At 42.4% G+C, this 72,089-nt stretch overlaps 1 protein-coding gene across 5 annotated transcripts; it reads left to right on the forward strand.

Annotated features, from left to right (window-relative positions):
* The first annotated feature begins 16,312 nt into the window (after positions 1-16,312).
* On the forward strand, positions 16,313-58,860 carry LOC109640002 (complexin-2-like). Of its 5 annotated transcripts, XR_011244077.1 has the most exons (5): positions 16,313-16,757; positions 17,648-17,767; positions 50,817-50,992; positions 55,377-57,051; positions 57,102-58,860. XR_011244077.1 is itself a non-coding variant. In XM_020103772.2 (4 exons), exons 2-4 carry the CDS (start codon positions 17,737-17,739, stop codon positions 55,569-55,571), a joined length of 402 nt encoding a protein of 133 aa, XP_019959331.1. In that variant the 5' UTR covers positions 16,313-16,757; positions 17,648-17,736; the 3' UTR covers positions 55,572-58,860. The 5 variants fall into 5 exon arrangements, 4 of the variants coding, with proteins under 4 accessions (XP_019959331.1, XP_069387854.1, XP_019959333.1 ...); XM_020103772.2 differs by having other exon boundaries at positions 55,377-58,860; XM_069531753.1 differs by lacking the exon at positions 16,313-16,757 and adding an exon at positions 17,058-17,081 and having other exon boundaries at positions 55,377-58,860.
* Positions 58,861-72,089: the final 13,229 nt, after the last annotated feature.

Raw genomic sequence — 72,089 nt, forward strand, 5'->3', positions numbered from 1 at the left:
AAAGTTATTGAAGAATATTTTGATCTCCAATAGGTTTTCATCCCTAACCCTAACCCTAATCACAACCCAAAAAACAAACACTAATCACAACCCTCACCCTACCCCTTCCAAAGGTCGTAGAAGCTCGTGGGTGGTACCAATGGATCGGGCATAGCCACATTAGTGGAGATGGAACCAACTTCCAAGTCTCTATGACCTTCAGAAAAAAAGTTATTGAAAATTATTTTGATCTCCAATAGGTTTTCATCCCTAACCCTAACCCAAATCACAACCCAAAAAACAAACACTAATCACAACCCTCACCCTACCCCTTCCAAAGGTCGTAGAAGCTCGTGGGTGGTACCAATGGATCGGGCATAGCCACATTAGTGGAGATGGAACCAACTTCCAAGTCTCTATGACCTTCGGAAAAAAAGTTATTGAAGAATATCTTGACCTCCAATGGGTTTTCATTCCTAACCCTAGTCACAACCCTAACCCTAACCCTAACCCTAGTCACAACCCTAACCCTAACCCTAATTGCAACCCTAACCCATATTCACCATAGGGTGAATAACTCTGCGCTGCTTGCTCGAAACGTGCTGAAATTCGGTGTGGTTGTGTGGCAGGCTACCCTTGATTAGTCATGAAATTCCCAAGTCTCTATGACTTTCAGAAAAAAAGTTATTCACAAATATCTTCTACTTTTTTTTTAGATTTGGTGGTTTTACGATTTCCGAAGGTCGTAGAAGCTCGGGGATGGTCCCAATGGATCGGGCATAGCCACATTAGTGGAGATGGAACCAACTTCCAAGTCTCTATGACCTTCAGAAAAAAAGTTATTGAAAATTATTTTGATCTCCAATAGGTTTTCATCCCTAACCCTAACCCAAATCACAACCCAAAAAACAAACACTAATCACAACCCTCACCCTACCCCTTCCAAAGGTCGTAGAAGCTCGTGGGTGGTACCAATGGATCGGGCATAGCCACATTAGTGGAGATGGAACCAACTTCCAAGTCTCTATGACCTTCGGAAAAAAAGTTATTGAAGAATATCTTGACCTCCAATGGGTTTTCATTCCTAACCCTAGTCACAACCCTAACCCTAACCCTAACCCTAGTCACAACCCTAACCCTAACCCTAATTGCAACCCTAACCCATATTCACCATAGGGTGAATAACTCTGCGCTGCTTGCTCGAAACGTGCTGAAATTCGGTGTGGTTGTGTGGCAGGCTACCCTTGATTAGTCATGAAATTCCCAAGTCTCTATGACTTTCAGAAAAAAAGTTATTCACAAATATCTTCTACTTTTTTTTTTAGATTTGGTGGTTTTACGATTTCCGAAGGTCGTAGAAGCTCGGGGATGGTCCCAATGGATCGGGCATAGCCACATTAGTGGAGATGGAACCAACTTCCAAGTCTCTATGACCTTCAGAAAAAAAGTTATTGAAGAATATTTTGATCTCCAATAGGTTTTCATCCCTAACCCTAACCCTAATCACAACCCAAAAAACAAACACTAATCACAACCCTCACCCTACCCCTTCCAAAGGTCGTAGAAGCTCGTGGGTGGTACCAATGGATCGGGCATAGCCACATTAGTGGAGATGGAACCAACTTCCAAGTCTCTATGACCTTCGGAAAAAAAGTTATTGAAGAATATCTTGACCTCCAATGGGTTTTCATTCCTAACCCTAGTCACAACCCTAACCCTAACCCTAACCCTAGTCACAACCCTAACCCTAACCCTAATTGCAACCCTAACCCATATTCACCATAGGGTGAATAACTCTGCGCTGCTTGCTCGAAACGTGCTGAAATTCGGTGTGGTTGTGTGGCAGGCTACCCTTGATTAGTCATGAAATTCCCAAGTCTCTATGACTTTCAGAAAAAAAGTTATTCACAAATATCTTCTACTTTTTTTTTTAGATTTGGTGGTTTTACGATTTCCGAAGGTCGTAGAAGCTCGGGGATGGTCCCAATGGATCGGGCATAGCCACATTAGTGGAGATGGAACCAACTTCCAAGTCTCTATGACCTTCAGAAAAAAAGTTATTGAAGAATATTTTGATCTCCAATAGGTTTTCATCCCTAACCCTAACCCTAATCACAACCCAAAAAACAAACACTAATCACAACCCTCACCCTACCCCTTCCAAAGGTCGTAGAAGCTCGTGGGTGGTACCAATGGATCGGGCATAGCCACATTAGTGGAGATGGAACCAACTTCCAAGTCTCTATGACCTTCGGAAAAAAAGTTATTGAGGAATATCTTGACCTCCAATGGGTTTTCATTCCTAACCCTAGTCACAACCCTAACCCTAACCCTAACCCTAGTCACAACCCTAACCCTAACCCTAATTGCAACCCTAACCCATATTCACCATAGGGTGAATAACTCTGCGCTGCTTGCTCGAAACGTGCTGAAATTCGGTGTGGTTGTGTGGCAGGCTACCCTTGATTAGTCATGAAATTCCCAAGTCTCTATGACTTTCAGAAAAAAAGTTATTCACAAATATCTTCTACTTTTTTTTTAGATTTGGTGGTTTTACGATTTCCGAAGGTCGTAGAAGCTCGGGGATGGTCCCAATGGATCGGGCATAGCCACATTAGTGGAGATGGAACCAACTTCCAAGTCTCTATGACCTTCAGAAAAAAAGTTATTGAAGAATATTTTGATCTCCAATAGGTTTTCATCCCTAACCCTAACCCTAATCACAACCCAAAAAACAAACACTAATCACAACCCTCACCCTACCCCTTCCAAAGGTCGTAGAAGCTCGTGGGTGGTACCAATGGATCGGGCATAGCCACATTAGTGGAGATGGAACCAACTTCCAAGTCTCTATGACCTTCGGAAAAAAAGTTATTGAAGAATATCTTGACCTCCAATGGGTTTTCATTCCTAACCCTAGTCACAACCCTAACCCTAACCCTAACCCTAGTCACAACCCTAACCCTAACCCTAATTGCAACCCTAACCCATATTCACCATAGGGTGAATAACTCTGCGCTGCTTGCTCGAAACGTGCTGAAATTCGGTGTGGTTGTGTGGCAGGCTACCCTTGATTAGTCATGAAATTCCCAAGTCTCTATGACTTTCAGAAAAAAAGTTATTCACAAATATCTTCTACTTTTTTTTTAGATTTGGTGGTTTTACGATTTCCGAAGGTCGTAGAAGCTCGGGGATGGTCCCAATGGATCGGGCATAGCCACATTAGTGGAGATGGAACCAACTTCCAAGTCTCTATGACCTTCAGAAAAAAAGTTATTGAAAATTATTTTGATCTCCAATAGGTTTTCATCCCTAACCCTAACCCAAATCACAACCCAAAAAACAAACACTAATCACAACCCTCACCCTACCCCTTCCAAAGGTCGTAGAAGCTCGTGGGTGGTACCAATGGATCGGGCATAGCCACATTAGTGGAGATGGAACCAACTTCCAAGTCTCTATGACCTTCGGAAAAAAAGTTATTGAAGAATATCTTGACCTCCAATGGGTTTTCATTCCTAACCCTAGTCACAACCCTAACCCTAACCCTAACCCTAGTCACAACCCTAACCCTAACCCTAATTGCAACCCTAACCCATATTCACCATAGGGTGAATAACTCTGCGCTGCTTGCTCGAAACGTGCTGAAATTCGGTGTGGTTGTGTGGCAGGCTACCCTTGATTAGTCATGAAATTCCCAAGTCTCTATGACTTTCAGAAAAAAAGTTATTCACAAATATCTTCTACTTTTTTTTTAGATTTGGTGGTTTTACGATTTCCGAAGGTCGTAGAAGCTCGGGGATGGTCCCAATGGATCGGGCATAGCCACATTAGTGGTGATGGAACCAACTTCCAAGTCTCTATGACCTTCAGAAAAAAAGTTATTGAAAATTATTTTGATCTCCAATAGGTTTTCATCCCTAACCCTAACCCAAATCACAACCCAAAAAACAAACACTAATCACAACCCTCACCCTACCCCTTCCAAAGGTCGTAGAAGCTCGTGGGTGGTACCAATGGATCGGGCATAGCCACATTAGTGGAGATGGAACCAACTTCCAAGTCTCTATGACCTTCGGAAAAAAAGTTATTGAAGAATATCTTGACCTCCAATGGGTTTTCATTCCTAACCCTAGTCACAACCCTAACCCTAACCCTAACCCTAGTCACAACCCTAACCCTAACCCTAATTGCAACCCTAACCCATATTCACCATAGGGTGAATAACTCTGCGCTGCTTGCTCGAAACGTGCTGAAATTCGGTGTGGTTGTGTGGCAGGCTACCCTTGATTAGTCATGAAATTCCCAAGTCTCTATGACTTTCAGAAAAAAAGTTATTCACAAATATCTTCTACTTTTTTTTTAGATTTGGTGGTTTTACGATTTCCGAAGGTCGTAGAAGCTCGGGGATGGTCCCAATGGATCGGGCATAGCCACATTAGTGGAGATGGAACCAACTTCCAAGTCTCTATGACCTTCAGAAAAAAAGTTATTGAAAATTATTTTGATCTCCAATAGGTTTTCATCCCTAACCCTAACCCAAATCACAACCCAAAAAACAAACACTAATCACAACCCTCACCCTACCCCTTCCAAAGGTCGTAGAAGCTCGTGGGTGGTACCAATGGATCGGGCATAGCCACATTAGTGGAGATGGAACCAACTTCCAAGTCTCTATGACCTTCGGAAAAAAAGTTATTGAAGAATATCTTGACCTCCAATGGGTTTTCATTCCTAACCCTAGTCACAACCCTAACCCTAGTCACAACCCTAACCCTAACCCTAATTGCAACCCTAACCCATATTCACCATAGGGTGAATAACTCTGCGCTGCTTGCTCGAAACGTGCTGAAATTCGGTGTGGTTGTGTGGCAGGCTACCCTTGATTAGTCATGAAATTCCCAAGTCTCTATGACTTTCAGAAAAAAAGTTATTCACAAATATCTTCTACTTTTTTTTTTAGATTTGGTGGTTTTACGATTTCCGAAGGTCGTAGAAGCTCGGGGATGGTCCCAATGGATCGGGCATAGCCACATTAGTGGAGATGGAACCAACTTCCAAGTCTCTATGACCTTCAGAAAAAAAGTTATTGAAGAATATTTTGATCTCCAATAGGTTTTCATCCCTAACCCTAACCCTAATCACAACCCAAAAAACAAACACTAATCACAACCCTCACCCTACCCCTTCCAAAGGTCGTAGAAGCTCGTGGGTGGTACCAATGGATCGGGCATAGCCACATTAGTGGAGATGGAACCAACTTCCAAGTCTCTATGACCTTCGGAAAAAAAGTTATTGAGGAATATCTTGACCTCCAATGGGTTTTCATTCCTAACCCTAGTCACAACCCTAACCCTAACCCTAACCCTAGTCACAACCCTAACCCATATTCACCATAGGGTGAATAACTCTGCGCTGCTTGCTCGAAACGTGCTGAAATTCGGTGTGGTTGTGTGGCAGGCTACCCTTGATTAGTCATGAAATTCCCAAGTCTCTATGACTTTCAGAAAAAAAGTTATTCACAAATATCTTCTACTTTTTTTTTAGATTTGGTGGTTTTACGATTTCCGAAGGTCGTAGAAGCTCGGGGATGGTCCCAATGGATCGGGCATAGCCACATTAGTGGAGATGGAACCAACTTCCAAGTCTCTATGACCTTCAGAAAAAAAGTTATTGAAGAATATTTTGATCTCCAATAGGTTTTCATCCCTAACCCTAATCACAACCCAAAAAACAAACACTAATCACAACCCTCACCCTACCCCTTCCAAAGGTCGTAGAAGCTCGTGGGTGGTACCAATGGATCGGGCATAGCCACATTAGTGGAGATGGAACCAACTTCCAAGTCTCTATGACCTTCGGAAAAAAAGTTATTGAAGAATATCTTGACCTCCAATGGGTTTTCATTCCTAACCCTTGTCACAACCCTAACCCTAACCCTAACCCTAATTGCAACCCTAACCCATATTCACCATAGGGTGAATAACTCTGCGCTGCTTGCTCGAAACGTGCTGAAATTCGGTGTGGTTGTGTGGCAGGCTACCCTTGATTAGTCATGAAATTCCCAAGTCTCTATGACTTTCAGAAAAAAAGTTATTCACAAATATCTTCTACTTTTTTTTTAGATTTGGTGGTTTTACGATTTCCGAAGGTCGTAGAAGCTCGGGGATGGTCCCAATGGATCGGGCATAGCCACATTAGTGGAGATGGAACCAACTTCCAAGTCTCTATGACCTTCAGAAAAAAAGTTATTGAAAATTATTTTGATCTCCAATAGGTTTTCATCCCTAACCCTAACCCTAATCACAACCCAAAAAACAAACACTAATCACAACCCTCACCCTACCCCTTCCAAAGGTCGTAGAAGCTCGTGGGTGGTACCAATGGATCGGGCATAGCCACATTAGTGGAGATGGAACCAACTTCCAAGTCTCTATGACCTTCGGAAAAAAAGTAATTGAAGAATATCTTGACCTCCAATGGGTTTTCATTCCTAACCCTAGTCACAACCCTAACCCTAACCCTAACCCTAGTCACAACCCTAACCCTAACCCTAATTGCAACCCTAACCCATATTCACCATAGGGTGAATAACTCTGCGCTGCTTGCTCGAAACGTGCTGAAATTCGGCGTGGTTGTGTGGCAGGCTACCCTTGATTAGTCATGAAATTCCCAAGTCTCTATGCCTTTCAGAAAAAAAGTTATTCACAAATATCTTCTACTTTTTTTTTAGATTTGGTGGTTTTACGATTTCCGAAGGTCGTAGAAGCTCGGGGATGGTCCCAATGGATCGGGCATAGCCACATTAGTGGAGATGGAACCAACTTCCAAGTCTCTATGACCTTCAGAAAAAAAGTTATTGAAGAATATTTTGATCTCCAATAGGTTTTCATCCCTAACCCTAACCCTAATCACAACCCAAAAAACAAACACTAATCACAACCCTCACCCTACCCCTTCCAAAGGTCGTAGAAGCTCGTGGGTGGTACCAATGGATCGGGCATAGCCACATTAGTGGAGATGGAACCAACTTCCAAGTCTCTATGACCTTCGGAAAAAAAGTTATTGAAGAATATCTTGACCTCCAATGGGTTTTCATTCCTAACCCTTGTCACAACCCTAACCCTAACCCTAACCCTAATTGCAACCCTAACCCATATTCACCATAGGGTGAATAACTCTGCGCTGCTTGCTCGAAACGTGCTGAAATTCGGTGTGGTTGTGTGGCAGGCTACCCTTGATTAGTCATGAAATTCCCAAGTCTCTATGACTTTCAGAAAAAAAGTTATTCACAAATATCTTCTACTTTTTTTTTTAGATTTGGTGGTTTTACGATTTCCGAAGGTCGTAGAAGCTCAGGGATGGTCCCAATGGATCGGGCATAGCCACATTAGTGGAGATGGAACCAACGTCCAAGTCTCTATGACCTTCAGAAAAAAAGTTATTGAAGAATATTTTGATCTCCAATAGGTTTTCATCCCTAACCCTAACCCAAATCACAACCCAAAAAACAAACACTAATCACAACCCTCACCCTACCCCTTCCAAAGGTCGTAGAAGCTCGTGGGTGGTACCAATGGATCGGGCATAGCCACATTAGTGGAGATGGAACCAACTTCCAAGTCTCTATGACCTTCGGAAAAAAAGTTATTGAAGAATATCTTGACCTCCAATGGGTTTTCATTCCTAACCCTAGTCACAACCCTAACCCTAACCCTAACCCTAGTCACAACCCTAACCCTAACCCTAATTGCAACCCTAACCCATATTCACCATAGGGTGAATAACTCTGCGCTGCTTGCTCGAAACGTGCTGAAATTCGGTGTGGTTGTGTGGCAGGCTACCCTTGATTAGTCATGAAATTCCCAAGTCTCTATGACTTTCAGAAAAAAAGTTATTCACAAATATCTTCTACTTTTTTTTTAGATTTGGTGGTTTTACGATTTCCGAAGGTCGTAGAAGCTCGGGGATGGTCCCAATGGATCGGGCATAGCCACATTAGTGGAGATGGAACCAACTTCCAAGTCTCTATGACCTTCAGAAAAAAAGTTATTGAAGAATATTTTGATCTCCAATAGGTTTTCATCCCTAACCCTAACCCTAATCACAACCCAAAAAACAAACACTAATCACAACCCTCACCCTACCCCTTCCAAAGGTCGTAGAAGCTCGTGGGTGGTACCAATGGATCGGGCATAGCCACATTAGTGGAGATGGAACCAACTTCCAAGTCTCTATGACCTTCGGAAAAAAAGTTATTGAAGAATATCTTGACCTCCAATGGGTTTTCATTCCTAACCCTTGTCACAACCCTAACCCTAACCCTAACCCTAATTGCAACCCTAACCCATATTCACCATAGGGTGAATAACTCTGCGCTGCTTGCTCGAAACGTGCTGAAATTCGGTGTGGTTGTGTGGCAGGCTACCCTTGATTAGTCATGAAATTCCCAAGTCTCTATGACTTTCAGAAAAAAAGTTATTCACAAATATCTTCTACTTTTTTTTTTAGATTTGGTGGTTTTACGATTTCCGAAGGTCGTAGAAGCTCAGGGATGGTCCCAATGGATCGGGCATAGCCACATTAGTGGAGATGGAACCAACGTCCAAGTCTCTATGACCTTCAGAAAAAAAGTTATTGAAGAATATTTTGATCTCCAATAGGTTTTCATCCCTAACCCTAACCCAAATCACAACCCAAAAAACAAACACTAATCACAACCCTCACCCTACCCCTTCCAAAGGTCGTAGAAGCTCGTGGGTGGTACCAATGGATCGGGCATAGCCACATTAGTGGAGATGGAACCAACTTCCAAGTCTCTATGACCTTCGGAAAAAAAGTTATTGAAGAATATCTTGACCTCCAATGGGTTTTCATTCCTAACCCTAGTCACAACCCTAACCCTAACCCTAACCCTAGTCACAACCCTAACCCTAACCCTAATTGCAACCCTAACCCATATTCACCATAGGGTGAATAACTCTGCGCTGCTTGCTCGAAACGTGCTGAAATTCGGTGTGGTTGTGTGGCAGGCTACCCTTGATTAGTCATGAAATTCCCAAGTCTCTATGACTTTCAGAAAAAAAGTTATTCACAAATATCTTCTACTTTTTTTTTTAGATTTGGTGGTTTTACGATTTCCGAAGGTCGTAGAAGCTCGGGGATGGTCCCAATGGATCGGGCATAGCCACATTAGTGGAGATGGAACCAACTTCCAAGTCTCTATGACCTTCAGAAAAAAAGTTATTGAAGAATATTTTGATCTCCAATAGGTTTTCATCCCTAACCCTAACCCTAATCACAACCCAAAAAACAAACACTAATCACAACCCTCACCCTACCCCTTCCAAAGGTCGTAGAAGCTCGTGGGTGGTACCAATGGATCGGGCATAGCCACATTAGTGGAGATGGAACCAACTTCCAAGTCTCTATGACCTTCGGAAAAAAAGTTATTGAAGAATATCTTGACCTCCAATGGGTTTTCATTCCTAACCCTAGTCACAACCCTAACCCTAACCCTAATTGCAACCCTAACCCTAACCCTAATTGCAACCCTAACCCTAACCCTAGTCACAACCCTAACCCTAACCCTAATTGCAACCCTAACCCATATTCACCATAGGGTGAATAACTCTGCGCTGCTTGCTCGAAACGTGCTGAAATTCGGTGTGGTTGTGTGGCAGGCTACCCTTGATTAGTCATGAAATTCCCAAGTCTCTATGACTTTCAGAAAAAAAGTTATTCACAAATATCTTCTACTTTTTTTTTTAGATTTGGTGGTTTTACGATTTCCGAAGGTCGTAGAAGCTCGGGGATGGTCCCAATGGATCGGGCATAGCCACATTAGTGGAGATGGAACCAATTTCCAAGTCTCTATGACCTTCAGAAAAAAAGTTATTGAAGAATATTTTGATCTCCAATAGGTTTTCATCCCTAACCCTAACCCTAATCACAACCCAAAAAACAAACACTAATCACAACCCTCACCCTACCCCTTCCAAAGGTCGTAGAAGCTCGTGGGTGGTACCAATGGATCGGGCATAGCCACATTAGTGGAGATGGAACCAACTTCCAAGTCTCTATGACCTTCGGAAAAAAAGTTATTGAAGAATATCTTGACCTCCAATGGGTTTTCATTCCTAACCCTAGTCACAACCCTAACCCTAACCCTAGTCACAACCCTAACCCAATGTTCTGGGTATATGTGTTCCTGCTTTTAGATCCACCCTCTCTCACCTTCATGCAGGCTCCTGGTCCCACTGGCAAACAGGAAGTGGGAGATTCCAACTCCATTTGTAGAGAGGGGAATCTGGAGTGCACCACATAAAAGCCAGTCCAGAGGGGTGTTTGAAATGATTTCACAGAAATGCTCTTTTAAAAGCCCACCTAATATAATGTAGTGATATTTCTGTGACAGGCTTGGTCGGGTGAAATGCTGTTGGATAAATATTTTCTTTTTCAATGTCATCTCTGGAGGAGATTTGTTAATTGATATTTGTCTTGATGGTTTGTCTCGTAGGAGGGGCTTCCGCTATAAAGCTAGGGGGGGGGTAGAAGCTCCTCAGGTGGAGTCAAGCTTGGGCCTGGAGGCTGTGTGTGTACGAGAGCCCATGACTCAGTGGTCTGTAGTGAGTGAGTGATCTTACTTCGGTCTGAAGAGTTTTGTTTTTTTTGTTTTCTGCACACTGTACCTGCACAGGACTGGTAATAACAATACATTTAAGCACCAGGGGAAGATCTCGAGTCGTGTCTCCTTCTTCCACCATGGGACTCAGTATTACAGGGAGCATTGCTGCTGGTAAGACATTTGTGTCGGGGGTTTGTTCTGGCACCAAGTCAGAGCGTCACACTTTTGAGGTCAGATGAGAGAAGCCGTTTGCTGCAGTCATTCTGAAAATGATTCTGCTGTGGACTGATTTTCTGACCCCAGTGAAATGATGCAGCTTGAACCAAATCACAACAGCTGCAAGCACATTTGTCTGCATCATTCTATAACTGTGTCTTTTCCCTTTGGCCGTAGTGAGCTGTCACACTAAGGAGGTGATGGAGTGCTGCGGCTACATTTCTAGAGCCCATATTAACTCTGACTCCAATTTCTGGAGTATCTAGGATTGATTGATTGACTCCTGTGTGCACAGCATCGACGGGTTAAGCTGCTGCTGCAGCTCGATGTTCTATCAGAGCAACATGAAACAATCCAAAGTAACCAAATCTGAATGAGGATGAAGAGCAACAGGCTCCTTCTCATACATCACAGTTTAATCCAGGCTCCACAGACGAGGCTGCGTTCACATAGATACAACGCTTCAATCTCTGCGGTCTTCATCCTCCACAGTGAATCTGCTGAGATGAAAAATACCCTTGATACAGACCTGGCTTGTCGGACCGACAAGACGTGTGGGGGGCATTTTGTGGCCCAGCTGAGCTCAGTCACTGAGACTTCAAGTTAACTGGAGCTTCAATTCTTCTGGTGTACACACGCTAACAAGCAACGACACTAAAGGGATGGACGCAGCAGGGGTCATATGTCAGTGATTATATTTGCTGATGTGTCAAGTTGTATTGAATGTTGGCCCCTTATTGTGACTTCTGTGACTTGCAGCTCCACAGAATTGATGAATTCGATTACCTGCAGAGAACTGCAGACGTGTGTGTACATATAATCTATATGTCCTTCATGCAGACACATCTCATCCTTGTGTAGTTACATTTAGGGTTGAGACTTGGTTTCAAGTTAAGTAGCAGAGGAGGAATCACCTCAGGATTTCTCGTCGTCCTACATTTGGTATCTTGCACATGTTGACGCCTGCATTTACCTGAACTTCGTCCTTGGTCTATGACAAGATAAATCACTGCTCTTACTTTTTTCCGTTGCCTTCATAGTATTTTCTGCCAACTGCACTTAAGCATGTGCACGACCAGTGAATCTGAATGTTCATGTGATGGTGTTCAGAGAGACTAAATACATGATGACAGACCGGACTTACTGTAAATGCAACTTCTTCTTGATGAAATCAACATTCGACCTTCAACCACTTGGGGCGGCTGTGGCACAAGGGGTAGAACAGGTCGCCCTCTAACTTCTAACCAGAAGTTCGATCCCAGCCTTCCCCCAAGTATCCTTGGCTTGTCGCCATGGATACAATAGTCTCATTCATTAAACCCAGTAGCATCCTTACATGGACTTTGTTGCTTCTCTACCACATGACCTGACTTCACAATCCCTGCAGCCATTAGTGGTCGCCTAACAATAACACATAACTATGGGTCATAATAAACGAGCTACGCCATGGAGACATTTCAGAAATTCCCAGTCAGGTTAAAGAGATATCCCTCCTTTACTTTTCCTGTCCTTGGCTGACATGCAAACGCAAGCAGTAACTAGCATTCAACATCATCCTCCGGCGTCCAGGTCACACAGCTCATCCTCTGGGGAAATTTGTGGGCTGAGCAAAGATGAGCTTCCACACTGGGGAATAAATAGAACACGTCAATGCCGTGTCGCAGGCTCTCCAGGTTGATTCACAGGCCACCTCGCCATTTACATGCACCGATCAGTTTTGGCAAGTCAGTGGGGATCCTCCCGTGTGTGACTCAGAGCCAGCGTTCCTGTTCTGCCTGGAAAACAAAGATGTATCTCTACACTTTCTGTGTGTGTGTGTGTGTGTGTGTGTGTGTGTTTCATAAGAGCTGAGGCTGTGAGCGTGAGACAGGAGCATATAGTACGTTAGAGTGGGTTTGAGTTGCATTAACAAGATGTCAGGGGAGTAAGTGTGAGACAGAGGGGAGAGTGTCAGATGGTCTGTGCATCCAGGAGGAGGTGAAGCTTTCCTGTTGTTGCTCCTTTAGTGAAGAGAATTCTCAGGGTTGTTGTGGTGGGTTCAGTTTGAGGTGAAGGCTGCATTTGAGGTTGGGAATATGAATTTAAATCAGTGGAGCATCACCTGTGTACAGTTCAACCCAAAGACAGATGTTTTATTCATTTCATCTCGAGTGAAACCATTAGATAGTTTTTTAAATCCAGACTGAAAACGTTCTTATCCACAAGTGCCTTAACTAATATATTATTTGAAATCTTATTGTTTATATGCAGATGTTTTTCATCTTTTCATTTTCCATTAGTTATTTTATTCAGCTCTTTCAAATATATTTCATTTGGCTTTTTAACATTAATTGTGCATTTAATTTTGTCTTTGTGTTTGTTTGTTTTTTATCTTCGTAAACCACCTCCATTCTCTGTGTATGAAATATAATTAAAACAACATTTGCTTTCTGTAAAGCAGCTTTTTGTACTGGAGAGGAAAATGCCAATTTTAATATTTATTTTCAGACTTGGATAAACAACCGCTTCAGTGTTCATTTATAAAACATCATCATCATTTGTTAAATACACAAACATCACGAGTGGCCACCCACAACAAGTTGAAGTCTGCTGGGTCACTTCTGCCTGTGTGTGTTAATCGCTCTGTAACTGATACTGTAAAATCAATCTCAACACATAATGCACCAAACTCAAAGTCCCACTGGACGTTCAATACTGCCGTGACAGAAATGGCTTGGGAAAAAAAATCACTTAATGTGAGTTACTATTGGTTTTAAATTCCTGATCAATAGTCATCTCAGGCTGGTGGAGTGGGAGCATGCGGCTCGTGGTAGGATGCAAATGACCTCTGCCTCGATTGATAAGCATGATGGGAGGCAACGGCTTCTTAGAGAACACTATTGTCATCCGTGCAATTCTGTAATAGAAATGAATGGAGAGCAGCCACAGAATCAAACTATCACCAACCAGTTTAGGTACCAAATAATATTTCTTCTAATTTCTAAACACAAATATATGAACTAGCTTAATGTGACCAAATAAACATGATGTTCAGTCCACACATGAACAAAATGAGTTTAAAGATTTCAGAGATACAACAACATCAGGGATTATGAATCAGAACTGTTATTATTATAACTCTATTAATAATGCCTAATTTTCATTGTGAGTTATTATCAAATTATTTCTTTCTTTATGATTTAGTAGCTTGAACCAATTGTGATACATGATTTTCTACATCCACTTGATCTGAGTATATACATGTAATTAATCCATTGATACCAGTAGATAACAATTCATATCAAGCTATGAAATAATCATTAAAACATAAATCAATGTCAAATGTTTTTATTTAAACCTTTGTAGGTTTAAATCTTTGAATATAAGCTAAATAAAGTAAGAATGATTGTGTCATGTTCACAGGTGGTTTGACCAAGAATTACCTACATTTTAAATGTATTTTTTTTACTTAGAATTTAATACACATGAATTATTATTATTATTATTATTATTATTATTATTATTATTATTATTATTATTATTATTATTATTATTATACGTATAAATGTAACAGCCCCAAACCACAAATGTCAGATTGTGCACAAGATGTTGTTTTTGTGCAGTAGCCATATGTGCTGGGTTTGAATCATGATATACACTGTGGTTGAAAAATCAGAGCTGAAAATACACTGTGTGTGTGTATATATATATATATATATATATATATATATAGTAAGTGCACTGAAACAAGTATGTGACAGTGTCATATACTATGTATGAATGTGTCTCTGCAGGCTCTCAGATCTGCAGCTGGATTCAAGACTGCAGAAAGACATTTGCAGGACTTGAGGCTCTCAGAGAACAGGTGAGGAACCAGGCCACTTTGAAATCAACAGCAGAGAAGATGAATTTCTGTTTTGTTCCGTCGCTGATTTCAGACGCTCAAAACCTTTACCTCTGAAATGGACCAAGGACAGAAAGAAATGTGCTTGTGGCATTGGTTAAACCAATGATTCAAGAATTGAGACTGTGGACATAATGTTCCATGATTCAGTGGAGGCTCATCATTTCTCTATCAAGCCGCATGACAAGAGAAAAACTCATTACTGCTCAATGGGAGGTTGAATGAAGGTCGCTCATAGACAAAGTGATGTGTGTTGTTTCTCTTGATAAAGGCTGAGGTTACACAGCTCATTCAAAGCAGCTGTAGTGATAACACAATCCATGTCCCTCTCAGCAAGTCTGTTCCATATCTGAGACACTGAGAGACTCAAACCATTAACTTCAGAGAATGTGGATGGTCTCCTTCTCACAACCCCTCTCATCCTCCATCCTCTGATACTGATCTACACTTTCTCAATCTGTCGTCATTATAATAATTATACATTTTACTTTACCTTTAACTTGATGTGAGTAATTGAAGTAAAACCAGATGTTAAACTCAGATTGGGAGACACAAACATCAATACAACATGTACCACAAGATCAGTTAAGATTAAAACCAAGGTTTAAATCTGAATAAGAGGTATAAACCCCTAACAGAATATGTGAACCCAAGAGTGAAACAGACATGAAAACAAATGATTCAAATATAAAAAAAACAAATTGGGTGAAGAAAAAAATATTTCATCCACTAACTCTGGCATGCTGTTCTTGTTTGTCCAAAATCAAAATGAAATAATAATATAGATACTACACTGAAGACTTAGCATCATAGCTACACTATAGAACCCTCGGAAGGATAATCAAAGCAATCCGATTACAGATCTACAGTAAATAGTTAACTAAAGGATCACTATTGACCCCACATGCAGAAATGCAGACATGAGGCGAGAAGGGACAACAGTTCAAAACATCAGGATGAATTTTAGGTTAAGAAAAATCACCCAGTGCAGTTTGTCTCGTGTAAATCAGATTATTTGCCTTATTCTGTCGCTGGGATGGATCTGAACAAAGTGTCACAACCAGGAGGTTCGTATTGCTTTATTTAACTTCACAGTATCGGGGGCTTGATTGAATTTAAGGAGAGTCTGTTGGTGTAGGTATGTGCTCTAGATTCTATTTTTTAATGCAACTGAAATGTAAAGACTTAGATCCTTTGCCTTGCTGGGTCACAGCAGCACATGTTTCTTTTGTCCCTCTCATGTGCCTCTGATGTTCCACAGAGTAGAAAAATAACCTCAGGTTCCCGTTTGTCCATTGTTGCCCCTGTCCCTCACAGATACTGTGCACACCACTGAATTCAGTGTGTGAATATTATCATGAAGCAATGGAACATGAGCGATATAATCACCAGATGCTGTTCAGCACCGACACTACGCTCCCCTATAGCAACATGATGGGAACCCCACTGGAACATTTTGTGATTTTTGCACATCTCTCCTCCTGAGATCAAGCGACATCTTTTTCCCTCCACATCCATCACATCCCCGGTACATTCTGCAAGCGGAGTCCCTGTGGAGAAGGGGTTGTGGTGGGGGGGCTGCCAGAGACAGGGCTGCAGACTTGATCTCTCATCTATCGGTCAGGGGAGACGTTGGTGGGACGTTTGTCTCTGCGTCCCTCCGTGTGATTCAGTCCTTCCTTCCCATCACGGTGTGAACGGCAGCTGCTTCACCACCACCACCACCACCACCACCCCCTTTTCCACTCCTCCTCTTTCTCTCTAAGCGTGTGTGAGTGTGAGTGTGTGAGTGAGTGTGTGAGTGAGTGTGTGTGTGTGTGCAGGAAGACAAGGCGGCAGGCAGCAGGAAGCACCAAGGACGTCCTTTTTCCAGCCCCGGGAGCCAGCCGGAGATGCGAGGGAAGAGCAGTTAGATTCGCCTGTGCTGCTGGTGCCTGCTGCGGGATAACTTCGCTCCGGAGGCTGCTGCAGCTGAAGCTCCGCTCCCCCGATCCTCGCCCGGTGTGTGTGACAGAGTGAAGCCGGATTTCGGAGCCTGTCGCCGGGACGGAGGTAAATCGACGCTCGGTGCGGGTTTTGGGGGGAGCTGTCCAGTCGCGGTGGTGCTGAAACCAGATCAAACGAGGAAGTGCACGCGTTTTCTCTGCGTTTCACGACCCCGCACACTCACGATCGGGTCGACGCTGAGCACATTTACCGCAATTCCCCGCACGTGTAGGTGTAAACGTGCACGCATGAGTCTGCGTTGCTGCTTAATTAACGCACTGTGCGTTACAGCTTTTTTCTTTTGATGGGATGGTTTTGTCCAATGTCTCCAATGGAGAAGTTTTACCACATGATGAGGACAAATGCACATCAGTGGTTCGTTTCCAGCGGGTGAGACAGAGGACTGTCCTGCAGGGCTGAGCACTTGCACCGTGCACTTTCTCCAAAGTGGCTCCGGGCACGTAGAGGTTATTGCTGATTGTCGTGACACACAGTCCCGTCACTGACACTACAACACACAAGTGTCCGGGTTCTCTTGCACATACGCACGGAGACACTGAGTCGTAGCTGCTGATTCGCTCTGTAGGTTCGACATGTTTGGTGTTTTTCTGTTTTTGTCCGTTGGGCTCAGGTTGAGATTGAACCATTGACCTCGGTGTCCTTCAGTTGGCGCATTGAAGAAACGTGCCCGACACACAGATGAGCTGATATCTGTCTCTTTGGCTCCGTTCAAACCAAACGTGTGGCGACATTCGACAGATTATGATTCGATAATTATATAATTTTTTATCATTAGATAAAGTAAGTTTGTACTTAATGGTATTTAAAATCACCTGTATCCCGATATGAGGTGTATTTTCATAGATTTTTGAGTCTGTCCTGGTGTATTTCAAGCTTTTCACATTTATCACTATTGATCCATTTCATGAGGCAAACGTTTTTTTTCTTCTTCCCAGATCTCACAACAAAGGACTTCCACTTTTCCTGCAACTATTGAATGTAACATTGCTCGGATAAAGAAGGCAGGGAATTAAAAGCCATCATCATGAATTTCGTTATGAAACAAGCGTTGGGAGGTAAGTTTGACTTTATATTTTCACATTTGCTTTGCAAGTCTGATGATGGCTCTTCCTGACGGGTGTTGTTTTTCTCTCCTGAACTTCTGTCGCACTGTTTGAGATCCATTGCGTTTCCAATTTCACGTCTTGCCGCGCATATGCACACATCATCATTATTATTATTCGATCGTGGACAGATGCAGTGTAGGAAATCAGGTTTTTTTTCCCCACATCTGCTGCTGGCTCAGTGCACACATGGTGCTGTTGACCCCTGAGGCACACTGACCACAGTTCACTGTAACAGGTTGGTAATTTGTAATATAGACTGAATCGTCGTGGCAAAATGGCATTTCATGTTCCAGTGAGCGCAACCTGTTTAGCCGGAGATGTTAAAACAGGTCTCACTCGTACCATCAATCAGACTGTGCTGCCTCTTGACAATGACTCTCATCTTCACGCTGATCACACATATTCCACCTGAAGGGGGAAAAAGATAATCTAATCATAATCTAATCTTCAGTCCAACTCCCTGGACATGAGATTATCATAACAGAGTAATGGATTTTGATGGAACACAGACTTGTTATCGTGAATGAATATGCAGATGGTGCAGTGGAAGGTGAAAGGACCTGAGATGTTTTCACAGAGCAGAGATGATGCTCGGAGATTTGTCCATAGTGAGTTCTTAGTGGGTAGTGAGTGGAAACACGACGTTGCTCTGCCGTTGTTTGTATCTTCGTGAGCTGATCAGACCCTAATGAGCCCGAGCTGATATTTCTTTGTTATTCTCAGACTTCAACTGCTTTTCATTTAAATGTTGCTAAACCCTGATTGGTGCATGCGGATGCAATGGAGCCACGCCCACTTAAAATCAACAAACAGCGGAGTCAAAACCACCAAAGACAGAACTCTGTCAACCTTTGGTCCAGACTGAGAAACTGATCAACATGTTTTATGACCTTCAACACTTAAATTCTACTGGTCGCAGATCGTTCCAATATGACTTCATTAAATCCTACGAGGCTGCAGCAACTGTTGCATCATTGGAGACGTGGGATGATGTAACTGTGACACTACAGAGTGGCGTACAGTTCGCATATCATTATAAAATTACAGTGAAAGAGAACGAAGAGAGCCCAAGAGACAACTACTTCATGTCATCACTAATAAGAACACAACTGATATTTCCATTTTAGTAACACTTAAATTGAAGCCTGTTTTTGTCACAAGGGAGAATATTAGTAAAGTTTTATAACGTGTAATATTTAAAGACTTTAAAGAGACCCCCACTCCTCACTGCACACAAACACTGCTCGACCACCGGTTCTCCAATCAGACGACTTATTGCAGCGTGTGTGGTCGTGACTGTTTCTGCCGGCCTCTCACTCTCAGGAGGTGTCGACGGATCGGAGATCATGTCACACTGAATCTGCACAGTGCAGACGTTAAAGCATGCGGGGTGGAACAGGATCTTCTTCAGTACACAGCCACTGTACGTGGTTTGTAGTCCTCAGATGTCGACACCGATGTCGTCAGCTTATTCTGATTCATTTACACGCTGAGCTAAATACTGGTTTGACATGCTTGGTGTAAAGTGTGTTCGGTATCATGTTGATATTTGTTGGCCTGCTGGTGGAAACCCTCAGTGACGTAACAATGTTGTTGCATTGTGTTGCCTATTTCCAGTGTTTACATGTTCACAGCCTGCCCACGCCTCTTCAGTTTGTCCAGAACCTCCTTGATTCAGGAACATTAAAGCTGTATTTCTGCTGCTGGTGAGAGTGTCAGTGGGAGTCCTGGGGAGCTGCAGGTGTCCACCGTCGGATTTGCTCAAAGCTCCACATCAATAAAGACAACGAGTCAAATCCGCTGAACTTTGCATAAAAGAAATTTCACACATGAGGAAAAACCAGGTTGTTTTTCACCGAGGTCTTCACCTGAGGCTCTGTATTTCTTTCCATCTCGGGGAGCACATTTTTTTGGTTCCTCTTTAAGTAGTAATGAGTTTTCTGTGTGCAGTGGATTAGCTGTGGGCCATTATCTCACTTCTCGCTCTCTCTCCACGCTCTGAGGAGAAGCTCACACTCCATCTGCTCATATCGAGGTCAGGATTTGTATTCTGTTTTCTGCAGTGAGGAGGGAGTCGTCTCGCTTAGCACCGAGGTGGCACTCATCTCTGTCGCCCATGACCTTTACAGTCTTTAAAATGCATGAGAGGTTACCGACATTTTCACGACCCCCAGAAGAGAAGAAGAATCCGCTCTTACCCTCACACTCACATGAGTCCATTAGCCACCAGCCGTTTGTATTTAAGGGTAACTACACATATGTAAACAAGCTGGCACGTGCTGCCAACTAGTGGTAACAACAGGCTCTTTCTGTAACTTGCAGCCGACCACAGGGCAGAGGAGATGGTGTTTGTGGTCACTCCAGGAATTCTCTCATTTCAACAGTGAAGTGAATCATCAAGAAGATTCAAGTCGCCAAATATTCGAAGTGAATCTGAACTTTTCAAACTTGTGTTCGGGACCCTGATGAAAACACAAAGAGGACTCCTGCAGTCCCCAGACCTCAGTTTAGGAAACACTGTGACATGTAGCGAGGAAACGACAAATGAGGAATTGATTCAATCTGCCGGGCAGTTACAGCACCGTGCGCGTGCATGTGTGTGTGTGAGCGGAGGATTTATTGCAAATGACATCATCAAAAGTGCTCGTAAACAGAACTCAGCTCTCTCTCCCTCTCGATGCAGCTACAACACCCTCCTCCTCCTCTTCCTCCTCCTCTGGAATCTCTGCCCTCGGAAGAAGAGGAGGAGGAGAACGAGGTGTAGGAGGAGATGAAAAGTGACAAATTGATCTTTAAAACTGGGTGTTATATCATCAGTGGCTGACGGCAGAGGCTGTACAGCCGCTCCGCACTCTGGACCAGCAGAGGCTGTAATCTCTGTTTATTGGGAGATGTTTCCTGTCCTCAGCGACCACAGTGCTCTCCTCTTACTCTTCCTCCCTCACTCTACTTCTCTATCATTCCTTCCCTCTTCATCCTTTACTTGACGCCTTTCTTCCTGGAACACTCCCTCCTCTCTCACACCTTCCTCACCTACTTATTATCTCAGTCACGTTTCCTCCCCTTTCGACACCTTTCTCACTTCCCCCTCACGACCTGTACAGCTCCCAAAACCCCTCTCTCCTTTTGTGTCATCACTCTCTGTATCCTGTCTTTGCTCCTCTATCCTTCACTTTCACTTTTCCTCCCTGTCATTCCTGCCTCCCTTCCTTCCTTCCTTTGACGATTACAGTAAATTTGAGGGGCGAGGCAAGAAATCCTCAATCGGGCAGCTACAGGGATGTGTGTGTGTGATTCTGTGTTTTCCTGTGTGTGGCAATAGAGAATCAGAGAAGAGGGACTGGGCTTGGTCCTAGTAGTCAGCTTTAGTGTGTGTGTGTGTGTGTGTGTGTGTGTGTGACTGTGTGTGTCTGTGTGTGTCTGTGTGTGTTGCTGACAAAAACATGAAGACATACATTCAAAATTGCAAACAACACAAGCCTTTGACAAAATCTCAAATTCAAACCAACATGATGATAAACACACACACACACACACACACGCACACACACACACACACAGACACACACAGAGGGGGTCGTAATCAGTGGGATGTGACTAACCTCCCTCCCGGTTGAAATCCTCAGCAGGGGAACGCTGAGGGAACCGTGTCGCAGTACAGATGGAGCAGCAGCAGCACCGAAGCCTCGTACACACATCTACTGCACAAACACTCTGTAAGAAGACAAACTTCAGAGTGTAAACAGAAAATAACACTGGATCATAATCACCTCAGAGCACTCAGGCAGAATGTATATACAGAGATGTACACACAGGAGTCAGGGCTTTGAAGTTTTACATTTCCTCTTTTCGACTCACTGCTCATAGATTCGTCTCCTGTCAGAATAATCAGCAAACAATTCACGGAGGCACATTTAGGAACTGAGTGACGGAAGAACTTTCTAAAATGTGCATTAACTGTAAAGTGTCATCACTGATAATAATAGTGTAAGTGTTAAACAGTACTATAATGAACGCCTTTGCTGTTAGAGGTGATTCCCTGTGTTGTGGTCGTGTGGTCACACAGGAGATGAAACATTATCCTAAAGGACTAATTAGAATTAGCTGAAGAGCCCAGGAGACAAGAACTATGAAGATGTGTAACTAACCCCCTCTGGTATATGGGCTGTTATGTGTTTACTCCTTCACAGAGAGAAATTAGTGTGAAAGTGTGGGGATATAGTTTGTGTTTTTACAATTCATGATGGACACCCACCTCTACATTAAGATGCTTAAAACAACATCTGTAGATCAGTGACTTTTACAAGCCCTCTTCTTCATGTCCTCCCTCTTTGCGCCTGCCTCGTTATTCCTTTTTCATCCTCCTTTTTTTTAATCTTCCCCTCCTTCCCATCCACGGATCATGTTCTGTCCACTCTCTGCTAATGAGGGTTATATGTGCTTGGTCTTTATGAGTTTCAGGCACGGCCTCCATCCTCCTGCTGTCTTTAAAAGAGCTGTGGGACAGATTCATGACCACAGAGCAGTTAGAGCTGATTGTGAAAGTGTAATCATTTTTCTTTTTATATTAAGCTTCGGTTTAAACTATGGAAACGTGGCCTCGTGAAGCTTAAATGGATTTTTTATGCAGCGGCAGACTCAACGTGACTGTGATATTACGAGATGTTTTAAAGCCCCTCAGCTCTGCATCGAGGAACGTTCCCAAATACAGTGTGTGCAAAATGCAAATGGTGTGCTCAGTTAGTTTGAACCAGGAACATGTAACGTACCTTATTCAGGAGTGAACCACTTAACCACCAGCTTAGATAACATGACATGTTATCCCTATACAACGCACGCTTCCCGCTGGATTTCATTTAAAAACCTTTGCGCATGGATGGGCAGTCTCTGTGAGCAATTCATATCAGTTCCTTCACACTTAACTGGCTTTTGGCTGACTTGGCATGTGAGAATAATGTTTTATGGGGGGTATTAACCCATTTTAATGCAATTCAGAGAAGGAGGCTGTGTAATCTGATAAATTGATGTGCGGTAATGATATCTGCCCTCGATAGACACCTCCACTGCACGGCTCAGTGGCTTTTATGGTTCATGCCGCAGAGCCACCGTTTGGAACGACAGCATTAAAATCAAATCTGGACTGAAATGTTCAGGACGAGAGCAAAACTTTGGACTTTTTGTTTTTAATTTTAACAATAATTCTCAAGTTCATGCTTCAATGCTACATTTCATTATCCCCAGTGACATTTCAACCCGACACTTTTTAGTCAGCGAACACCAGACACGTTAAAGTTCACACATCTCACCTGAAAATGAGACGCTCGGTGGTAACACGCTTATAAATGTGCTAATATTGTAATTAGATTTATGTGGGAAATTATGAGCAGGAGACATGGATCATTATTATCTAACAAGAAACTGAGTTAACACTTCCGATGAGCTCTAGACACTGAAGATATGAAACATTTGCAGCTGAAGATTTTTTTTTTTTTTTAATGTTTCACTTGTATTTAATGAAACTTACTTTTTAGTAAGCTAAATCCAAGTAGGTGGTAAATCTTTCTTTTCCACCAGTGTTTTGCTGCCATCACAGAAGACTTGATCCAACATACGAGTGGATCTTTAAGGGAAACAATCAGATATAACTTTCAAGTGAATAAATAAATACAATTTCAACTCACAAAATCTGCCATTATTAAAGCACATCTGAGTTTTACAGGGAAATGGCGATGGCACTGATCTGGTTTACTGCAGGATATGACAGGAACTCATTTCTATATAACAAGTAAACAACGTTATAAATAAAACAATTAAAATATTAAACTTGTTCAGTAAAACTCTGGTTCGTCCTCTTTTTACCGTCTCTTTTGAACCTGGCTCGTCTCAATGTCATTACCAGCAAATACTCAGTGACACTCAGTTAATTTGGTGGAAAAAATGCAGAGCAGCTTTTTCCATATCGCTTCGTGTCCTGTGTTCCGTCTCACAGATGTTATTTATACCAGATGCCTGCTTTGCCTTTTCAATTCAGCCCACTCAGAGCTAACTGCATGTTTGTGCGCGCGTTATGTTTCTATAACAGAAAAAACAGAAATGCTCCGACTCCTTTCTCTTCTCAAACACAAGCCCTCCACCTCTCTCTCCTGAAGGGGACGGCTTTAAAAACAATGTCAGACTGCAGATGATTGATGTATTGATATTTTACTTGTCATCACGGAGCAGCTTCTCACCCTGAAGGTCTTCATGTCACACTCTGTGTGGCGTCTGTGTTACAATCACGGTGAAGTGACAGTGACCGACCTGGGGGTATTTTCTGAAATACCACTCACTGACCACTGCAGCCATGTCCAAAAGATGTGGTTTTATAACTTGTGACGCCGCCTGTGGCTTCAACGGTCTGGACAGTTGTCTGAAATTAAAACGGGAAAGCCTTTTCTTTTAACCTTATTTGGCTCTGGCTCTATTTGAGGAAGCACAGGCCCTTTTTGCAGCAGCTGGGTTATTTTCTCATTCTGATTTGATTTGGTTTATTTTTTATTCCTCCTCATGACATTAGCTGTTAGTTTGTTTATCTGCTGTAAAAATACACACACATCATTAATGTAGTTATCCAGGAAGGGGAGACACATCTCGATTTCAGTTATGAAGCCGAAAGTGTAATATTTTACCAAGTTGACGAAGCAGATTATTATTTTCTACTTCAGAGTCGTGCAAAGCCCAAAACTGAAAAACGTACTCTATACAGTCTCAGTGAGCATTTCTCAAAATGGATCCAAACTCCTTCTTGATGTGATGGAAGTTTTCTGGAAGCTGGTGAAAGGAGAACTCAGGCAGCAACTTCTGCAGGAGAGTTCAATGTAGACTTGATGCATTAAGGAGACCGGAAGGTTGAACAATATATAAACATGAGCAATTGTCACCCCTCAAGTCTGAAGATGTCTCCAACAGCATCCCAGTGTTTCTTCTTCTACTTGTGTCACCTAATCCAACAGCACATCATCCATGAAAGGCTAGAGTTGCTGTCACTCTCTATGTTACATGATGCATCCTATTGGATAGTTAAGCCTAAAGCATGCATGCATACATCACATTGTGTCCTTACGTCTTACCACCGGTGTGATACACAGAAGAGTTGGTTCTGTCTCTCCCAGACAGAGAGGGACGTCCCTGAGCGTAGACACTCCACTGTACCGTTGGTTGGTCCTTTATATAACCTGACCTTGGGTTCTGCTTGGAGAGAGAAGCGAGTATCTGTGGAAGGAGATGGGATCTTTTCTCCTAATGGGGTGAGGATGGTCAAAAATTCCTTAACACCAAATGTCTCAGGTTTGCTGGGTTCTCTTGGCTGCAGCCGTCAGCCACCACCCACACGCCCCTCTGTGCAGTGCAGAAGTATATTTCTCCCTCATGTACTAATGACGATAGATTGACACTCTGCAGTCTGTGGGGGTTTCTGCCTTGCAGCAGCCTGCCGGGGGGGGGCAGCCAGTCCAACAACTGCAGAGGGAATCCCCATGGGGGCGACGTGGCTGTCAATCACAGCTTTTCATTTTCTCCTCCTGTGGGGAAACATTAGCAAGGATATAAGTGGAATGGGCACAATAGTCGCCTACACAGCTGAATGCACAGGAAACACACATGAGCTGTTTGAATAACTGCTCGCTTCAGGTGTTCATTCGTTTCCTTCAGGTTTCACCAGGGTCAGAACGGTCGCCTGGTAACTTACCTGGAAATCAGGTTGATGAAAGTGAAAAGACTGAATCAAACAGCTGACAGACGTCAGGATGCTGAGGCAGCACCGCTATGGTTGAGGTTATTCGTAGGTGGGTTTTTTTGGTCAAATTTGACGTGAGTGACTTGTGCAGTGATTGTTTTAAACCTGGCTGTGTGTTTAGCCTGTGGTGATGCTGGTTGCAGCTCTTCTTTCTCAAACTGTACAAATGACCTGCAGGAAAGTAAAGCTCTGCTGCTGGACTAAATAAATCCAGAGAAACCTGAAGCTTCACCATTTCAAATTATATAATGAAGCTCGTCTCTGTACGTTTGTGTGTTTCACATACAGACACATAGACGGACACATTTACTGGAATTAGTAGATAGATGGTCAATGGAAAAGAAAGGCTACTTAATGCATGTCTTATTAGTATTTGTTCTAGCTGACTGCGTACACCAATAATATTACTGTAAAGCTCCTGTGCAATGCAGATTCCTTTGGTATTGTTCTTTCTGGAAATGCATAAATTGTTTGCTGTCACGAACATCAGCGACTCGTAGCGACCGTGCGGTGTTGGCCACCAGACAAAAATGGACGCCTCCCTCTGCCACCTGCTCCTGTCAGCGTGAGCAACAAGTGAAAACCCGACTGTTCCTCCAACACCTGTGGTGAATCACAAAGACTTCAGAGGAAAAAATAAAACTCGCTCCACCATCCATTATCCGCTCTATGAAATATTAATGTGGAAGAAACAGTCTGCCTCAGTATTTCTGAGTATTTCTTTCTCTGCTGTTCGGTACAACTGCAATTATTCCATGTTTTCATTATGATTCAGCTTTCACTTTACAGGTTTATTGTACTTTTCAAATTCCTCAGTAAGGATTTTAATGACATCACCTTCTCACTCATATTACTGACTAATTTACTGAGGAACTCAGTCATCCGGGCAGATAAATGAGCCTCTCTGAGCCAAAACACACAAAACCACACCGGTTCTTTTGCTTCTCTGCGCTAATTACATCTCCAAATTGATTTTTTTTCTTTCCTCCTCCTCCTCCCGATCTTGGCGGAGAGTTCGGGGAATCAAAACACTCTACCTGCATCACCGGGGAGCCGAGAGTCACTGTGCAGCATGAGATACGCTGATGCTTATTACTGATTCACGCTTTGACCTAGAAAGCGGTTAATAGCGTACGCCGAGGCTGCGTGACGCTACACTATAACGCTGCTGTGAGAGGAGTGAGTGGATGGCACACATTAGCGTTACGGAGCACCCTCTCGATTGTGAGTGTGTATTTGTATGCATGTGAATGTATACGGTGAACTGTATGTTCATTGTTATTCTAAAGGAACGTCGCTGCTATTTTCACTGAAATATGCAGTTGACTCCGTGCACTGCTGCTGGTATTATTTTATCATCCAAGTTTTTATGGCTTTCACATGTGAAACACTGTGTTGGTTATAAAGGCTGTAAAGGCATTTTGCAGAACAGTGAATGTCGACTTGTAATCTTAAACCCATTTGTATATGATGGGTTTAGTTGCTTGTCGGACAGGAAACGTGTTGTATCCTACAGGTTTTATGTGGCCCAACACTGACAGCCTTTATGTGATCGATGCCAAGAATCTATAACACCAGCTGGCATCACTCCAGCCTCATCCAGACAGCTGAGAGGGGGAGTCACAGCGACTTGTACAAAAAGAAAAGACGTCAACCCCAACCCAATAAAAATCACATGAAGGGAATTTGTTTTTTACTTGTGAATGTCTGTTTTATAAACAATTTACATGTAAGCAAAGGATCATGGTTTGTAAAATCTAATGGATACATATTTTAGTTTACTTTCTGTCTTGGGGTTATTTCTTTTGAATAATTTGGAAGTTTGTAGTCAAAGTAGGGTTTCCCAAACGTCCCTCTCCCTTCTCCCTTTCCAGGCTTGATGGAATATGTAATCCCTTCAGCCAGTTCTGGGTCTATCCCACGATGCATATTGACGAGACGCCCCAAACCACCTCTACTGTCTCCTTTCATGTGAAGAAGCCGATCCCTCAGGATTTCTGAAGTCCTCAGGGCGGAAGTTTTGTTTCTAACCAGAAAAATAGAATCAAAATATGGCTCCTTCACGGCTGAATGGCCAAGAAACATTGGGACCCACTGAGAGCAACACAAACCCTTTAAAGTGTCATTGAAAACTTTTTTGATATTTAATGGAGAAAGAAATCTGTCTGGAACGGCCTCCCATTGGTACCGAACAATAGTGAGTAATGGACAGGACATGCTAATGGATTTCAGGCAGAGCTGCCAAGGTTTCTGTCATGCAGGTACGATATGAGTCATCGCCTCAGACAAATAATGGATGAAGCTGCTGCTTTCTCCTTTGGCATAATGTTGCAGTAGATCACTGGCAATTCACATGCTAATGTCAGCACTTCTGCTATAAAATAGATATGTGGCTGTGCATATTATTTATTTTCACATCGCCTCACAAGCAGCCTGTAATTAGACGCAGACCCCGGCCGTCATTTTTATGATGGATTGCAATAGTTTGTGGTTTGAGGCAAAGCTTTGACTTTGCACAAGTGCACAGAGAAAGAACAGAATTGGCCCCTGACAGGATCCAGAACTTTGTGCAATGGTCAGCAGCTGCACACTTGGTATACACACACACACACACACACACACACACAGTGGCAGGTTGTCTGAGTTGAGGGCAGAAGGACTCCTTGATGTGCTGTGGCCTGCTGAGGATGCTGATGCAAGGAGACGCCACCTGCTGCTGTGACACCCGGAGGGGTGTGAAGTTATCAGTGACAGCCACAGGAGCCGTAGAAACCACAGTTTGTTTCCTCCGTCACAAGTTTGTGAAGCGGAATTCTTAAACACGGGGCCAAGAAATGACTGAGTCACTGTTGCTGCACAACAACCTTAAGATGCACTAAAAGAAAAAAACTACTTCTAAATCTGTTTGTGATAAAACACACACTCATAAACATATGCTGGTTCACCAAGAAGGACAAATCTGTATCTGCAAGTTCAGCCAACAAGAATCAGACAGATAATTTCACTTTCAGCACACATTGACATGTACACAACAACATGCATACAGTTGCATAAAGATAAACTCCATGTCTACCTCTGCAGTGACTGAATTACGCAACATCAGTGTTCCTTTATGGGGATTTAACATCAAACCATCACTGTTTAGTTTTGGGTCGGGAGAGTTGAAAAGATAAAATACAGAAGCAGTTTTTCAAGGTCAAGTGAAAATATAAAGATGAAAGAAATGTCCCCAACATAGTTAATCAGCTCAGCCTCAGGAGCTGTGACGGTTCCTAAAAGACTCCTTTTTTCAGAGACATTTTCAAGAGACTCTCTGTGGAGCTGATGCAGGGAAATCTGCAAGATGGATTTTATTTGAGTTACATAAACACTTAGAATCGGAGCTGCCCTGGGGCATCAGATAATCTGATTGGTTAATTTAAACACAGGCGGAGTCGACAGGTTTATAAAGTGCGAATGATCAAACTGTAATGAAGTTAGCAAGTGGAAGGAGAAAGATCTTTTCCCAATATAAATTGAATTTAACAAAAAGATTGATGACCGTCAGCTGTGATTGGAAGAATCTTGATCCAAGAGCTTCACAGTTCCTTCTCACTCTAATTTCCTCCTCTATATTATTGACTTGTCTTTAATAGTTTGTTTGCACAACAAAACATCGACCTTGGAGATGATGAGTTATTAAAGGAACCACTGCTGACGTCTCTATAACATCTACTCCTCCACGTGGCTCTGCCCAGTGACAACGATGTCATTCTTTGGCGAAGGCAAAAAGCAACAGCTGATCTTCCCTGCGCCTTCTTGACCATCTTCCAAAATGGCCGCCCTGTCCAATATGTTTCGTTGGCATAAAATGAGCGTCCGCTGCTTGACTGAAATGATGCCGTCATTGAAGGAGGATTAGAAGTGATTCCCTTAAAGGTGCAGGAATAACCCGTCACGTTCTCTGGTTGAGCTGCTGCAGATCCATCAGACTTTTCATCCCGCTGTGTTCAAATGTGGTTTTAAGTGGCTGGAGACAAAATACATTATGTTTAAGTCAATTCTCCTGTCCTTCATGCTCAGATGAGGCTACTGCTGGTTTCCCACTTTGCCAGTTAATTGGTGTTAAAGGTATTCAGCCCGGCCTCCTAGGTGTAAATCAATTTCTGAGTAGTTGGCAGGAATAAAAGTCAGCAGGACACTGGAGCCTGAAGACTGTGCTCAGGAACGTCTTCAGTTCACATGGACAACCACGAGTGCTTTACATGGACTAACACACAAATGTATTTATTGAATGTGTCTCTGCTCTGAGTCATAATCATAAAACAGTTTTTTTCCATATGTGTTCACATGTACACTTTCTTTTTTTCAATTCCGCTCAGGCCAAACTTTGTGTCCCGCTGGTCGTCATATGTTGCGTCCAAACACCGCCAAGGTTTCTGTGGTTTGAGTCCGACTGGGTCAAGCCAAGCTGAACAGATATCCACTCACGATATTGTATGGTTCCGCGGACTAACAGCTTCTCGTATTCATTGCGGTTGAGGTGCAAGAGAGAGGGACATGTGGACGAGGGGTGGGTGGTTCAGGTGGGGGGTCGAGAGAACATAACCCCACCCTGACTCTGCTGATAAGATGGAGACCATCTGTCTCTGGGAAATTCCTCCTGTACGCTGCTTTGGAGCAACAAATGATCAAATGAAGGCAGGACTGTATTAATTTAATGACATGAAATGATGACACAGAGGAGGACACGTTTAAACTTTGGCTGAAGTTTATAAAAGTTCTGCATGTTGCACTTTTGAGATTTTGATCTGGATCTCAAGCTCGATCTCAGCAAATACAAATAGCTGCATTCATGTACGTCACTCCAAAGCTTGAAATAAGTAAAATACCAAATCAGAAATTCTTCAATATACATGTGCACAGTATAGCAGAGAGATTTTGCATTTAAACTCTACAACTTTAACTCTATTTTTTGAAACTAAACGAATTACATGACAATCGAAATGATGTGGTTTCATGCATTTCTTGTGGTGGGAGGTTTGTTTGGGTTTTGTTGGTGCCCCTTGGTCTCTTTTGCCTGGGGCCCCTGAAAGTGCCTTGAAACTTTCCAGCTGAAGGTCCGCTTGCACTTGCAGCTTACGTAACTGTGTCGTGACAGTAGAAACAGATTTCACAAGTTTGAATTCTTTCAGAAGGAGATAAAGTGCAGTTTAGGGTGGAATCCCCCACAGGGGCGTTTTTGGTTTTTGTTGTTTTGTAGCTGGAGGCTTTTCGTGCATATCCCTTCAGTGCTGAGTCACACCGCAATTCATCTGTCTCCCAGCTCAGGTGTTGACTCCGGGGAATCAATTCACCAAACCTGATTCTAAGCTTTCAGAGGCTGAATGTGCTGTCCACAGCAGGCTGCGGTCTGGGCTCTAACACTGGTGTGCGGTGAAGCACACATGCACAGTGTGGACACCCACACAGCCAAAGCTTGCTCGGGGCATTCATCTGAGTAAAGTTAGTTGTTTAAAAAATAGGGGATTTAAAATCACTTGTTATTTCAGTCTTGTATTAGCAGCAAAATCCTGCTTCCCTTCACTTACTATAATAAGAATAAGTGCGACAGAATTTTATAGAATTGGTTTGTTGAAGATAATATCTAAAGATTCCAGACATCTCTGTGTATGTGGTGCATTTCCAGAGAACCGATCATAATTCATCAGCTTCACAAGCAAGTGCAGTTTTGAATATCGTGCAATTTGTGAACGTGATACCTTCAATATCAATACAATTTGAAGAAAGAGGCGACCGCACCTCTGAGTGGCACGGACTCAGTTGTTGCCGACGACAACATGCGCGAACTACAGCAAAACACAAGTGGTTCCAAACAGACATGTTTAGAACGGGCACTGCACCACATCATCAAAAATAAAAATCTTGACTTGCTCCTGTAAAACAGTTTGAGATTTGAAGCCTGATCATGCAGATGTTTCAGGAAACCATGGAGACAGGAGATAGAATGAAGAATATTTTACACTAATGATTCCATTTTATCGTTGAGGTGCTGAAAATCAATACGGAACTGTTTGAGTGCAGAAAATGTTTTAGTTTTTTTGCACAACAAGCAATTCAGAAAATGACTTTGAAATAGGTCAGTTATCTGCTCTTTCTCTGTAGGTGTTGGAAATGAGGACTGCTTTTCTTTCAGTGTGAAACATGAACAGAGCTGCGGGTCTCGAAGCTGCAGCAGTTGCTCTGCACGTTGTGAACCTTTTGTGAAGGTACACAGGCGACGTGGGTGTTGAGATGCCGAGCTGCCCTGACGAGTGGGAGTGTGAACTTCTGCTGACTGCTGAAAAGCTTTACGGAGCTACCAGGAGCATTCAACCTGAAGAGCAGCGGTGGGTATCGAACAAACCAGGTCGAAACATTCATGGTGGAACAGGGGTTCACGGACTCTGACTGCATCTCTCTACTGCGGCAAGGGGACTTTTTCCTGCACTATTCTCACCCACATGGAAGTATATGAAATTGAAAAGAAAAGAAGCTAGCGTACTCTGAGGATTTATGTCCTTGCAAATAGTATTTTCTCAGTTAAACAGTGCTTATATGACTGAAAACAAATAGGGAAGCTCGATCACTGAAAACCAGTGTTTGGAACTGAGCAAATATTTCCTGAGTATTAAACCAATCCACTGAAAAGAGGCTTGAAAAAGCCACTGAAATAAAAAAACAGACATTGACCCGAAGCCAACTGACACAATGGTGCTCTAATTAGTTTGCAAATGTGAATTGGATGGCAAGCGTCTTGATTTTGGGGACGGTTAAATGTGTCACAGTGAAGGAGGGATGCATGAAATTAGTCTGTTTAACTCGATTCCCACGTCGCTGCTTCAGTGACTCACAGACGACCATCTGCAATAACATCAAGGTGCGGATTTAACAAAACTCCCACGTTTTCAAACACCTCAACCAAAGTAGAAAATTCAACTGTTCCATCAAACAGAGGAATTAGGACAAAAATATCCTCAGATGCAAGTTGATAGAAATAAAAGGATGAAATCAAGTTGTTGTTTCCATGATGAATCTCAGGTTTACCTTAGCATTCAGTGTATTGAATATTAAATTAAATGAGTCATTTGAAAACAACGTGAATTTGAATTTGGGACCCAATGTCATGCAGGATAAAAAGATCTAAAGCCGTAAAAGTAAAATCAGTTTGAAAAGCTTTTTAATTATCATGTTTATTTGATTAATTTTAACAAAACTGAAAGTTGAAACAACAATTTGGTTATTTCTTGGCTGGCTTGGAGCAAAATAACTAGATGGGCACTTGGAGGATGCAGACCTATTCCAAGGTTAACATCCGACACTCACGCCTCACCCCTTGGTTTTGTATTTTTTTAATAATCCTGCTGACAGACAGACAGAAAGGAAACCATAACCTCCTTGGCCGAGTTAAAAAATAATGGGTGGCAGTAGAGCGCATACCTTTGCCAAGATCCAAACGTTCAATCCAATGAAGTTGCACCAAATTGCACACACGCATAAATATCAGTCCATTTAATACGTCTCATTCTTCTGCTTTTGCCAAGTTTCGTGTAAATATGTAAATCTTTGAGTACTCTTGCTAAAAATACACAAACATAACCTCCTAGCCAGAGGTGAATGGAGCAGATGGTGGAGTGACGCCTCAAGAGCTTACATTGATTCCAAGTAAGCAAATTGAAAAGACTTTGAGTACTGATCATCCCGAGTGGTATGAGCATAGCAGCGGAGCATGTCAGCTTCAGGTTGTGATCGTCATGCCGAACAGTGGAATCTATCCTTAGACAGATGGTGCAGGGCTGTTTGGTTCAACAGCTACTCAAGAGTTTGGTCATTTATTCGCTCACTGTGACAGGATCAGGACGACGACCTTCTGCCAGACATTTAACCTCCGGTGCCCTGACGTCAGCAAGGCCGCCCGGGAACACAACGACAGGAATACGTTTCACATTATCTAAAAAAGACAGAAAGTGGAGACAAATGTTTTCTTGTCCTTCCTCTGACTCAGTGCTAACACCTCACATGCATCAACACTCGTGTCACATCGCTGAGGTCACGTCACCTCCGTAATAACCCACAGGTAAAAAGTGATAGAATCAATAGCAGCCTGAGGGTCACGCTGGAGAGGAGCTTTACTCGTTCTACTGCCGGAGTGATTATGAGAGTGAATTGGCAGCTTTGTTATCGCGGTGGTGCACAGTTCAGACATCGCTGCCAGTTTTTGTCTTCCAACACAAAAGAGAGGAGATATCTCCTCAATCCACATCTACTGTATAGAGCTTCTACAAAAGGACGTGTCCCACAGGCCAGAGAGAGCAGAATAGAAGTGAAGCTGACTGAGCAGATTGAAAAGTATTGATGGAGGCGACGGAAACACCGCAGGAGCCTGACACTGGAGGATGCTTGAGTGCTCCAACACATTCAGGGGGAAAATGAATCTCACACATTATATACTCTGAACAATGGACACTTCTGACTACAATGGGTGTTTTATTCATAGTCTCCCAAAACCTAATAGCCCGAGTACATCACAGAGTCTGTTCGCGAAAGACAATTTGTGAGGACGGTCACTTGAGATCAGGGTTTTGATCAAATCGAAGACAAAGAAGACATTATAATTTCTGTGTGTTCTAATGAAAGGGTCAGGGAGACCCAGAAGGACAGAAGGACAATGCTGCTCTGTGGAATTCAGGAAAGACAAAAGCTATATATTGCAGATATATAATATATGAATATGAAATCACGAACAGTTGGACATGTCCCGATGCTACGTTCAATAGTTGTATCATTGGAGACCTGTGTTAACCATGAGGTTAAATCTATATAAAACTATCAAGATATATTTGCTGAAGTCTGCTGATTGTTTCCTGTGCTCGAGCAGAAATCATAGATGTTTGTGAGTAGAAAACCAAAGTGATGAGGAGATTAGAAATGAGACAGAAGCTAATTTACGATGCGCTGGCGGTGATGGTATGCTAATGGTGACGCTGCTAATGATTAAAGATTCTGCTGGAGCGAAAGAAGCAATGAAATCAAGTCATGTGACAGGAGAAGTGTTGATTAATTAGATTCCTCTTCGTCCTTCTTCGCCCTCGAGAGGGGAAGTGAAGCCACCGAGACATCACATCAAACAGACTTAACTTTGAGTCAACAGGTTTCAACGATCTTTACTTTGTTCAGAACAACTGAGGTCACACAGAGCGGAAGAGAACTTGACCACTGTACTGTCGTCTTCATTTCAGTTTAGTAAAAGTAAAACAGAAGCACTTTCTCAGTACGTATATGTACTAGAGTACTTCATACCATAAAACATCAAGCAAAGTAGAATCCTGCTGTAAAAGGTCCTGTTGTCAGAAAGAGAATTTAACGGACATGACAGTTTTATGATGCAGTCGTATTGACTCTTCTGATGCATGAGGATTCTTTGATTTGATATTTGTGCCCTTCTGATTTTTGTTCCAGCATTAGCAGAGTCAGTGCAGTCTCTAGTTAAAGTTACCATTCAGTACTTTGACCTCAGTGGTTGTTACAGTTCCAGTCCAATTTTCTTGAGCACAGAACAACTGTAAATTACTGTATAAAATGATAAGATGCATAATGATTTTCCAGCCTCTTGACTGTGTCATTCTGTAGTCGTAGCCATGCGCAGCCGTGATCTCATTTTTTGACAATCTGTTGTCTGGGCCAGAGTTCCTTTCCAGGCTTTTATCATCCGCCAGCTGAGCGATCTAAGCCGCTCTGACATCCGTTCTCTCCCCATCTGATACCTACCAGGTCCAGTTATCCTCCTAAATCCTGACACACACAACTTCTCCTCTCAGGGTTTAACATCGACCGCCACTGACCGGCATTCCCCATTCACCCCCAGGGAATAAAGGTTAATTTTCCGAGTGAGCTGCTCCTGTCACATGCATTAATGTTGTGATTCATACAGTGCAGCCGCTGTGTGTTGGTATGCACACGTCGACTGGGCGGTGGATGCATCTTGCTCACTATGACTCACACAAGGCCGCTGACTCTCAGACACTGAGCCTGTCAGGACGGATGTTGTTGACCAGCTCAGACCTAGAAAGCATCGGGAGAAATCGACCCCGGGTTACCAGGCAGCGACGACGGTGATTATAAGTTGTGTTCGTGTCGCAACATAAGATCTATTGTGGAACTTAAATGGTATATTTATCCAGAAAACTCAACATTGTTGCTTGTGTGGCACACGTCATTGAAACACATTGGTTTTACAGTGGTGTTAAAAGTGTGTTATGACCTGATAGATGCTAAAAACGTGCAGAGAGCTCTGCAGAGTTGGTTGATAACAGTTTCTGGATTCATCCTCATCACACTCAAATTTCACTTTCACAAAACGTTTGCAATTCACTTAAATGTTTATGTTGTCTGAGATGTTGTTGCAATCAAACACACAATACAGAGTGTAGCTGTTGGCAGCCGGTGACCATCTAAGTGCTGACACACCATGTAAACAGAGGCAATGAACCAAAGGAGATAAAAAAAACGTTTTCAACAAAGCAGATACAAGCAGTTTTTAAACAGACCACACACAAATGAGCTTAGTAGTAAAAAATTTAACTGCGGTCAACGACGCTGACTCATACTGTGTTTTGTCTTTATGGGAAAGCATTCTGCATTTATTCTCGAAGGATATTGTGAAATGTGTTTCTACGTTGTAAGTTTCCAGGAGAGGATTATTTTAGATTTATCAGAGGTATAAATGGGTTTAAAATTGGAGTTTGACAGTAAGGAAATGTATTCAATAAAAGTGTCTGTAAATTAACTGTGGAACTACAGATGCTAACGAAACCATTCAGGCAGACAGCGTGGAGACAAAGAACTTGGATTATTCCCTGCGTCTTTCTGTTTATTCTGCCAAATGATTTGTTCTTGCATGCAGAACGTGGCGGCAGATTCACAGCCTCTTTTTTCTTTGTGGGAGCAAGACGAAGGTGTTTGGATAAGAGACAGAGATATGAAAGTTAATGTTTCAGAACATGTCATATCCATTGTTCGTCTAAAAACAAAGCAGCATTCTGCTCCTGTGATAATCCTGCGTACCAGTCAAACTGTCAGTACAAATAAAAACACTTCCCAGAGCTTCCTTCTCTTTCTCTCTCAGTGACTTTACTTCCTACTAATTTCCTTTTCTGTCTTTGTTTTTTTTTCTACTTTCTAAAGTCACTGAGCAGCTGACAGAAAAGTTGTAGACCTGCAAACACAACCACGTTGATAAAAACACTCATGCCCTCCGTATGCACCCTCCCCACTGGGAAGATGCAGGATTCCAGAGACACGCTGCAATAATCTCCAGCTTTAAGAGGAAAATCTCCTCTTTTACATGATAATTTTATCAAGGCTGATCATGAAGACAGAGTATTAATGATCCTCCCTGAGAGGAACAGAGCATCCGTCTTTGTTCTCTGTCTAATAAAAACCTCCCAGCGTCCGCACTGACCTCACCTTGACAGTCTCTCATGCTGGAGCTGGAATCCATTTACAGTGGAGGATACTGTTGTTTTTAAGGGTCAGAGAACATGAAACAAACCCTCTGACTCCATCATGTTTGACAGAATTTGTCGTAATGAAGCTGAAGCAAAAGAAGCAACGATAAAACGTCTAGATTTTAGTTTTCCGCCCTTCATCCCTACAGAGCTCAGACACCATAAAAACAGCAGCAGGCGATTTGTGCGACTCGCTGAAGGACGCTTTTAACAGGACAGATGCTCGACAACACAACTGCCGTCACACATAATGGACCTGAAGTGTCGTCTCTTAAAAATGACACATCCGCCCACTGTCCAAATAGCACAACTAAATATATTTTTCAGACCAAAGCGTAACCAAGCTGGAGAAACATGAGCTGTCTGAAAGTCTGTTTGTCATTAAACAGACATTATGTATTGAAGTTCCACAAATAAAGACCCTATAACTATAATGTCATGTCTGTGCAGGTTTTAAATGAGAGAAACCTTCAGTTTCTCAGCTATGGCCTCGGTCATATTCTTTGCTGAGCTGGACCCAAAAGCAGACAAAGAAAAAACACAGATCATTTAGTCGGCTGGCAGGCTAAAGAACTCAGGTGATGCAAAACTGAAACTGGAAACACAACGGGGAGCGAAACCAAACTGAACAGACGACCTGACCGAGACAAACACAGCGACTGTAGAGAGTCAGAATAACTGAACACAGGTGAAACACATCAGGACACAAGGGCAGGAAACAGCAAGAGACACGCAAGGAACAAGGTTTCTGAATAAAACGAAGTAAAAAAATCTAAGACCTTATTAGACATTTATAACATTTTCTAATATTAATGGCACTGACTGACCTCCGTGATAGACTGAACAGAAGATGTGTGATCACAAAGATTTGTCACAAGAGCTCTGAGGTTCTTTTCAAATCTTGTGGAACCGACCAAAGGAAATCCAGGTAAAGTGAGTCGCAGCTGCCTCGGCTGCACTTTACAGGAGAAACATTGGTATTCTGAGCTGCTTCTCTTCCTCTGGACAAGGTCACTGACATGCATGAGTCAGCATCACAAGCCCGTCACACTTAACTTCCCCTTTGTCCTTGGCTGCAATCAGTTTTCAGCCCCTCGCCTTCTATTTTTCAATTCCTCTCCTTCTTTCTTTCCGCCTGTCGTTCTGATTCTCACCTTCTTCCACCCTCCTTCCCAGCTCACTCCCTCCTCCATCACACAAGGGATTATATTTCTTGAAATTCAGAAATTAAACGGTGGCCGGGGCAGATCTGCCTCTAAGAGAATCCAAGGCTGACCTAAATTCTCAGCTCGCTTCTCACACTTTCTTTTGCTCTTTTGCATTTTTTCGTCCGAGAAGAACTTCAAAGAGCCGAGGGAGAGGCAGGGGTCTGGTCGCCTGGTGAACATCAGAGGACATCAAGAAACACTCCAACCTCCACCCACACCGCTGGAACTGTGCCAGAGCGTGTGGTGTGTCTGAAAATCAGTCAGGGGAAAGGCATGATGGGATTTTTTTCTGCCGCAGTCAGTCACAGCTTTCACACCTAAGTGGCTGGATGTGCCACAGCGGCGCTTGTTAAACTGGAGGTCGAGAGCAGTTTCGGGGGGAAACAAGGACATTTGAATAAAATAATCCAATACATTGGAATAGCTTCTGTTTTGAAAACGATATTGTCAGCTTTCCTCCGGGGATCAATCATGCAGCACAGCCTGAAGAGTGAAATAAAAACTGTGTGGTGTGGAAAAGTTCAGGTTGGATTCCTCTCCACGACGCCTGCTTGCACACAGGTGACAAGCAGGAGGAGTCTTTTTGGAGCAGCCGAAATTTAAACATATGATTGGACAGTTCATGTAAAGTTCATGACACACGAAATCATAACAGTTGCAGGGGATGATGGTTAAAATCAGCCAATGTAAAAAATAATGTGGAATTGAATATGAATCTGGACATTCAGGCTGTTTATTATATTTGGATTTTACACAGCAATCAAACAAGATCTAAAACAAGAGGTGAAAATCTGAGGAAAATGTTCCACATAGACTTTATATAAAATGGACGACGTAACAGCTGCCTTAAGTGAAGCCGAAACATCTGGATGCCCCTGGTGGCTGGCAGCAGTATAGGTCTTAAACCCGCCTCCTCCAAGTTAGCAGAAGTCAGATTTTGTTCATTCTAGACAGTTCTGTTCTTATGAATGTCCAAGTTCATGTTTACGATTAGGTTATTATCTATTTGATGCTATGCAATGATTGACAGCTGAGACTGGGATCTCAATATGGCCGTACAGCACCACGATCATTAGAGAACCAGTATCCAAGATATTTTGGCTCCGCTAGAAGTATCATCTATTCGGATGCAGATTATAATGTAGCCATACATACCTGTTGGCTATCACCACCAGCGTGTTGTAAAGTCGTTGAATGAGGAAAATGTTTAACTGTGCAGTTTCACATCATTCCCATGGAGGGCTGAAAGAGCTGGAGAAAGAGAGAGGCTGTAATTATCCATCAGGCTCTGATTCACAGTATGAATCAGCTCAGCTGCATTTGAGTAACAGCCATCATTGTGCTTCCAGACGAGGTGATGGAGAATAAATCAGCAGTGGAACTTCACATCAGGGTTTATTGTCCGCTTCATGGCGAGTCTCCAAAAGATTTTCGAATCTTTATTCATCACCTCTCAGAGTCAGAGTTGTGCGTTGAGGACAGTTTGGCTTTGAAGTGGAAATGCTTTTAACTTTCTTTTTTGTGTTCGCTGCATGAATACAAGATGAGGGACACCTGGTCTCTTTCTGAACAACAGGAGACAGAACCAGTGAATTCAAGGCAACTGTGCCAGATATGATCCCAGGAATGAACTCTTTCATGAATACAGTTTTTGTACTTCAGAGTATGATATTCCACGTTTTACACCTACAGCTTTTACCCGTCATCTCCATTGATTTGTCTTCATTTACGGTGCGAGCAACGTGATTTCTCATATTACATGATAATAAAAACATGGATGTGTAAATCACTTTCAGAATCAAACTGTGGATAATTTCACAGATGCGGACTGATAGAAACCCAGTGGCAGGTGTTTATGCTCTTGTACATTTGGAAACTGAAACCCTAATCCAAACCATGCAGAGCTCCACAGTCCTACTTTGCATGTGCACAGTGTCTTTGCTCATGCATGACCACACATGCTGTGAGGGGGATTGTCATGGTTTAGCATTTTTCGTATTTTTCACGCTCGAAGAAAAACAAGCCCCAAAGCCACACTGATCCAAGCCACGGGTGAAGGGACGCGGAGGTCGGCGTGATCTCATGTTTGAGTAATGGTGTTAGTTATCACCGAAATCAGATTTCCCCCACGTGATTGACGAGGATACTGTGAGAGTGGCAGGATAGGATGAGGCGCGGGTGATTATGCGTAGCGGGGGGCCACGGCTCCGTCGAGCTAATTCACAGACTGAGGCTCTCCAAAGCCATCAGGAGGCACAGAGGATTGAATCATAGGTCCTGATATTAGCATAGAGGCAGGACACAAAATTGGAGCTGAAAGCAAAACTGTGGGGGTAAGAGGGAAGCTGAGCCTTGGGTCTCTGGGATCAATGTGCGTGCATAATGCTGAGAGTACAAACCAGAGGAGGATCTCAGCCAGCTTAGCTCTACGGGGTTTTCATGGTGGTGCTTATTTCAGGAGGCGACTCAAAAAGGTCTCACTGCAATTTGGAGTTTGATTAAGATCCGTCGCTAGCTCCGGTCAGCGCCAGGATTTATCTGGTTTCATTCTCAACACAAATTTTTGCTCGAGTTCAAATATCTCGACTCGTGAGGATTGTTGTGAATCAAGCACTTTGCATTTGCTGCGAACTACGTTCCGTTCTTTCCCCGTTCGACAGCTCAGAAACATGGAAACACTGAAGGCTCGAATTCTCTGCTCGGTTCATGGCTTCATGTATTTCGAATGAACATCATGAAATTTTTTTTCTCCAGTTTCAGCTTTTACATGCCGCACTTTTTCAAGCGTGGGGTGGATGTCATCATCATCGGAGCTCGGCTCATTGATTGTTTTAGATGACAGATCTGGAAATGTTTGCAGAATAAAAGCCTCGTCAGAAGCTGCTATTGTTCTTAATGTGAAAGTCTCTCAGCCGCTTGGATGATTGAGAATTTTATTGCACAAATGGAGCGTGAGCCACATTAGCATCTTTATTCATGTGGGAAATACCATCTCTGAAAAAGCAAATGATGGATTCACCTAAACATACTGTAGCTGCCGGTTGCCAGATTAAACTAAATCCTTTTCCATTCATGCATGTGGAGGAACTCAGCCTTTTAACTTCAGGGATCTCAACCGAAAAAAACTTAGAACAGCTCTTTCTGTGGAGAATAAAATACAGAATCGTATTTGTGATACAAAAACATGCATATAGTTCACATCTGTCTATAAATTACACAAAAGTCCATTCTAGTACAGCTACATACTGCATGTATCTGTGACTGAGGAACTAAAGTAGAAGTGAATAACTTTAGTTTCTGATATTCTTAATGTTTATTTTTATAACCATCCGCATACAGAAGAATAACAGGGAGTCGAAGCTGTTAATTAGTCAAACTGTTAATTGAATTAAACTTGTCAGAAGTCACAGCCCAGGTTTGTAAGAAGTTTATAAATAGGACATGAAAATAAAGTGAAGATTTCCAGGTGAACGTGCGACACAATAAATCACCAAGCAACGAAAAAACGGATTTTTAAACATCACGATTGCTACATCATTGCTACTAATATATAAACTTCCTGCTACTTTAAAATGCAACATCTGAAAAGACAAACAATCCAAAGTATATTTTTTGTCTCACTTGATTTGTCCATTGATCTATTTTTAATTTCTTGTACTTCGATCGCCGCAGGCAAATACCAGCAGCAATTATTCAGCTCCACAAAGAGATGAACTAATCCATCACATGTAACTGGAACTGAATAGACTTCAGGTCTCCTACCTGGCAGAGCAAAGCAAACAGCAGCCACTCGCAACAAGATCGTTATAACTTGGCCTTGAATTATTAGGGTCAGAATGTAGAGTGACTGGATTGATTGACGCAATAATAACAACACATCACCCAAATAAACTTAGATTGAAAAGTTTTGAGTCGTAGGAACACTGCCAACTAATACATTTTTTGAATTGAAGAACCCTGATTATGATTCTAGTTTCTTGTTTTGTTATGTCATATAACAACATTTCTACAAAACTACGATCAGAGGTTGAACCTTTCAATTGATTTTGTTTCATGTTGGGCTGACGGCTAATTCTGCATTCAGCAACCAACCACGGCTTAATGCTATTCATTGATTCCTCCCACATGAATTATATTTGTTGCCATTGTAGTTTGCAGCTGCTCATGTGGTAGTTTCCTCTTGAAATGGATCGTTAACATCATGCAGGTTTAAACTACAGTCGGCCGAACGAAAACATGAGAAATGCCCCTTGATTTGGATTTTATGTTCTTTCACTGCAAGTGGTATGTGTGTGGAAAACTGTGATTATGACTATTATTATGAGTAATACATGGTTTTTGGTCACTGAAACCAAACACAGCCCTGGTATACATTTTAAGGTGTTATGACTTATGTGTCAGAAAGAAGAGAAGCAAGAACTCCACCCACCAGAGTCATATTTCTTGCCACCAAGTATTCATTCTTCTCTTAAGCACTGGTTTGGTTCTACTTACGGAGAAAAATATCTGGCTCCATGAGCTAATTTCGTGGAATTAGTTTCCTTTGTTGCTGCAAGAACTTGGTCACTCAACCATACAGTGTAAAGTGTGTTGAATCATTGGCCCACTCAGCGAGCTCAAAGAATTTAACTCCTTTTTGTCTTTATTGAGACGGTGCAAGTGTGAGAGGGAGCGAGAATGAGGGAAGACAAGTAGGAAAGCTGCAGCCGCTGCAGGAGGACTAGCTTTTCTCATGCTGGGGCGCCTGCTAGCTCACCTGGTAGCCCCACACATTAGGGTTCAATATTTTCATAAGAAATACTGCTCAAGATGTAAGCGCTGAGTGCACGGTTAATTATTTCAAAAGCAAGCAATTCAATGTACTATTTATTCCTGTGGCAACGCACCCTGAAGTCATTTGTCTTCTAATTTCCCTGTTCATATTTTCAGTAAAGCTTTGAATTAGCCCCTCACCCCCCAAAAGCTCATCTAGCTAATTCATGAAGTGTGAACTGTGAGAAGTGTCTGTACTATTCCACCAAACTTTTTTTACTAGAGCACGAATTAGGTCAAAATATGTAAAAATATATCATCTGCGAGGTCAGATCCTTAAATGTGAATCGTGAAAATGGAACATAGATGTGGGTTAGTCAATGTGTCATCACAACTCTGATTGATGATAAAACATAAAAGGGTTTTTTAATTGATAAAAAGAATATGAATGACATTGATATAATAGTGATTTAATAATGATTCACTCAGTGGTTCATTAATTTCATTTTGCCTTGTTTGCTATATCTGTATTATTATTAGGCTTTTTCTATCAACTTAAAAAACTCTGGTTCTCTGTGTCAGTTTAAGAATAAAATCAACACTGAATTGTTAAATGTCACCACTCCCTTAGTATAATATAATAAAACTAAGTTTATAGAATGATTTACAAGGAGTTTCAGCAATATGGTAGAGAAAGGACGGATAGTTGAACACAACAGTTTCTGCTTGATTTGCAGCTCAGCATGTGAAACTTCCATTAAAAACTTGGCCGTCCGTGTGGATTTACAGTAAATCAAGCAGCAGTCTTTTCTGGTGTTTTTACCTCCTCTGTGACTCAGTGGTTGGTCGGTGGAGGGCGAGTCTGCTGCAGCGTCACCTCCATGACTCATTACCACAGCGACTCTGGAGTAATTGCTTATGAAGTTCCGCAATTGCTCTCCATGATCTCCGGCACGCGACCAAACGTGTCACCCGAGCTGCTGAGCGTTGTCAGAGCACGCTCCCACGCAGAAGACACTATCAGACCGAACGTCAAGACAGAGGTGAAGCTCATCATGAAAGTAAAACTAAAGTGTTTATTTTTTTTAATTAAACCTTTGATAGATATGATTCATGGTTCAAGATAATTTGTCTTGTATCTTTAAATTACATCAAATAAGTCCCTCATATCCATAGGTGGTCTGATGTGAAGTTCTCTGATCTTGCTCTGATGTACTTCTTTGATTTATTGTTTTCAATTTCTTTGATTCATAGTGTTGTTTATCTCGCTTAATTTGCTTTGGTCTGCACATTTGACCAAGATAAACCAAGAAATCCTCCAGTAGCCTAATGCATGTTTTGGTGACCTACCTTCTGTTAGAGTGTGTGTGTGTGTGTGTGTGTGTGTGTGTGTGTGTGTGTGTGTGTGTGTGTGTGTGTGTGTGTGTGTGTGTGTGGATGGATGGTGTGTCTCGTCCTTGTTGAAAACCTCAGGGGTGATAAATGTGGCCTGTTCCTGTTCGCTCATCACCAAGGCCGGATCCCGTGAGGCTGTCTCCAAATGATAATGGTAGTAACTGGGTGATAAAGCACAGGAGTGAAGCCTCTGTTTCCCACAGACTTACTGAGGGGTGGATCAGGGAGTACAAACACAAACCATCTTCATTCCTTCATTTACCTGCATGAAAAATCCTTCCACCACTTAAAATGTTGTTTTCAATTTCCAGTCTTTCTCTTCATTTTTACATAATTATGTTTTTTGCCATGCAAAGATAAATGGATCGAAACGGCACAAAAGACTCTGTGATTCAATTGAGCCACTAAGGGCACACTTGTGTCTTGCTTAAGGACATTTAGAGGAGAATGAACTTCACCATCCAGCCATGAAAGAATCACTCAACCCACAAGATACACTTTTAGTCTTAGAAATGTTAAGCAACACTCTGTGGCCTCTTTCTTTGTTAAAGCTCTCCAAGGACAACTGTCTCCAAAAAGCACGACCGGTCTCTCAATGAGGACTGTCACAGACAGCTCAGTGTGAAAAGTGACTCAATGCTGCTTTGGTTTTCATCTTCTCAAGGTCTGACACTGGTATAACTTTGTGTGGGAGTTGAGACGAGCCACAGATAAAAGTATCACGATGCAACCGTAACTTCTACATGACTTTTAAGAAGTTGGCTGCGAACGAGTTTTGGTTCCTTCTACCTCTTTAAGAAAGATACAATCTGCCCGTGAGGGGGCGATCGAATCCAGAAACAGAGTTGATTACGTTGTCCTGGAGAAAAAATGACCGCTTGTGTTGTGTGCATCGTCCTATTCATTTATTTAATTGGGTTCTAATTGTTGGAATTCTCAGTTGGAAAGTAACGTCAGACTTTCATCCTCACATTAGAGGATTGATGCTGTGTATGTCAGGATACTTCTTCTGGAGTTCTTCGACCCAAATTAGGCAAATTGAGCTGGAGATGCATCAATCTGTCCATTTTCTATACTGCTTAACCATAAACACCTCAAACAAAAGGGGTTTATATTGACTGAGGGTATCACGTGTGTCATCACTGAACCAAATTTGCATGAATAGTCTTATTCTTAGTCTTAATACCAATCAAGGCTATGCAGACACATATATATTATCTCCTTATTAAGTTGTTATACGGTTGAAATTTGAGCAAACAGTTGTTATCCATTGACGTCTTGGTCATTTGATGCTGAGTTGAAAAGAATACTAAGAACAAATCGTACAGTAAATGTGTTGTGAAGCTTAATCACTGTGTGGTCTCTGGATCCAGAGCAAGCAGCCAAAAAATGTGGGATACTACTCACGGACGATATCGTCTGACAGAAGAAGAATACAGCGTTCTGCTCTCTGTCTCTTCACACAGTCATGACATGTTCAGCTTTACACCATAAGCTTCTCTCGGTGGTCTTCCCTCTGGGTCTTGAGACCATCGTCCTTCACAGCCCGGGGCAGGAGGCTGATGATGATGGTCTGCACGGCTGGTGTGGGCCGTGGGGGTTGAAGCGGAGCCCGGTCGGTCTGCAGCCGTGGGACTGCTGACAGATGGGAGAGCAGGGACACAGAGTCCTTGAGCTGGTCCTGCTGTTTCCTCTTTCTTACGCTATCACTTGTTTTTTTCCCTGCAGTCTCTCTGGTTCTTGCTCTCACCCTGCTTCTTTTATTTCATCTTTTCCTCTAGATCTTTTTTTCATAGGTCCCCTTGAGTGTCCTTTCTTCCATCTCTCCAAATCTTTCCCCTCTAGTACTTGCTATTAATTTTGAGTCTCCCTCTCAGCTCTAATCTGTCCACAACACATTTGCTCTGTTGCTCTTATTAAATCTCTAATTTGCTGTGTAGTAGTGGAACCTTATTCTGCCTTCCTTGCTTCTGTTTTCATCTTCTTCCCTTTCTCCTTCTCTCCGTCCTTCTTTCTGTGCCTTCGGGCTCCACATGGGGACCCTTCACAGCACGAAACCAGCAAACCGTAAATCGTGCACATACGCAGTCGCACACAATGTTAAAATGCGCCTGGAGGACACACACTCGATCTTACTCTAACAGCACACTGAAACAAGTGCAGAGGGACGCACACACACACACACACACCCAAACTATATGTGCACATTTATATGGTGGGATTTAAGAGCTGGACATTTTGTTCTCAATCTACACACACACACACACACACACACACACACACACACACGGTACAACAGATACTTTTCAAAAACTCTGTCTTCATGTCTTCAAACATCCAAAACTAATACCAGCCTTTATATAACTCTGAAAAGTCCAATCCAGTGCGTGCCACAACCGTCCACAACTTCCAGCCTTTTACTGATCCCTTTTCAATTGCGCCTCCTCCTCCTCTTCCTCTTCCTCCCTCTAAGCAGACGAAGCCTTCTTCTACTTTAAAATTAGCCCTCAGGCCTCAGCTGACCTAAAAAGTCCCTTTAAAGCTGTAATGAGTTACTGTAGCACGGATAGCCAGCTCTCCACGCTCATGGCACGGATGTCACCATAGAGACCCGAGTGATACCATGAGAGTAACTGAGTGACTGGAAACGTGGCTTCAGGCTCCTTTGGCAGCAGCATGGCTATGGTAATGATGTCAGTGTGTTTGGAATGGATTGACTCGTTCAGATTAAAACACCTGAGATGGATCAGCGTGAAAACTGATGCAGTCGTGGTCTTTGTGAACTTTGCTGATGCCCCAATTTACGTTTGACACCAACTTAACAACGAAATCTTGTCTCATAATTGGCGAACTGGTGGAGGATTCTTTTTTCATGTGGCTATATTTGCAAGTGGTGTCAAATACTTGTTAACCTAAATGTGTGTAAGGAAAGTATTGTTTAGTTATATAAACTGTACTTATTGATGATATAATATTACAGTTTTTTAATGGTTTTACAAATCATTTTAAGTACTTAACTGTCAGATTGTAAACTCATGAGAGGAATTTTAGAGCTCCTGTTAAAATCATATTTGCATGTTCCTGCCAATCAAAGCAAACATTTGTTTTGTAAAAAAATAAAAACTAGAATACTGATGAGGAATGACTTATTCATCGACTCTTCTAATTAGAAACGTCAGACTGTGTTTCAGTGGTTTTCTAAGCGTAGCCGAGTCTCTACACTCCTCCTCTGGAGCTTTGCTGTTTTGCTTGCCGCTCCCAGACGCCACAGCTGGCGGCGTTTGATGACACTGAGGGTTTTGGGAACGGTGACTGTCTCACTCTGCTGCGCAGCAACTTTGTCACAATCAAACAAGCTAATTAGCCTTAAACATCGAGATTAGTCATGTGGAAGCTGAGGAGAGGCTCTGCAACGTGTGTGAGAGATGAAGGGGCACAAGCTGCACACATGTAAGTTTATAAACCTGATCATTGTAAAGTTGAACAAGTATCAGTTTCAAAACTTTCACTGTTCAGCTCGAGCCAAATGAAAATGTATTCTGCCTCCGAGTTTACTCAGCTTCTGCGATGACTGCTACTCTTGCAAGATTTTGGAAATCTCCTCTCGCCACCGGCAACAAAGTTGGGAGGAAGGTTTACAATCCCACACAGTTCAGTTCTAGTTAGCAGCAAAGAACAGACAGAATATCTGAGACATTTTCTTGTAATAATTGCAGCAAGATATAAACTTTACAAAGTTCTGCTTTACAGACAAGTTATTATTAATGAAATCAAATGTTCCTCTGCGTTTGTAAGGAAAGTGTTTTCTTGGCTTAAGATAAGGACAGTCACTACTCACTTACTACTCCACCCACACAGCTACTTAATGAATAATGTTTCTGTTTAAGCTGCCTGAGAACACAGAGTTTCTCAACATGTCAACGTGTCGAGAGTTCAACTTAAATCATCAACGTGTCAGTTTATTAATTAGCAGTGACCCTGCTCCATGTGACCACACACTGGGGCTTGTCCTGGTCCGTCAGCACAGCAAGTTCGGACTGCAGCCAAGAACCCCAAGGTCAACACTGTCTCATCAATTTCACAGCAGAGGCAGATGGCTGTGCCTTCGAGTTTTTACTCCACAGTGAAGCTTTGCAGCGGAACACAGATCAGGGTGCGGACAGAGGCGCCGCTAGAGAAAGGAAGTGCGTTGACCTCAGGGCAGGGAGAGATGGTCGGGTGTATTTCAGATTTGCCCGGTGTGGTCCGGGAGGTCCACTTCTCATTAAAATCTATTTATTTCCTGTGAATTGGAAGTGAGCAGAGAGCCACTGGTTCAGGGAGCATTGGGCCACTGCTAGAGCACTGGTTTGTTCCCAGTCATTGAGCTGGAAAGAAAAGCTAATGCCTGTGGAGTGAGAACGCTCAGCCAGAGCGCTGCGCAAACCCAGGGGGCAGCTCATCATGCAGGCTGACACTCAATATTAGTCTGTGCAACATCCTGATTTGAACTATGCCCTTCCAGGTTTAAAGCTCTACAGAATTACACCAGCATTTGTTCGGTAGTAAAACCCATAAAGATCTTGCTGCAGAGAGGAGAGAGATGATGATCGAAGGTTTGCTCCTCGCTGGAGTTGGTGCCTCTCTGTCTGGGGCATCTGAATTAGAAATGAACGTCCCTGAGCGTAGACACGACATTGTACTGCAGGTTGGCCTGTTATCTATAACCTGACCTTGGGTTCTGCTTGGAGAGAGAAGGGAGTGTGTGGAATGAGACAGGCTATATTCTCTAAATGGTGCTGTACAGATGTAATGTGTGAGGATGTTCCTTCTCAAGAATGATGAGTAACTCTCCATAAAAAGGAGATTACCAGCAGCAGGCTTACATCTCCCTTTGGCAGAAGGCTTTTCATAAATGCCTTACATTTTTTAATAATCAAAGTAAAGCATTAATTCCTCATCTAGAGCACATACCTCCGCCAAGGCCCAACCGTCCCCCTTGAATTCAATCAAGCTGCAACATATTCCCTACTCGTAGAGATCAGTTCCCTGATCCACACCAACATGTAACAGTTTCTTCCCCGACACATCCTCCCTTTTAAGTTTTATCGGGAAATCCCTTCTGTTACTTTTAGTCTTGCTTAAAATCAAACTAATCAACCAAGAAGCGAGAGAGACTGTCTTTTGAAGTCTTCTGTTCAGAGGAGACAATCAAATGTCCCTGGAACAGGAACTGTCAAAACAAAACGTTTACTGTGCAGCGCTGTGTACATTCTACCTCCGTCTGTGGAAGTTGTTTACATGTTGTACAAGAGTCTGTCTTCGTCTGAGACCTGACAGCCGCAGCAGTGTTGCCTTAGTGCAAACACCAGCATGCGTTTTGAAATACTTCTCTCCTCTTTTTACATGTGTTTGGTACATTATAGTTAATGCTGGGTAGTGATTATGTTTGTGGAACATTTTGTATTGATACTGCCGATCTCACAAATTAAAGTTTCACATCCTCCTGACTCTTGTTCCCAGACTCCACTGGACATCAATATCAGAATTGTGTAATCGTGACATAATTGCCATGAGCGCTGTGTGTACACATGAAAGACGAAGTTAAGAGGGAGTGGGATGATGTTCCAGCATGCTGGCCTTTTAATGAAGGAGAGACAATATTTTGGCAACTTTGTAGAATCTTGTTCTCCCATTCTGAAATTGAAGTCTACTATAATGACTTCATCAAATAAAACCTTTATCCACAGTGTTTACATGCTTGTTGTGTCCAAGATTATTAGCAATACAAACGATCAAATGCAAAACTCAAAATTCAGAGTGAAGCGGTGAGAGAAGATAATGAGGAATATCTTATCTTACCACGTGTGTTTTTAAGCATCTAACAGACGAGAGATGAGACAGAGCGAGCCTCGGTGTCTGTTTACTCATTTCAACGGCACTGCAAACCTTCTGTCCTCGGGTCTTGACCCGTGGACAAAGTGGACAGCAGCGGCCACAGTGAGAAGCAGAAAGCCAATCAAGAGAATTGCCAAGAATTTATTGGAGTGTCTTTTATCTTCTCTTCGTGGCGCTCACCTCCTGTTCCCTCTATTGTCAGACACTTTGGTCTCTGGTTCAGTCGAGGACACATTGAGCTGCTCTTCCACTGGCCTGAAAGAGGATTATAATACAAAGCAACGTCTGCTGAATTATCTAAATCTTAAAATCTAGCACTGCGCACACCAAATGCTTAGAAACAGCCCAGTGGCTGAGATCTGTCATATGCGATATTGCTGTGAAATGCCGGAGTTGCTCGTTGAAAGATTTCTTCTTGACACTTGTTTCATTCATCACTTTTGTTTCTCTGTCACCACCAACTACAGGGGCCACCAAAGACATGGGCAAGATGCTTGGTGGGGAGGAAGAGAAGGATCCCGACGCCCAGAAAAAAGAGGAAGAAAGGCAAGAGGCGCTGAGGCAACAAGAGGAGGAGAGGAAGGCCAAATATGCAAAAATGGAGGCAGAGAGAGAAAACATCCGACAGGGCATCAGAGATAAGGTGAACAGTTAAATACATTTCATAGTTAATAAAGGTGACATTATCGTTTAGTCAGTCTTTGTGTTCAATTTGAGTTTTTTTAAATTCTTGATTCCTGAGTGATTATATCCAGTTGTCAAAACTTCAAATGGAATCTGGGTCTGAACGACTCTGTTTTGTCTCATCTCAGATTGATTCATGCTCGATATTTAATTAATCTGCACTAAAATGTTAAGCGACGATATCAAAGTATCTGTAGCTTGCAGTGAAACGTTGGTCTTGACATTACTAAAGTTCCATTGAATGTTTGACTCTGGCTTCGAGCTGAGCTGCATGTGAAGTCCTTGTAAAAACTATCCTCAGAGTTTGTGGCTCTGCACTCCACCGATTCTTCAGTTTAGTTCTGCAGCCGTTCTGACAGAAGAGAGCGGAGCGAGTGAGAGCGATATGACAGCATATCTTTGGAAAGTGTTTGATTATAGCGAGTGGAGAGGGGCTGACTAAGCGTGACTGTCTTCGCTTCAACTGACGCAAGCTTTTGTTACCGTGGAGCAAGTTTGAGAGTGACGGGCAGACTGAACAAGATGGAGCAGAATGAGAGGCAAGCACAGAACAAACAAGCGAGCAGGAGGAGATATTCATCAACCAATCACTTCAGTGTTTTCTATCTTATTAAGTCAGGGAGGAACATTTCTCCGGTGGTGAACTCAGACTTCTGATTCTCAAATCTTGTGCAAAAACGCTTCCAATCAATAATCCAGGCAAGTTGGTTGGATGTAGTTTAGTGGACAATCCCCAGTTGTCTCTCCTGTGCTCAGAGGTAACTGGTTAATAAAGAAATATGACATCCAGACAGATTCAAGTGTAGATATTGAAGTATAGATATTAATGACTTGATATTATCGTCAGCATTTCTAGAATTGCTCTCTAGAGTGTGTACCTCAGCCAAGGCCCCAACAGTCAAATTAAAACAAGCCTTATAACTCTGGTCGCATTATGTGTCTCAGATACACATTGCTGGCTGTTACATGTTTCTATCCATTATTACATGCTAACACTGTGGTTTTGTGGACCCCTCCGCAAAAATCCTATCCTTCGGATAGAGTCAAATCATTGTGTGCTCCTTGAGGAAATATGTAGACTCACATGTGGATTTGACAATAAAAACATCATGTTATAAGAATGAGGATCAGAATATAGCATCTTTAAAGCTGACAGGGACGAAGAAGTTAGCAGAGAAGATGGAGCCCGAAAGGTTTCATTGGCTACAGAATGAATCTTTAAAATACAGAGCAGAACGTTGCCCCTGCCCCCCCCCCAAACACACACACACATCCTCAGAGCAGAAATGGACACTACTCGTCCTCCTTTAAGATATTTACTGCTCCAGAATCACATTAGCGTGAGCCTGGGAGAGCAGCAAAGAGGTCACGGAGGAGTCCGGCTCATTTTCCACATCTCTGCCTCAAGATCAACCATCACTCAGCCCGTTGACCTTCCTGTGCTCTGCAGCCTTATTGATTTTTCTCAAACAAGGACCTCACATGCACAAAACACACTTTAAGGAACACTGAGCACAAACTCACAGGCTAAATGCCGAGAGAGAGAGAGAGAGAGAAAGGCTGCTGGCTTCAAATCGGAGGTAGAGTTAATTCTATCCACTCTTCAGATGTTGAGATTCATAAAAGCTTCAGGTTCAGTTACAGCAGCAGTGTTTAAACTGACACGCTGCATTAGTGGTGGAGCGACCCGACCTGTTTGAGTCACACTGTTGCGTCTGTGCAAAACTCCTGTGTCTCCAAAACACGAGCTGGAGGATCCGCTGGAGTTTGTTGAATAATCCGTAGCCTAACAACAGGAAGTGGCTGTGGATGTTTGTCCGTCCGTTCGTCCCGTTCTTGTGAACACGATATTTCAAGAGCTCCTTGAGGAACTTTCTCCAGGTTTGGTGGAAAGGTTCACTCGCACTCAAAGATAAACTGATTAGATTTTGGTGGTCAAAGGTCACAGTGATCTCATCTTTTGTCCCTGTTATCTCACAAAACCCTTTTTAGACTGGTCAAAACAAGTCTTTTTCTCTTGAAAATGATATTTTTTTCAAATTTTGACCCATTCTCACTTTGAATCAAAGATGAACTGATCAGAATTTGGTGGTTAAAGGTCATGGTGACCTTATATGAGTCTGGAAGTAAATACAACCAACGAGCGTCAGTTAGACTTTAACAACATCTTACGGTCATCATCCGCTGTTTAAGTTAATCACTGTAACAATTCGTTTTAACAATGATTCGATTCGTATCACGATTCGTGGTTGCCGATACGATTCAAGGACAATTTTGCTTCATTTAGAACGATACGATCCGAAACGATTCAGTGACTTGAAATTGATTCAGTAACGTTTTGGCCAAAAATTCAACCAGTGTGAGTGAAATAAATACCTGGATACTGGACAGTGCAGGTGAAGTTTCCTAGATTCCTGTTGTTTCTTGTAAGGGAATCAGGTATAAATTATGGATATAAACATGTTTATCTCCTCTGCCATCCGCCATCACGTTATGTTTTGATAGATGCGCTGCTGCCGGCGCGTGGCGATAGCGTCATAGGCATGCAGACTGAATCGAGTAACGTTTAACGCCTTTATCATTAAAAGTGCTAAAAAAAAACCACATCCATATAAAGTCTGACGTGCTTAAATCCAATGCGTTATTTCCTAGTAACGATACAATCGATTGATTACTTTTTAAAATGATGTTAGATTGATATATGTCGTCCGGAAGGCCAACTTGCCGAGCACAGATCGATGTAGTTGGATCGTAGGAATATAAATCAATACATCGATGTAGTGGATGAATCGTTACACCCCTATTAATCACCAAGCAAAGTAAGATATTTTACAGGTTCCATTTGGTACCAGCAGAGTGAAATCATCAACAAATGAAGTATTGACTTTTTTTATTTATTTAATCTTCTTTCTTTCTCATTTACTGCACACACAAGTGAGGAGAAAATAAGAACGAATCACAATCAAGGTGCAGGAGAAATAGATTCCCCCAGCAGTTGCTGTTCCCTTTAATGTTTTAAATTGCAATTTCGTGCTCTTTCTCCTCTAAACACGTTTTTGATTTAATAAAAGTCTGCTGGGGCCCAGGGATTTGTAAGGTAATCTTCAGCATTGTCCAGCACGCCCACTGAGTGCCTCTGCCGGTAATTGGTACATAAAATATCCAGGAAGGTGAAATTAGAGCCAGCAGCAGTTACAGCCCCTGTGTTCACTCACAAACAAACTGCTTCTGTTCGGTTCCACCTCGACATTTAATTGCAGGAATCTAGAATTGCTGTTCATGCAGGACCCAAAGCTGTGCACCATCTTCTTGTGCAAGCAGCCTGAAGATAATCTGTGCAAACGAAGAGATCTGATTTATGTTGCGAGCACGCTAATCATTTCCACCCAATTTGCATGAAACGATCATGTCACGCCTCACACACACATTTCTATCTATAGACTTAAGAGTGTCACAGCAGTCACTATATTCACAGGAAGTTTCTTCAGTAGAGTCAGACGGGGACGCTCGGCTTCCTGTTTGCTTGAGAAGTGAGAGGCGAAGTTGTTTAAGGTGCAAGGAAGTGACGTTACTTAAGGTGCTGCACATCTGACATTTACTAAGCTTCTCGTCACATTGGGAAATTGTAAGTGGTTGATAATAAGACATGAGGAACAAGGGCACAGCTTTGCAAGACGAGAGTTAGTCTCAGGATTCGTTCAGCAGAGCAGCGATCAGACCGACCAGAGAACAACTTGTAACTGAGGCTTTAAATCAATAACGAAGCATAAAAGTAACGAGCTACAGCACAGACATAGGTTAAATAAATCTAATAAAGCTCTTACTTCCACAGTAAGGGGAAGAGCTTGATACTGGCAAGAATGTTTGGGTGATCATGTGCTTATTTGCTTTATTGCCAAGAGATAGATGATTAAACATCATGTTAATGCACTAATTGTGCATCAGGAGGTGATTATCCCACCTCAGTGTAAAGTGTATAAGTGGGAGAAATACGCTGGCTGGCTCCATCTCAGGTTAATATCCTCCTGGATGATTCAAACCACTGGCTATAGTGGTTTGAATCAGCGTATCTATGTCTAAAATGGAATTTGAATGAGTGTATTTCCCCAAATATCAAACTTGTGTAAAGAGTTTCCTGACTCCTGAAAGACAATGTCAACATAACTGTTGTGGGTGTAGCTATGAGTCATGTTAGACCCACACATGTAGATTCTTGGTAATAAACGTGACATTGAACGCCAACATTCACGTGTTTTAAGAAAAGTCATCCAATGTAGTTCTCGGCTCAAAGACAGATAATAACGACTGTAATAACGTGGTGTCCTGATCTGTCTTGTGTGTAGTATGGCATCAAGAAGAAGGAGGAGAAGGAAGCCGAGGCAGCGGCCGCTATGGAGCAGGCCTCCGAGGGCAGCCTCACCCGCCCGAAGAAGGCTGTTCCCACCGGCTGCGGTGACGAGGAGGAGGAGGAGAGCATCGTGGACACGGTCATGAAGTTCATCCCGGCCCCGCTCATGGATATGTTCAATAAAAAGTAACAGTGCTTTGCGTCAAATATGAATAACTTCTTACGACAATTCATCTAAACAACGCTGTACACCCCTCCCCCCCCCACCGCCCAAACCTGCAGTCACACTTTTCTTCACACCCCCCACACCTCCTGCCCCATTCAGCCCAACTTCTAAGTGTCCTGGAATTATACAACGTGTCATGACTTTGCCTTTGAGTTCAGATATCTGATCTCAGCGGGTGGTTCTTACTTTTTAATCTCTCATTCAGAGCATCTTTTATTGATATCCGCAGATTTGAAAAGTACGTAACACCTGCACAGATCCAGTGTCTGTAACTCGAGGCGAATTCTTTTTTTTTCAAAAAGTCCAGCACTTAGAAAAAGACCAGATATCATCCATCATCCACCATCAGTTTTGTTTGTAAATAGATTAGGGTTATAAAAAAAAAGAGAACTATATATGAGTGAAATATGACGTATAACAAGATGACTAAGAGTATAAGCCATATTTTTAACTTTTAAGAAATTATCCAAATCATATCAAAATTTGATTGAATTTTCCTGTTTTGTTCTTGCTAATATTTGATACATACAGTGTATATAAATACTTACATTTTTATTGGTTCTCCATTGTGAGGATTCACCCCATAAACTGTCATTCATGTTCTCATTGGTTTACTGTGAATGTGTGCGACGAGCGCTGGTGAAATCAAACATCTGGCAACATCTGTAAAATCAGAAAGTGAAGGAATTCGATTTTTTTATTTTTTTTTTTTTGAGCATGCAGTAAACTGGTGAAGTGACGTACACACGTGGATACCATTTTATTTATTATGATGAAGCAAAATACATCGATATTTGAGGCAATAACCGGTTTTCCATTTTTATTAGAACAACATCTTGTCCACCACGTACAGTTGGCGATAACTGACTCTGTGTCTGAAATGTTCTTCCATGGGGAAAACTATAAATAAATGTTCACTCTGCTTTTGCAATAGGACGTGTAAAAGTTTAACCGGGCGAGTTAATTTTGATTTGTGTTGACATTTTCATAATTCTTTTGTAAAAAAAAAAGAAAAAAAAGAAACTTCACAAACACAACTATGTTGTGAACACACTATGTGAACAGACAGTGACAATAGTGCAATATATTGTTCGGAAATTGAAGTTGTCCTGTGTCCGTTGGTTTAACTGATGGGAGCAAAGTCCCGAATCAGCAATAACAGACAATCTTCATTGTTGTGTGTTTAAACTTACTCCTTAATGTGTTAGTCGATGTGAAAGACACACACGTGTCTGCATAGTGACGGTGAAGTGTTTGTCGCTCCCACATATTTGATTATAACAGAGGAAAGGGGGAAGGTGGGACGATTTGTTTCATGTTGTAAAAATTCAGTCACGTCACAGAAAAACGAGCGCAAAGAAGATTTGTGTTCGGAATCACAAACCAAAAGGTGAATCAAACTGCAGGTTCCAGAGGCAGACATGAACATGAACGCTCCATGACCGTGAAACACAAAGTGCTCACCTGTCCGACAGCGTCCAGTCTGTCCCACAGGTGAACACGTGTAATGGCACAAAGTTAAAGGAGGGTCATCAGAGGGTAAAATCGATTTTCTCTCCATATGCCTTGTTTTTCTCTCTCCTTCATTCCACAGTGTCTTGTTAAAACATTCCAGATATTTCAGACATTCCACCAGACTTGTGCTGGTAACACACAAACTCGGATATTCAGTCAATGCCGTGTTAGCCTACGAGTAGAAAACAATGAAGAATATAAAATTGATGTTGTGAAAATAGAGACTAGAGTGAATATATAATATACAAATATATATTATATATAAAAATATACACAAAGATTCATCACATGATTAAAGAGTAAAACCCCACACTGAGTCAAAGCTGAATGTCTTATTAGCCGTGATCAGTTTGCCTTGTGATGAATTTTGTTATGAAACGTCTTTGTAATTCGCACAGTAGCTGTAAGCGTATTTAAGGTTTTCTAAACTTTTTTGCCACATTCTGACTGTTTTTACTGATCTAGCTAAACACGAAGTTACACTAATTCAGAACTTGTGCGTTCCCGCGGCGTAGACGAGGGAAGTGTAGCTTTTTTTTCCGGCGCTTTGTGATCTCTGTAATCACGATGAATATATATATATATTAAAAAAAAAAAAAAACTCCAGTGACATAGTTTTGTAGGGTCACCTGTAGAGCACGTTTACTGACCGTCCTGTGCTTTTAATGAGCTGCCTTCGCTAGTTTAAACAGCGTGTTAACACATAGTTTGCATCTGAGGATTACGGACCCAGTCATCAACAACATCAGAGCATTATCCAATCAAACCAAAGAATAGTGCTGGTAGAGGTAGACGAGTAGTTTCATTCTTATTTAATCACTGCATCGTATTTGTTTTAGCGTTCTCAGGTAATCGATCTTTAAGTTAAACCATAACTAGGCAGTTTCCTTGAACTGACGCTTCAACCAACTTTTATTCACGAATGACATATCTATGGTTTGGTCCAAGAATACTCCAGAAAGCTACAATTACTGCCCCTGTATAGGACTTCATGAGCGTGTGTTTTTTCCAGATCATCCTCCGCATCTCATCCGCCAACGTCATCATGAACCCATCCATCATCACCTCGTAAATGCCAATTGGTTGCGCTCCAAATGGCCTAGAAACCACTGCCCGAACAAACTGCCCAAGTCATGCGTGATCAATAATCTGTCGTCTCGTAGATGCCGCCCACTTCGGTTCGGAGTCACACGTTTGTGCTGCTCACACGGCCATTGATGTGATTTAAAAAAAAAAATACTGCCTGAAAAATACACCACTTAAGAGAATACTCCTTCGATGTGACTTGAATGTAACTGTCCGATGTTTCTCTCTCCTTGCATCTGTCTTTCTCTGTTCTGTACGTGTTGAGAAGATGCTTACGCTGGTGCAGTAATTTTCTCCTTCTCGTCTGTAGCCGGTCTCGTTTCTGTCTGGTTGGTATTTTGAGAAAAAAAAAAACGAAACACACACACAAAAAAAAAATAATGTTGATTTGGTGCATTCTTTTCTACTGCGAAATCTTCTCTCCCCCCTTCTCTCCCTCTCTCCTATCTTCCTATTTGTTGGCAAAATGTATGCATGCTTATGGTGTGCGATGTAGGCAAGGTTGTTGATATACTCGTTTTGTGTCCTCTGTGTTTTCAAAGCTCCACCTGTTAGCCTCACTGCATGCCATTTTAGACAGATATTTCAGTCTGTAACTTTCCTGCAAAAATGGAATCACCGCACACTCTGAGAATAAAGTGATTTCATATAATTTTTTCATCGTCTTGTGTTTCTGCATTCAAACACTTCAGCGGCCGCCATGTGGCTGCTGCTCCTCCTGTGTGTAAAACAGAGAAGAATCAAAGTCCTCATAAATAAATACGTGGAAGCAGACGTGCAGTGTATTTCTGGTTTAAGGAGTCAACACCGTTCCTGACTGACACGTGACCTGCAGTCACATAAACCATTGCATGGCATTCGTTACGGGAGTTATGTGCAAAGACCTTCGATTGTAAATCACATGTTACTGTTTCTGTCTTTCATCTCCACATGGCTGTTGTGCTTCTTTTTTTTTACCTTTGATTTGACTTGATTTACTTTTTCTCTCAGAAGGAATTTCAACATCTCTTCAATAAAAGCAAAAAGGGCTGTAAACAGAATGCACTGTGTCGTTCAAATCGTGATTGGAGGGTTTGTTCAAAACGGGGACGCGACCAGTGATCGCCTCGCAGCGAGGACTCGGCAGGGACATCAAAGTGATGCGGTGTGTTTGTAAGTGGGTGTGTGATGTGGGCATCAGCGAACCTTTCACATCAGACAAATCCACAAAGCGAGGATTAGTGACGGCAGTGACTTGGTTTTAATTCCAGCAGGAGAAGGAGGGCGACATTCAAACAAAACTAATCGATTACGATCCTTTGACATGTTTTTAATTACTTGTCAGAGGTTTGGATTTCAAATGAGGTTGTTTTTAAGAAGCCATGTCATTTTTACCTGCACTTATTTTTGAAAAAAAAAGATAATTGAACACGTTTCTTTATTAACTGGTTGGTACATAAATTAGCGTTTTCACTTCCCTGATACATCAGACGTCTTGGTTCGATGTCGTCTTGCTTAAAACGGCACAAGTGGTTTTCAGAGCATCAAACAAAATCTCACTGTCTGCTGCAACAGATGTTGAGTGATGCTCCACCAGGTCGTCATCACCATCACCCTGGACACGTTGTGAGAATGGTGCCTGCTGTATAAAGCAGTCAAATGTGTGGGAAATTAGACTATTACGTTTCACTGCTTTAATAATCTGGGGGGGGGGGGGGCGGCAGCGGCTGTGGTTTAAGAGGTAAAACTGAACATTCACCAACTCAAAGGTTGATGGTGCATGGTGCCAAAGTGTCCTTGGGCATGATCATGTACTTTAAATTACCCCCGACAGCAGAATTACTATGAGTTTCCACAACCTCAGGATGTTTGCTACTGAAGATTTCATTTTGGGTTTAGTCAGTAGTCTATCATCAGACAACTAATTAGCCACTGGGGGCAACAAAATATCTTTTGGGGAAACTAGTAAACATCGAGGTCAAGACTTTTTACACTCAAATCTATGAACAGCTGCCTGCGTATTACTGGAGATAAATAAAAAAAAGGTAATTGCATCATACATCTTCTTTCACAGGCTAAGTTTTACCAACCATGACCAGGAAACCTGAGAATTGATGAAGAATTGATGAAGAGTTGACAACACTGTTTTTCTTTTAGCACTGAATCGGCATCAGACATCACAGGGCTGCAAATGTAATGTTTGAAATATGAGCAAGAGATACACGAGTCATATACGACTTTGTAATAGACACTGACCTCATGCAGCTGCTTGAGATAATTCATCATTTAATAACTGAACTTACTAGAGATGACTTTTCAGCACGTTCACCTTCACTGTGTCTTTACCAAGTTGGAAATCTTTTTTGTCTTCAGCCTTCTTGTGTGCCATTATATTCACGCTGTCGTCTCTCCACTGGACGTCCATAATGGCTCATAGCTGCTCATTTTGTGATGGACTCTCTGAAGGTTTGCAGCTGCCTTTTCTCCACTTCAGGCTGTTGAGCCCTCGCCGGGGACCTGACTCCTCTTTTGCAATAGAAGTCCACAAGTTTCCCTGAAGCAAATTGAGGTTTCAATCAATGCCATTAGCATTCATGCTCTGAGGTAGCCTTTTCAGAGCGAGCTGCCTTTGTGCTCTCTTAGCAGCGCTTGGGCTGCAGGGGAGACAAGGCTTTATGGGTGTCCTGTAGACACGCTACAGTAGATGTCAATAAACTCTCCGCTGGGCTCCGACCCCATGGAATAAGCAATGTGCACAGAGTGGGAGCTGAAATCTGGGAAAGGTTTTTATTTAACTTGTTATTTTGAAGGTGGATGATGTGGAGATGTTTCCCCGTATGAGAACATTTTAGTGTGAACATTTGTCCGGACTCTGGATTGAACCTTGAAAAATGGTGCCTTGCATCACATGGAGCAGAAGAAAGAAGTCTGCTCTGTGTGCACATGTAAACATGAGAGGAAGAAGCAAATCAACTGGCTTCAAACTGTGTAAGTGCAGCTTTATTTATGCACATTGTTTTCCCAATGAACCTTTTTTCTCCAGAGTGACTCAGCGGACACTGTGGCCAAATGTGCCGATTTACAACATAATTAATACTCTAAAGGTCAGATTTGTTAACGATAAGGACGGAGCCTCTGCTTTCAATTTGCCTGCATTTCTGCATGTCTTTTGCAGAGACGGTTATATACAAGAAAACAGCCTAAACGAGCAGATAGGAGCGAACATTTAAGTTGCTGGTGATAACGACTAAGTCAGGCAGGGGCAGCATCCCACCCAAATGTTTTTTTAATTAGAAAAAGTCCATTTTATTGGTTAAGTATTTATGATGTTAGATTAGATGCAGAGGAAGTTAGAGATGAAGTCATGGCCACTGGAGTCTATCACTAATGAGCTGTAATCTTTTTTGCACACATATGGCAAAAATGTCCCAAATTTCGTTTTTTTGTCTCTTAGAAATATGGATATACCTAAAAGTCTGGAATCTTCGGACAACAACTGCTCAGCGAAAATAGTACCCATACAGTCCGCTTCCACAGTAGCTGTGCATGGGTGCAGAGTGAATAGGTTCTCAGCTGGAGATGGAAATGTGCAATGTGACCAGCAGTGCATGACCCACAGTGCTGGATTTCCATATTGCAAGTCTAATGCACAGAGACAATCAACCACCCTGAAAAAGGTTTGTTTATTTTCCCTTCACACATCATCCGGTGGACACACACAAATGCTCCAAACTGATGTATGCAAACGCATTGTACCCTGTTCTGCATATTTTTATTACATGCAAATGATTTGCTCAGAGGTCAGCCTGGTTTTAATCCATCAGAACCACTATCTCACTCCCATCACACCCAGGGAAAGTCTCACCCTTCACCATTCAGCTCTGAATCCAGCGGACCTTGATAAGTATCACACCATCCTGCAGCGACTCTGATTGACAAGTCCATTGACACGAGATCGCGGCAGCGGCAGCGGCTCAGATGAAACTATAATAGGTCTGTTTAATGAATAAAGTGGCCCAGAGACCTCCGTGGACCGTATTAGCAACGGACATGAAGGCTGCTTTTCCATCCACCTCAGTGGCAAGAGGTCTGACGCATTATGAGGCATTTAATTTCAGCACAGGACTCCGAGGGGACATTCCTCCATTTCATTGTGTTAAAAGGAGCAGACAAATGGGCTGAAAAGGATTTTTTTAAAGTTCAGTTATTGAGCACTCCTGACCTCAATTAGTGAGCATTTCTCCTCTGAGTCTGAAGTGCTAGCTGGTATATGATGATGCCAAGTCTTTGCCACACAACCTCTAAACCATCGGATCCACTGCAGAGGCCTGCATTATACATATCAAACCAGCTCCCTCCATGAATAGAAGATGCAGACTGGGAATATGAATACTGCATGTTCCTCCATAAGGGTTTTAGGGGAGTAAACAGGATGTTTTGCTCCGTCTATAAATACTGCCGCGCTCCAATAGTGTTTCCTTCAGGGAAGTTGTCACTCCCATACTGTTCTGATGTGCTGCTTCTCCTGTCTGCCAAAAAAACATCACCTCACATTTCACCAACCGGTGCGTTCACTGTGAAAGAAGCTGTCAGTAATACATGATGTATAATAATTTGATCATTTTATGTCAAGTAGTATTAACCGCTGTAAAACATGGATCACGTGTTTACGCATCTATTCTCACCTTGACATCTTTTTTGAGGTCCTTCCTGTCTCATTTTTCAAGATAAGAGCCTTGTGCCTTGAAGAGGATTTTTTCTGTAACTAAACTGCTTCAAAATATTGTACAGCTTCGAAATGTCTGTACTGACCATCCCATCTTTACTCTACCTGCTCATGATAATTTTTCTCAAAATAAGATTATTTTAAGCTCCTGTTACAATATTTCAATATTTCCCATCAGGCAACGCTGTCCAGAGCGATAAATTCTTGCATTTAAGGCGACTTAGTTTACTGCTGCTATCACAGGCTTGGTTTGGATCCTCTCCTCACCATGGTTTTTCTCTGAATATTGCAGCACACTGGACTAAATCTGGAGCTTTACTTCTGTACATTAAGCTCTGCTGAGCTGCAAAATTGAACTGCAATGCATCTATGGATATTTGATAACATAGACTATAAAGCCCTGAGCCTGACATCTGAAGCAGCCCTGACAGAGGAGTGGTGGCAAGTAAATAATTCTCCCCGTGACAAGTCAAGTAGCCCAATGTCACAAAGCACAAGTTTTCCTCAATCAGAGTAGTAACGACTTTCACAGGATACACAGATGTGGAACAGAAGTCTTTAAGGAGAGAATTCAGCAACAAAGTGGATTAAAGTATGATCAGCTTCAGGATTACATATATTAAACATTAATAAAGAAAATCATTGGGGAGTAAATCAGGAAAGCAATGAAACCAAGCACACGATCGGCTTTGAGATGCAGGTTACAAAGGCCTCGGCCGAGATGTGAAGAGAGGGAGATAGAAAAGGAGGTCTAAGAAAAACGACTACAGTGGTCCCCAGCGAAACTCTGTGATCTTATTGAATCTTATTACCAAAGCGTTTGATGAAACAAACAGCATAACTTCCCCTGTTGTGTCATCAGTCCGCCCACATCTCCTCTCATCCAGGCCTGAGTTGTGACCGTTTGATCCGTCCAGAAAACCAATTACATGTAGCAGCCGGCCTAATTGTCGCAAATTTAATTTAAGACACTCATTTGTTCCACAGTCAAGAGATGGGCCAAGATTTATGCAGAGGGGGCTTGTGCCGCTTCAAGCAAACGGGCAGCTTTGAAATTGAAATGCTGGCTTTTGTTTGAGGAGAGGCGCTGGGTGACTCGAGATGTTCAATGTGAAGTCAGTGGCTTAAAGAGAAGGTCACTTAATTCAAGATCCTTGTCAATGCACGACACTGTGAGAGAGCTGTGCGCTTCAAATGCAGATTTCCAATTACTTCAGGTAGTTTAACGTGCTGGTAACCCCACTGAATTTTAGTGTTCAAACAGCGTTTCATTTGTATGCTCTGATAGAGCTTGGTATTAATGGATATTTTCAAAGTCCATCAACAGGAGGGGAGAAAAATACTTTTTGAAGCACATCACATCTCCAGAGAGCTGTACAAAAAAAAAAAAAAAAATCATTATCTGGATCATTAAAAGTTTGGTAAAGTTACCTGAATTTGCTCATGCACTGCTTTCTGAAGTGAGAAGAGACGTGTCTCATTAGACGAGAACAGTCAAGTTGGAGATGAAAATGGGACAATGGGATGTTTTTGTTTCTTACTGTTTGTGCTTCTACAAGAACATCAGTGATATGATCAGGATCCAGAAATGAAAGATCAGATCGATCACAGTTCACAGAGCTACAACATAAAGTCCTGAAAATCACATCACAACTTAGGTGAAGGCAACAAAATAAAGTCTTTTTTTTTTTTATTAAAAGTGTCATCAGAAGTGTCTCCCTGGAAATTCAAAATATACCTATTGCAAAAGTAAGAAACACCCACCTTCTCACAAAGCTACGATACACCAATTAGCTTGCTGGCTTGCTTGCAAAGTTATCAAGGTCGTCTAGCTGAGCTATGATTCCTGTGTTGGCAATTTCTGTGAAACAAGCATGAAGTCAAACACTTCTTTCTGAAAGTTTAATTCAGCATCTGCAGATGGACTCATCAGTACACAAACACCTGAACGACAAAGGAGCAAAGAACATAGGAGAATCAGTGTTCTAATAACTCGCAGCCCCCTCCCACTAAGCATGCAAAGGTTTTTATTACCCTCTTGTAGTTTCACTAAGGGGAGGAGACATCCTGTCCATTTGTTTACATGTTCTGTGGATGACCCCCCCTGTGAGATCCCAGGATCCCAATCAGAGATACCAAGAGATACCATAAAGTTGTGTTTTCTCAAGGCCATAAAACTCAAGTCTCTTAAGCCACCATCGTAAACCTTGAAGTTGCCATTTTAGATGAACAATTTGGTCAGTCCTCCACATACATGTCTGCTCATGCAAATAAACATACACAAATGTAAAAATTTCCATTACACTCCACACACAATCGTCGAATCAAGGCTTCTGGTCTGAGTTCTGAGTTTCCAGACAGTCAAGACCTCATCATCCAGCCTGGGAAGAATCTGAGGAGTCTGAGGCGTACGATGGTCCAGAGCCTTTGGAAGTTCAGTTTTGCATAGATTTGAAAATGAGTGCAGCTGGAACACTGGGTGGTGTTTAATGCAGAAATGTAGATGTTATAATGTTGGTAATAAATGTGATATTAAAACCAGAAGTAATGAATTTCATCACGGAACAAGTTACAGCTCAAAACCACATTAACATATGTGAGCATTATTATAAGGTGAGGTTAAGACTGCTCATTAACCTGATGAGTCAGAGCCTGCACGAAGTTCCCCGACCGCTTTAAATATTCTTTAACCTGAAACACGTGTAAACACCATCAGTGACTCCCACAGTTCAGACCTGATGTGTAGTGGAAGCAGGAGGTGGAGCAAGTGAGCGCTGTACCAAATTATTAAGTGAGCTGCCATGTTACATGTGAGCTGAGCATACGTGGGGAAGGGGGAGGTAGGAAAAGCTATGCTCCACTTGCTTAACTGTCAACAAAATGGTGGAAAGGAGCGGCGTGAGGGGTTATAATTGGGATATGGAAAAAGGGAAGACACGGCACTTTACGACTTACAGTCCAAATAAAACCTCAGGGAGAATCAAAGGGCTGCAGGAATTGCATCACACTTACAGAACCCTGGAATTAGAGATCTTACAAACGCAGCAGCAGAAACACTGATTCTACTTAATCCACACAAAAAGCACTGTTCAATTAAGAGAAGGTTTGCTAATTGTTCTTCAAGTAACATTGACTAACCGACATTAGCACCTTTGGGTCACTGCAGTCAGAAAACTCATCTTCTTCTTCCTTCTGCCTTCCACTATAGGCTCTGATAGTTTGAATACCCAAAATAAACCTTAAGCGTAGCAAACAAAACCCGAAGGCCCCAACAACTACTAAATAATCAAAGTGGATCTGTTCCTCGCTCAGCGTTGTTACTATGGTAGCAGGTACATCGTTCACCATCCTCTCCTGTCTCTTTGAGGCAAATTATTTGATTTGCTAAATTAGCCCGCTAGTTAAATAATGAATATGTTAAATGCTTGAAAACTGACTGACTTTATTTTCTGTAACCTTTCTGTAAAGCTGTTGTACGTACAAGCACTTTGTGTCACAAGCTCTGCCTCAGCCCTGTTCATTTTGCTCAGTCTGCTCCCGTCTGCTGATTTCCACTTTCGTCTGTCTCCTGTCGTCCGTCTCTAACCTTGACGTGTTCTCGTTGCCTGGGGACGACTGTGGATGCAGAGCCTGCATGTTGTCTGGTGTTACAGTCGCTCCATCCACTATTTACACGTTCATTCCGAAGAATAAAACTGTTTTATAGATCATTTATAGCACATTTTTGAAAGAAATTGCTGTGAACAGTATTTTTCTGATTCATGGAGGGATAAAAAAATACATATACAAAATCTACTCTGTAAAAAACGTTTCCGTTGCACAAAAGGAAACGCTGACTTTTAAAATAACCATAGCGACTCAGCTCTATTTCTCCAGGTGTCTTGGTGAGAAAATACCTTATTTTCCCTCACACAGATGCAGTGTTAGATGCCCCACAAGTGTTTGTCTCTTTCCTGCCGGCGTTTTTAATTGGATTTCTTTTGAAAGTTCAGATTAACCTCGAGGGAGCTTGTGTCTCCAGTCGTGGCCCGACACCCAGTTTCAACCTGCCGCTGCGTGAGGCTGATTAAATTGCTCCGTGTTTCCTTGGGCAGCTATTCATCACGGCCAGCCACACTTTTGATTGATTCCCTCTCCCCAAACAGGAAGTGTTGCAGGGGTTACGCAGGGGATCCATCTGAGGATCTGCATGCACATGTTTACTCTTGTTTGCTAGAAATATACGAGACAAATAAAATAGAAATGGAAAAACTAATCCTGACTGAGCTGCTCTCGGGTTCTGAACACATGATGAAACATGTTTCACTCCATCGTCTTATTTCTGTGCCTCATTCCGACCCTATCTGTGCATGCAGATAATGAGAACCTGACGTATGAGCTATAAGAATCACCATTGTTTGACCAGCACATTGTCCATTTGTTATTACCATGTAAGCTCTCATTGAATTCTTCTCAATATAATAAAGAAGTCACTGATTGCATTTCTTCTTCTTTCTTCAGAACGTGCAGTACAACACGGCGTCTCCTTCACAGCAGCTGTGGGTCTACACTGTCTGCTGGTGGCCTGAAGCAATAAAGCAGCAGCGAGCAGTGGCCCGGCCTCTGCAGGGACCAGTGGAGTGAAAAGATCCTGAAACATTGATGTGGAAAGCACACATGTACTCGTCCCCGCTGCTGCACGGTCCCTCAGTCACCTCCAGCAAACACTAGTACAGAGGGACGTGCCACAGTGAGACGCTGTCATGCTGAATAAGTCACGCTCCTGTATTTACTATTTATCCTGTTATAATAAGGAGCGAAGGTGGATGTTCCTGACTGAAAAGAAAGCGGCAGCTCGTCTGGCAGAACAGTGTCACACCGTGATTCTGCTTAAACTCCCTGCGGCCAACCGAAGCATGTGGCTAACTGTAGCCATGTGGCGTAGCACAGTGTAGCCACAAATGCACAAATAACAAGATTTACAGTGAAGCATCCGCAGCCGGGGCACTGAACCACTCTGAGTCCAGCTGTGACAAAACTGCGACGGCGTACAGAGAAGATCTCATTAAATTTCTATCATGGACCCTTAAGACGTCTGGTTCCCCCTCCCAGAGGATGTGTGACAGCTGCCAAGTATTTTTATCTTGTCACACGCTGATTGAAGAATTATCGCCGTTCAAAAGAAGGAGGAAGCCGACACACTGATCCGAGTGGAGAAGTGACTGTTCGGTTTCTAAATATGGACAAAATGTCAGGCGAGATTTCATTTTGACGAGACCTGCCTCGTCCTGATATATTTCATAAATATAGACTTGTCAAAGATGTGGGTGCATGGCTGCTGTACTTGCAGAGAACTTTTATTTAATATCAGGTTTTGCCACGATAACTAAATCCAGCCTGGAAAAGCTGTCTTATCTCTTTATTATTGCTTTATAACACCTAGTTAAGGACGTTTTTAAATAAAACTATATCTTTTCTAGATCTATAAGAAGCGTGAGTGCATGTTTTGTGTTTCTGCCTCATAATTGCATACATCTTAACATCGCAGAGGGTTTTTTCACCTGCAGAGAGCAGAATAAATCCAATCATTGATGTGCTATTTCAAATTAGCTTCACACAGAAACAATGAAATCAAACAATTCTCCCTCATCAGGTCCATTTTGTGTCATTTGCACTAAAAATGAACATTACAAGAATGCAATTATGGATTTGTCCAGTGAGATGAATTACTAGGAAATATCATTTTACAGGTTTGTTCTGGTTGATTACCTGAATACTCTGATAACCTCTATGGAACTATTAATAATCATCTTAGCAGCCTGGTAGATATTAATAGATAAATATACAATATCACAATACATAATGAACCTGGCAGAACAATTGTAATGGCATTAGTGGGCGCTGAATCCTTTTAAAGCCATCAGGATAATACCCATAATTCTCTTACTCAATGGAACCCACATATAGAAAAGCTGTTTTTGATTCTTAGAAGGTTTAATTTATCACTTCGACCATTTTCACAACTCTCTAAGTCCAAATCAATATTTACACTGAACAGGTTAGTTTTGGTTTCACATCATAATGAAGAACTTTGTCTGACATACGTCGTGCCGTCATCACCTACGTGGGCTGCGTCTACCTGACACTGATTGGTCACCATGTGTCTGGTGTTGGCGTGTTTTTCAGTTTGATGGTACAGTGAACTTTGTGTTTGAATGGAGAAAATGAATGAACCAGTTCATTTCGTTCATTTCATTGCCTCTGCAATATCATTGGGGTGTTTTTACCATTACTACAATAAATACGACATCATAGTGTTTCTCAACTTCCTGCAAAAGGTCTGAAAACCTCAATAAAAAGTGAAAACTCCAAACCCATCAAGGTATTTAAATGATAATTAACATAAAAAATAAGTACAACAGTATAAAACTGGAAATGTGATGAAATATCCAGTTTCTGTCTCTAACAGGAGACAGACTGAGGGGAGTCTCCCTGACAGACCTCAGCTTGTGATCAGTGTTGGTTTTTCTGGGTCTTTACTTCAGGGATGATTTATTTTTTCCCCTGATCCACCATCTGAACCGAACACTGCTGCCAAACCAGCCTGTTTTTTTTTGTTGTTGCAGGCTTCTGTGTTCGGGGATCAAACCGCCGAGCAGCCCCGGCATCAAAGCCACGACTGCCGAGCTGAAAGAGAGCTAGTTAATATCTAATGCCATGAAGCTTAACGTACAGAATTACCACCAGCAGGCGGAGGGAGGTCTCTCACTGCACCGTCAGACATGTTGGCCTACTTATACTCCCGCTCCCGCTGGAGAAACGATAAATTATTTATTTACCGGACCACTAGATCGGTTGAAAGAGCGTGTGTGCTGCTGTCGATGAAGGAAAAAATCCATATGCTTTGCTCTGAAATCAAACATCCTGAGCTCCCTGTGACCATGTATCACCCGGTGAGTCAGTGTGTAGAGCTGTGGGAAAGATTTGGAAAACCAAAATGATGGATAGCTTGACGGCCGACGCCCACCGCCCCTCTCTCATCGATCTTTCTGCAGCCGTCGTATCGCCTGAGATACGTTTCAGTGTCTCAGGATCAGCTGCGTATTATCGTCATCAATGTAGGTTTGATGAGTTTGGTGTTTTAAAGTCGAATTACAAGATATGTGTGTAAAAGCAAATCCTTAAAGCTGAGAATTTCATCCTTTTAGGGATTAATCAAGATTCCTCCTCCTAACACATACATTATGTACATGCATGGTTAAAGAAAGAAGCTGTGTCAAAGAGTCCAAGGCCTTGTTCACACAGACAGGATGAGAAATTATTCTGTGTCTGCAGTAAAATGATGCATTGTACTGAGCTGTCGAGTTGAAAAAGAATCTCAATCTGAAGGTGAAGCTCAAGATTTATCAGTCAATCTTCTCTCGGGCGTCACCTGAAAGGATTTACTGGGTGAGACTCACTTTTTCAATCCCACATGGGGTCACTTGCTCGTCAGCTGTCGGCTGGAAGCTCTTGCAACCCAGAGAATGTTCTTATGAAACTCAAAACTGTTTGAGAATCAGGCAGGTGAAGAATTCATCCTGTAACAGGTATTGTCGCTGCATGTGAAAGTGTTGTATTGTCCCAAACTATTAAAACCACAAGACCGAGCCACACATTTGGGTATAAACATGGAACCAGGGCATAAAAGTCGAAAGATGAATCTACATTTTTAAGAAGCTGGTGAAAACCTTTACTTGGCAAACATGCAAAGGAAAAGACTTGAAAACATCAGCCTGAATCCTTTAATCACGATTCTCTCATTTGATCAGCGACTCCACATCACAGACGTCGGCAGTGCCAACGAAAAAAAAATAAGTAAGATTTAAAAGAATCAGTAATGAGACAAGATAAAAGCACAACTGTGGATCCACCCTCTAAAACCCCATTCTTTACCCATAATGCCTGAAAATGTGGGGCTGGCGGTTCGGGTGACAGTGACGATATTACATTTTCAATTATTCATTTGAATCATAACAGGATAATGAAGAGGAGAGAAATTAATGATAGAGGCCACCTTTAGCTCAGAGTATCAATTTGTTCCCATGCATAATTTAGTCGATTCCCTATGGAGCACAGTCAGTCCAAACACAGGCAGGGGGACATGATTGAGGGGAAAACGGGCAAATTAATGTCAAGGTTCTTAAAATACATGTTGTCTCATTGTGGGAGGGTCCCTGAGGTGGCTGTAGAATATTTTCTCTTCCTCTTCTCCGTAATAAATTACCCTCGGCCGACCGAACAGCAAATAGAATAGAAATGTAAAATAACAGGTGGTCTAGACCGACGGACATTTGAAGACCAATTGCATCACAGAAAGAATAAAAGTCTGAAAATGATTTATTTGAGTCGGCATCGGCAACTTTCAATTAGTCACTAAATGACTCTGCACCTGTTGCCGGAGAAATTCTCATTTGCATCGTGGAGCACGTGTGTGTGTGATCTCAAGGCTGCTCTTCGCCTCTCACGTCTCTTTGCTGCTTCACAGTCCGTAATGTAATAAGTGCTGCACCGGTATTTTCAACACGTCAAACTCAGCACAATTCTGAACCGTCCATGTCTACCCCGAGGACAATGATACCCAGTTTATTAGTAAGACAGCAGAACTTTGATTCACCGAGTTATGCTTCAATCGTTCTCTCAGAATGACAGAGACTCAGCTACAGAGGGAAAGTGCTCATTTAAAAGCCGGCTGCAGCTGCTCTGTTGTCCAGCTCTGCTTTTGATGGGCTGGATTTTCATTCCGCCATGGGAGGCAGTGAGACATGAAGGAGAGAGGTGCATCAATCTCCCCCGTCTGTTCTGTGCCGTGCAAAGAGGCTCATCAATTTGAGCTAGAGACCAAAAAACTGCAATGATCTGCAGACGGATGTTCGACGCGCCGTTCTCCACAGCTGCCACTCAAACTTTCAAACTTGCCGACATTCAGCTCGTGACCTTCTCACCGCCGCTCTCCAGGCTGAGGCTGAACTCAATTGCCCCCCAACTTCCCCCTGCATAGTTAACAGATAACACGGAAAGGTCACCGGAGAAGTTCGTGTTCATCATCTGTTGATTTGATAAAGGTTAATAAATAGAGCAGCCAGGCACTCAGGTGGGGATGGCTCTCCTGGGGCTTCTGTTTTGCATTCCAATTATAATTGCACTTTCTGAGAGTC

Source organism: Paralichthys olivaceus, chromosome 9 (assembly GCF_024713975.1).
Source record: "Paralichthys olivaceus isolate ysfri-2021 chromosome 9, ASM2471397v2, whole genome shotgun sequence".
Lineage (NCBI taxonomy): Eukaryota > Metazoa > Chordata > Actinopteri > Pleuronectiformes > Paralichthyidae > Paralichthys > Paralichthys olivaceus.

Bases quoted from the DNA above. Each gene is read 5' to 3' on its own strand.
- LOC109640002 (XM_020103772.2), top strand. From the start codon at position 17,737: ATGAATTTCGTTATGAAACAAGCGTTGGGAG. The intron at 17,768-50,816 runs GTAAGTTTGACT...CACCAACTACAG, and splicing joins TATGAAACAAGCGTTGGGAG to GGGCCACCAAAGACATGGGC. The intron at 50,993-55,376 runs GTGAACAGTTAA...TCTTGTGTGTAG, and splicing joins GACAGGGCATCAGAGATAAG to TATGGCATCAAGAAGAAGGA.